Genomic DNA, 72089 nt, shown 5'->3' with positions numbered 1-72089 from the left:
GCTAACCTGGTTCTCACGCAGATGGTTGTTACGAAGTTGAGTGTAAATGCAAAGGGTCTGTGTGAGAACCACACTATTCCAACGCCCCCCTTAGTAAAAATAAAAAAATAGATAGACTAATGCCCCTCAATGGCAAGTAAGCACCATCCCCTTCTTAATGCTCCCCTAGGGCTTTAGAGCCCCTGTTGGGAAACACATTCTGGCTTCATTCCAGAATGTAGCCCAATTCACCAGATTGAATAGCAGTACTGTAACTTGACCACAATAGGAAGTGTACTGTGACTACTACAGCGATGTAATATGATCCTACTCTGACATTTTGTTCAGTGAAAACAAAACCTCTCTTTCTTTCTGACACTCACACCATCCGTCCCCGCAACCCCATTGCATTACTGTGCTTTCACTCTCTCGGTCACACTCTCTCTCTCCCTTCTCTCTCTATGCCTGACACAATGAGTGTGGTGGACAACCAGCGACAACCAGGGCCCTAACCCCTCCATGACCTTTAGATCTAGACTAGTGACGCCAAAAGCCCTCCAATATGTTGTCCAATTTGGGGCTGTGACCACATGGTACAAGTACATACAGTATGAATACATTGTGAACTAGAAGCACTCAGAGAGCGCAGACCTCCGCCAAGAAAGCTGCTTGATACATTTGACTATGTTACACCCTAAGTCTTTCTGCCTTGTTTTCGTGGAGTCCCCGCAATTCAATTTCTGATCACTAGGGGGCGTCTAGATGGTGAAGAATCTTTTGAAAAGTCCTAGTTCCGGTTCGTGATCCGGATCACCACCAGAATTGAATCACTTGTACCTTGGGTCATTACTAACAACTCCACAAAGTTTCGTCCAAATCAGTTGATTCGTTTTTTAGTTATCCTGCTGACAGAATCTTTAAAAAAGTCCTGGTTCCGGTTCGTGATCCGGATCACCACCAGAATTTAATCACTTGTTCTTTGGGTCATTATCAACAAACCCAAGGTTTCGTCCATATCCGGTGATTAGTTTTTGAGTTATGCTGCTGACAAACAAACAAACAAACAAACAAACAAACAAACAAACAGACAGACAGACAGACAGACAGACAGACAGACAGACAGACAGACAGACAGACAGACAGACAGACAGACAGACAGACGGACAGACAAACCAACACGACCAAAAACATTACCTCCTTGGCGGAGGTAATAAAAGCAATTGTCAATGAGAGTCACAGCACGATACCGCTGGACTAAAGGACCAGTCCAATAGCCCAGCGCTACTGATACTGTATGAGGCTTCGGGAGGTTTTTTTTTTTACTAATGTTTCACGCCATACTCTGCTAGATGCCTTCCGTTACACAATGAACAAACATAAACGTGTCAAGCCTTGAGCTGAGTACGGTCTGCATTTGGTCAAAACAAAATCCATTCTCTTACAGTATCTTTCTCATGACTACACTGCTCTGGATTGAGATTCATTTCATGTGTCCTCTCCAACCATATTCAACAACAGTCACAGGTACTAAGAACCATAGGAACCAACAGCCACAGGAACTAGTCACAGGCCAACATTTGGCCACACTGTCTCTGAAATCAGCGCCGCATCATGTGTAAGCTCTGAGCGTTCAGTCTTTTTCTCTGGTAAAATGAGAAAATCACATAGTGAAAAAACAGATCTTTCCCCCGTCTATCTCTCTGCTCTGATGTCCAGTGAGACATTCGAGGGGTAATAATCGATCTATTGTTCCCTCCTCTCTGTGTCTCAGCTATGAATGATAATCTGTGGGTGAAACTCGGGGAAAATCAAGTCAAATTTTTAAAGATTTTTTTGTGGTCTTTTTTACTTTATTGATAGGACAGTCTAAGAGGCAGACAAGAAGCAAATGGGGAGAGAGACGGGGAGGGGTCGGCAAAGGATACGGGAATCGAACCCGGGTCAGCCGCATGGCAGGCGAGTCCCCTACCGGTTGGCCACGGCAGGGCCCTGCCATTACCTTTCTATCTGTCTGTTCTGATGACCTACAGGGAAACGAGATGTCCAGAACACTACCCACTCCACTAGTAAGATTCACAGTAAAACTTACAATGCATCAGTCATAAACCTTGTCGTATGACCGAAATACATTTAGGCCTACAGTTTGTGAGCTGCCATGGAAGAGCATGGTAGCTTTTATTTTCCCAAGTCAGATCACAGCCATCTCTAATGCACCTATCTTGTTTTACATTTTCAAAAGGTCAACTTTCTTTTTGAATAAATGATGTTCAACAGAACACCCATAAGGACAAGTTCCTACTGTTAGCCTTGACCACAGTCATCTCCAAAATACATCACAGTACTGCGGTATCTTTAAAGTATGGCATCTTTAAAGTAGGTCATATTTAAAAGTATGCCATCTTTAAAGTATGGCATCTCCAAAGTACGTCATCTTTAAAGTATGGCACCTTTAAAGTATGTCTTCTTTAGAGGAAGTGCTTAGAGGAACTAAGAGGTGCTTAGAGGAACTTTGTTTTCTTTTTGAATAAACTGCAGCCATCTCCAGTGTACTTGGCATATGTATAGAGACTACATCAACATTTCCTTTCAACTTCAGAGACAGTTTGTAACCCTTGACCCAGCAGTTTGCCATGCGGTGCTCAAGGCACAATGGGTCGATTCGAAACAGGGAAGGCAGCTGTCCTTCCAGTGAGCTAACTGGACATCGAGTCATGAAGTGTGGATCGAAACGAAAAATTGCTTTATTTCCTCCCTTGGCAGTTGACTGCATTTGTGGGCGTAACAGGGATATTTGAGGGCAGCATCAGATGCTGACTTGTGCTGCCTTGTACTCAAAATGCTGTGCGCCACCTCCCTCTCAACCGGAACAAAAATGGCTACTACCCAAGCTACTACCTTATCATACTCTTTATTCTGACACTTATGTATGTAGATATTGAAAATCGAAGGGATAAATATACATTGTAGTATCTAAATATGCGGTCGCTAGATCTATTTATAGCCTAGTTTACGATTCCACAGTCTGACAGTCATTCACCGTTCAAATAGCACGCGTAAGCTAAGCGCTAACGTGATGAACGTAAACCGTCATAGATTCGCCGTAATATCAAATGCGCAGGGCAGCGCACTCGTTAGTGCCGTTCGTAACGGCTGCCTCATCAGCTAACTTCACCTCTCTGATCAGTGACCTGTTTGTCTATGAGAGTCGTCGAGTCACTGCCTTCCGTTTTGAATCGACCCAATCTCCGCCTTCAAGAGACAGTTTGTGACCCTTGACCTTTGACCCTCGGCAGCTAGCGAAGACTAGCCTGTTTCTCAACAGACCTCTGTGTGTGTGTGTATGTAGCTCTGGAGCACGGACCAACAGGTCGGGCAAGAGCCAGGCAAAAGCGTAGGCTACTCACCGGCCGGGGAGACGTGAGGACAGCTGCTCATCTTCAGCAGCTTGAGCGTGTCGCTGTTGTTGGCCACCAGCACCTTGAGAGACGGGTCGTCCACCGGCGTGTCATCGATCTTGATGGAGGACAGCGACTTGGAGTTCACAAACACCACCGTCAACGCCGACACAAAATGGGACTATATGGGGATAAATGGGAAGAGGTGGAGAGAGAGGGAATGAATGAATGAATGAATGAATGAATGAATGGATGAATTTCTTTATTCATTTATTTAACCCTTCTTGATATAAAACATGGAACAGCAAACTAAACCATACATTAAAAGAAAGAAATAGTCAGAGATGACACAAAAACGCCACAAGGCTTATTTCCATTGTGGTTCCTATATGGCAGAAAACAAGTGCATATGGCGACATTCTTACAAACATACATACACATATACATTACATTGCATTGCATTTGGCAGACGCTTTTTAACCAAAGCGACTTACAATAGAGGACATAATCATAGCCAACATCACTAGCAAATACAAAGTGCACAGGAATTACACAGAACAACAAGTGCAGATATATACCTACATACATATTGACAGAGCAAGAGAGACAAACTGAGGTTAAAGAAAACAACCACTTTATGCAGAGTATTTGTTGTAACCCTACAATCACTAAAGTTGTAATGACCACGTCTTGATCTGTTACAGACATAAGGCTCTCTGTAATGTTATAGCAATGTTGTTACGATGTAATTGAGTGTTTTTTAGCAAAGAATGAACAGGCCCATCAATGGGCCAATCTGCATGAAGTGGTGTCACCCTCCTCCTAGAGTAGGGAAATCTTATTGTCTGTAAACTGGAATACCATAAAGGAAAACCCACTCACAGACACATGCGTGGTTTGTTGAAATCAAGTTCATGAATTTAATTTTCTTTAGCACTTATCAGCTTCAACCGCCATCTGTAATCATCTATAGATGGGTCTATTTTGGACCTAGCCTGATCATCATCGACTTTAAAAATCTCTGTTGCATCACCAGGAGGGCGTAGCCTGGCTACTATAGACTTGCCATCAGATTATAACGAGACTCAAACATGTAGTAGAGTAGAGTAGAGTAACTTTATTGATCAGCGGAGGAAAATTAAGGTACAACATGTGTAACAGCAGGATGCTACCAGCTACAATGGACTTCATGTTACCAAGGAAAGATATTGATTAAGTGTATGTTTGTATATGTGTATGTATGTAGTGTATGTATTTACTGTATCTGCTAGTGATATTGTCTATGATTATGTCCTCGTTTGTAAGTCGCTTTGGTTATAAAGCGTCTGCCAAATGCAATGTAATGTAATGTTTGTTTGTTTACATTTATGGCCAAATACGCAACTGTGGCTATTTCATGGCCAGTACAGGTAATAGAGTTCGCCTCAAATCAACAATGATATAAATAATTGAATAAATACATTAAATAAGTTTGGTAATGTAATGTAATGTAGTGTATGTATGCTGAGAAGTGTGCTGTACCTGTGACACATCCATGAAGCTGGGTCGAGCCGTGGAGATGAGGCCCAGGGTTTTTAAGGTGCAATTCACCAGCTGTGACAGTATATTGCAAGCTGCCTCCGCCGACTCTGTACAGCTGTCGACCTGAAGAAGAAGAATATTCAACACAGAATGTCATACGCCCGGACTGTAAATGCAATACTGTTACTACTAATTAAAAAATGGAAGTCTTCAGGCGATTTAATTGTAGCTTAATACTACTTGTGCAGCTGTGTGTGTGTGTGTGTGTGTGTGTGTGTGTGTGTGTGTGTGTGTGTGTGTGTGTGTGTGTGTGTGTGTGTGTGTGTGTGTGTGTTTTATAAAGGCATATTGCTGGATAGAGGAGGGGCAATTAAAATGTCCATATGGCCTCCACTGTCATTGACGAAGTTGTTTAGTGCAGCTGCGAAAACAGCGTTGAATGGTTTTAACGAACGATGTCCACAGACAAAACACAGATAAGGCTGGGTAAACCAAGGACAAACTTCCTCGCAACCACCCCCTGGCCATATTAGGGTATGTGGCGGTTTGCTGGCAACTTGCTGGCGCCCCTGTGTGGATACCTTCATTTTGTGCGTCAGAAGCTGCTTTTTCATTGATTTAAGACTTAATCAACTCCAATAAACCCCAATAAAAAAACGTGTGTATTGTATTGAAACGCCCAAACTATGGTGTCAGAATAATGGATAGCTGCAACATGGGTATCTTAGAATGAAAAAGGGGGTGATGGGAAGAGATCTGTACCTTAAAGCTGACATATTGCAGGTGTTGTGCATGTCTCTTGATGATCTGCTGAATCAGATCCGGATGTGTGGACTTCAGGTAAGAAGTAGCTGGTTGGTTCAGTTCAAACTCAAATCGCCTCCAGAGATCGGGAATATGAAAGACTTCGTTCCAGCGACGACACACCGACGAGGCTCTGGCTCGGTCCACTAGGGACAGATACTGAAAGATCTGCATCACCACATGGTGAGGCAAGCTTCCCCAGTCCTCCACTGCATTCTGCGCCAATAAAGGTCCAAGGAGACCAGGCTTTTGTCTTTTGATGCGCCCATCGGTGCTGGCAAAACCTTGGCATTTTGATGTGATGTTTACTCTTCCTCTCTTCATTCTGTAAGCCCTGTTGAAGAAAACATCAGATGTTATGAGACCAAAACGTGTGACCCAGGAGGCGGTTGCGCGTGCGTAATGGGTAATCGTCGATAGATAATTTAACGCAAAATGTTATTTCTATGCGCGCAGTATGAACAAAGAAGATTCTTTGGTATGAAGAGAAATATTTCAGATAGTATCCGGCAGCTCATCTCTGCCATGCTAGCACTGCCGCGTATTTGTTCCTGTATGTCAGTCTATCTAGGTCGAAGTAAGCGTTGACTGAATATTTACAATGGTAGCCTACACAACACAGCCCACTCGCGTTGGTAAACATTCGGCTATAACACAGATATAACACATAAACTGATCATACATGATCCTTAAACTGTCGCAGATTAAAACACAGACTATAGTGACGACGTAAAACTTCCCTGAAGGCATACATAGCAGCTTGGGGAAATACTCACTTGGTTTTCAGCGTCTCTCGACAAACGCCAGACACATTTTCTTGCCAGTCGTATAGTAGTGCACCGAATTGTTTTTCACTCTTACGAACGTAATCCACTGATTAATAGTTGTCGTAAGAGTTGTCGCAGTTGAGGCGTAAGCACAGGAATACTTAGAATACAGAACAGCCGTGTCACATAATAAGCCCCACGTCTGGCATTAAGACGCCTGAATTCAACAGCTTGGTAGACAGACCGGGGCGCGCGAAGAGGAGGGCGGGGGAAATCTATGGCACGTGAGGGCGGAAAAACATGGATCTAGCTTGAACTACATTGGGTCTCCCCCATCAGCATTCATCATCGCACCAGTAGCCAATCTCTCTCTCTCTTGTGCTTCATAGATCAGTCGTGAAATATGATAGTGGTTTTAGATGTGGCCTCAATATGTGCGTAAACGCACGATCCCTGACACTCATACACCTCTATCCAGGCCAGCACGAGGCTGAACAGCTCCTTGCACAACCGTCCTCTACGCAAGTTTTTTGTTCCTGTATAAAATAAAAGTGTATTATGTAGCACTCAGCACAGCAGATAATGTAAACGCCGAACTGTAGAGAGCACCGGGGAGGACTTAGAATTGGTTACCCATGGTCATGGGGCGAAGCGCCATAGTGTGTGTGACGGGTGGCGCGGCGCACATTGCACTCGAAAAAAGTAGGTCAGTGTGTCAAAGAGAAGCGTCACGGACTAGAGCCACACAGAGTGCAGCCAGGCTACTCCCCAAAGCCGAGCGGGGCTAATCAGTCACCCGAGACGAGGATATAAGAAAGCGAAGCTGTTTTGTTGATGAAATGCCTCACATCCCTGCGTCAGTGTGTGGGTCTGCGTTTGAAGCGTGTGACAGATCGGCAAACTTAGAATTTGTGGAATAGCCAGGAGGCAGGTTTTAATCAGTGATTAAAACCTGCCTGCTGGCTATTCCACAAATTCTTGCCAATGATTTATGATCACAAGGCGATATCTGGTCACTAACCCTGCAAACATGCAGCCCAGTCCATATGTCTATAAGTTAAAGTAGAACAGAGCAGACAATAGCCTAAGATTCCTTTGTCGCTGCAAAATATAAATTTTGTATTTTTTCTCCATGCTACTGTAGGCTACTACCACCAGCATGTGCTGGGCCTCATCAATCCCCACTTTGAAGTTAGTCCCCGCCCTTTTTTGCATAAGCCTACTGTTGTGTTTATACCACATAGAGGCCAATGCATATCTCGCAACTACCGTTAAGAGGTTTCGGTTTGTTCTGTTATCCTGCTGTTAACTAGTGTAATTGCTTATTAGTGCATATGTAACACTCACACTTGACCACACACACACACACACACACACACACACACACACACACACACACACACACACACACACACACACACACACACACACACACACACACACACACACACCGAGAGAGATAGAGAGAGACAGGCTGACATATAAAGTGATGATTGAAAACAGTACAAGTGAAAGTGTTCTCCTTGACATGCACACTGCACAGAGTATGCTGGACAAACCCGGAAGAAAAGCACACATACCGGTACTTGCCATCCGACAACACATTGACCATTTCCCCCCAACGGTTTCTAACTGTTTGTTCTGTAACATTGAATGTGTTGTCCATTCAGAGACATGTGGTATGTAGAGCTCTATGAACTGTGTCATACACAGACCTATAGCTACTATGAGTCATATCATTTGCCATATCTAAGCTGCGTGCCCCAGATTTCCTGCACGCTAAGTGACCTTTGGGTTGTAGCCACTGAAGTGATCCATCATTGATTAGGTTTGTGGTAACAGTAGGCCCTGCGCCAGTGAATTCACAATGAGCTGTCATGTATTGAACCAGCAGTGGGCAGTAAAGATTTGTATATTCACAAGGATGTTGCAGCCTTGTCTTTTGTATACAGTATGCTTGTTGTTTTCAAGGAACAAAACCACTTGTAGATTTAAAAAAATAAATAAATAAATATATATATATATATATATATATATATATATATATATATATAGGACTTTTTGCCTTTATTTTTGACAGGACAGTGGAGGAAAGACAGAAAACAAGTGGGGAGAGAGAGATGGGGAAGGATCGGCAATGACCCGGGCTGGAATCGAACCCGGGTCGCCGGGATGGTAACTTAGTGCCCTACCGTTGGCCTTGAACGTATGGAGTATTTTAAAATTAATTCTAAACTTGATAGGGATCCAATGGAGATGCTGCAGTGCAATGTATGTGGTGACAAGAGGAGGTTTTAGTGATAATGCACGCAGCTGACTTCTGGACCAGTTGGAGCTTATGGAGGGATTTTTGAGGGAGACCAAAGAGGAGAGTAGTTGATGCGGGAGGTGACAAGACTGTATACAAGGATGGATAGTGTAGCAGGTGAGGGAGGGACGGAGACGGTTAATATTGCTTATAGGTGAAACTAAGCAGAACATGTGGTGTTATTGATATGGGAGTGAAAGGATAGTGAGCCATCAAGGATGATACCCAAGCTCTTAACCTGAGTGGAGGGGGAAACAGGAGAGTTGGCAATTGAAAAGGAAAAACTGTCAGCTTTGGATAGGGCGGATTGTGTACCAGGCTCAGGGTACTCAGTCATGACACAGGCGAACACTGTGGAGCAGGGGTGGGGAACCTATGTCTCGAGGGCCGCTTACGGCCCCTCAGGCTGTCTTATCCGGCCCCTGACATAATTTTAATGTTATGCAGGTTCACATGAAATATTAGGCTACATGTTTTGTAAAGAAAAGTTAGACATTACATTTGCAATGCAATTAAGTTGTATTTTCAGGGATCTAGTGGAGGTGGGATCTGTTGTAAAGGTGGCTGCCTTCAATATAGACCTAAACTGCAGGGGAAATTCTGGTTTGTGTTTATAGTATGGCCCTTGGAGGATTTCATAGAATTTTGAAGTGGCCCCTTGAATGAAAAAGGGTTCCCACCGCTACTTTGGAGGCATAGCCATATATGAGCTGCAGTGTTTTTGGAAGGTTGAAATGTAAACACACCCGAATCAATGGAAACGTAGCACACAGTCTGTGTTGTGCAAGGTTCTTTTTTATTGAAGTGATACCGTTTTTGGCCACACAGGCTTTCCTCAGATATTGATCACACCTGCAGTGTGGCCAACATGTTATCACCTCAATAAAAAAATACTTTCTACATGGCTGTCATCAAATCCAACCTCTGCTCATTGATCACAGGTTGGTTTTGTAGTTATGTTATGTATACCATAAGGACAAACAGAGACACAGAATAGAACTTGTATAGCTGAAAAATCATTGGTGCAATATCTACAAATATGGAGAAAAATCATCAAAGGCCCCATTCATGAACGTGAAAGTGAAGTGAAAGCCCAACTGGGAAACTCCAACTCCCATTGTCATTGCGACACTGCACTCCACAGCACACAAGTGTTCACTGCACACTGCACACAATGAAATTGCATTTATGCCTCACCCGTGCAAGGGGGCAGCCCCCAATGGCACCCCAAGGGAGCAGTGCGGTGGGAGCATAGAGGTAGAACATAACACTAGAGGTGACACGGCAATTCGCGACTGCACTGGAAAATAGCACATTGTGCCTCCCCACTTCTGTAGGTAGTGTAGGCACCTTCAGTCAATGCAAGTCAATGGAGAACACGCCCACCCCTGTCCCAAAATGGACTAAAACTGTGTTAACATGAAGTAACACATTAATCAAAGACCAGATTTGAAATGTCAGGCTAAATATCTACTTAAATCATATGAGTCGATAAAATACATGTAAAAATCAAATTATATATATTATGAACATATTTAGCAACACACTTCAACTATTGTCCTTGTATAGTGTGTTGATGGACATTTTCACATTATTAAGCCATTTTTTGACAGAGGTGAGCCTCCTTCTCCATTCATTTCCATTTCTCTGGTCTACCTACAGATAATGGCCGCTACAGATTGTCATGAAAAGGGAGGCGGGGTCAACTCTAGTCTTATTTTCTACCTCTATGGGTGGGAGGGTACCATGCTTAGGGTGCCTCAGTCATGGAGGAGGATGGGGCAGAGCGCTGGTTAATTACTCCCCCCAACCAACCTGGCGGATCGGGAGTCGAACCTGCAACCTTTGGTCTGCATATCTGATGACCTAACCGCTTACCCGTGTGCTCATCCAGCACAACCTGTCTGGTCTTCCCCCTGGCAGGTGTTACAGATCACATGGACACCAAGACCATCAGTCATTTCGTCCCCACTGCCATCATACTGAGCACCTGATAAGAAGGGATGCACGATACCACCTTTGTTTTTGTTTTTTGTTTTTTTTAACTTAGACCGCACCGTTTCAATGAACAGCATAGTTGCAATACCTACTTTGTCCACCATCCTACACAGTGCACCTTTTTAGACTTCTCTTTTTCTCTTTAGCCCAAAATGGAGCAGCGGAAGATAAACAAGCATGGACTTAGGCTACTGTACACCATTTTCACAGCCACACAGAGCCTCTGTCAGTTAGGCCAGGCCCAGGACAAAGTAATCTGAAAGGGCCCCAAATCCAACTAGATTGCATTCTCGCAGAAAATGCTGGAAGCGGGCTTGCCTTTTGGGGCAGAGCTGAGCAGTTTTAGTTTTGATATCTATACACAAAGTACTATTGTGAAAACAAAGCTAAAAAGGAAGAAGTTATGGGCCAAACAATTCAGCGATCTTGAATTCAGCCATCTTAAAAGTGTTGGAGGTCCGAGTTTCGTAGATATACTAAATAACATACATGCTATTTTAAGTTGGCCGAGGAACACTGCATATTAAATAATTGGAAAATCAATATGGGTCCAAGTGGAATTCAAATTCACAACCTCCATATTTCTAATCTAGCACCTTTGCCACCGAGCCAAGCAGCTGGCTGTCATAAGGATTCCAGCAAGACAATATCACATTGCATTGAAGAGCTGTACAATAGAATTCTAGAGTCAAAGATTCTCTATTGTAAAACATTAAGAACGTCTCTGCTAGAGTTGTAGTGCAGGTGCTCGTTAAGAATAGAATGTTGAGAGAATGTGACAGTTGAGACGGAACCTTTTATTGGCAGCACCTGTTGTGATTGTCTCATTGAGAGTAAATAGAATGGAGGCCAAAATTCTATTTCATTGTTGAAGCCAAGTTGGAGCCAAGGTTGGACCCAAAAAGACCAAAAAATGGCCAAATCCCATTCATTCCTATGAGAGACATAAAACCCTGTATCTCCCTTAAATGCCACTCCAGGGGGATCATTTTTCGCTCAACTAGTAGGTCCCCTTGCTCTCCAACTTACCAGGGTGGTGATTTTTTGTGGTGATGTTTTATTTTAGAGAGATATTAAAAGTTGAATTGATCAATGAGCATCAGAACATGGCTTGATTGACCGTTAGAAGTCTTGTTGTTGTCCAATCAGCACCTGCGTTTGGCGTTGCTAAGGTGGAATGTAAGTTGGAATGTTCCCAAATCTGGCTTCAAAGCGTTGAATGGCAAATAGCGTTGATTTGGCGTCCATTCTATTTACTGTCAATGGATTGTCTGTATGGCAGTTAAATATAGTATTGTACTCTTAAGGCAGAGGGCAGAATCACAACAGTTTCTAGTTTTTAGCTTGCTGTTGTAAAAAAAACTAAAAAGAATTGGCACATATCCTTTCCACAGATTTGAGTCATACGTGCAGGGTGCGATTTGTCGGAAAACCAGAGGGTCCCCCTATGTTTCAGATTGTAAGCAATATCAATGGAATTACATTGAACTGTCATAAAATCATGTTGAAAAAGTGGTGATTTCAAGACAAGAAGGGGGGACAATCCCCCCCCATCCCCCCTACAAATCGCACCCTGCCAACGTGTGATCTTTCTAACAGTCCTTGAATGAAGTTTATAGGTTAAATGGTTCAGTCACAAATGGACCTCTTGTGGAAGATGTGTTGACCTCTTCAGAGAGGCACTTCAAAAATGAATAGGACCCAGCCATTGGGCCAGCCCAGCCATTTTTACACACCTGCAATTTAAAAAGTAATGGGAGTTGGGACATGATCTTTTCACTGTTTGGAGTCATCGTCCAGAGCTCGCAAACAACGTTTCAACTAAACTTCTAGGTGAAAGTGTTGATGTTTTATGAACAAAAAAGCTTCCTACACTCTGATCCCTAGAGTGGCGGAACCTTCATTCACGAGCATTCCACCATTGTTTTGTATGGGGACCCAAACTTGCACAAAATCGACGAAAACGAAAAAACGACATGAGACACGGACACGCTATAGCAGAACAAATGATCTCCAAGCCGAGCCGGTCGTTTTAGTGTTTGAACGGTGTCTCTATCTCGAAAGGCCTAGGAGGAGAAGCGCTTTCTATTTTTACTGCCCTGCACAAGATAAGCAATAATAACTAGATTGCATTCTCACAGAAAATGCTGGAAGCGGGCTTGCCTTTTGGGGATGCACTAAATGACATACATGCTATTTTAAGTTGGCACTTAACACAGTGGAATACTGCATATGATGTAATTTTGAAAATCAATATGGGTCCGAGTGGGATTCGAACTCACGACCCCCATATCTCTAATCCAGCACCTTTGCCATTGATACTAAATGACATAGCCTACATGCTATTTTAAGTTGGCCAACGAACACTGCATATTATATAATTTTGAAAATCAACATGGGTTTGAGTGGGATTCGGAATCACAATTTATCTCTAATTCAGCATGTAGCGAAGGAGAGTAGAGTTGCCCAGCCGGGACTCGAACCTGGACCTTCTGGAGTAGTAAACTGGGGCTCTGACTGCTACACCAAAGAGCCAGGCTTGTTGATGTGTTAGTCAGAACACACCCACAACCCTAGTGATGGTCACTCCATCACACTGCCTTCCCCATTTGTAGCGAAGGGTAGAAGAATTGCCCAGCCGGGACTCAAACCCAGACCTTCTGGGGCAGTAAACCGGGGCTCTGACCGCTACTCCAAAGAGTCAGGCTCATTGGCGTGTTAGTCAGAACCAAAGAGGCTTGAGACAAGAGGGCTTACTCACGTCATAACAGCGTAGTAGGAAATGATGGCGAGGGGAGTACGGAAATGTTATTCACTGTGGAACAGGTCATAGGACAGCGTGAATGTCTGTCAGCTGTCCTTAATTACCCCCAGCAATTACTGCTGACCAACAGCTGCCGTTACTTGGCCACAAATTATCCATCATGGTGTCGCCCCCACTGACCATGTGCAAGGGAGTACGAAAATGGCATCCATCGCACCCACTGACCAATGACCATGCGCAAGGTAGTTAATTTTCCATCCACTCGTGTCCTCAGGCAACGCCCCCGTACTACACCGTGGCCAATGCATTCCCCGCCAAGAGATTGTTCTTTCTCTTGAGTTTCTTTGGTCAGAACACACCCACAACCCTAGTGATGGTCACTCCATCACACAGCACCTTTACCATTGAGCCAAGCAACTGGCTGTCATAAACATTCCAGTAAGACAATATCAAATTGCATTGAAGAGCTGACGGTAGGGACACATAGGAGGCAAAGCGAGTGAAGCGAAGAGAGGCGAAATCCAACTGTCATCAGGTCGTCGCGGAGAATCAAATAGAATGGAACAGTTATGTTGTTGACTTGATTGGGCCGCGGCAGGCAAATTCACTCCTCATCTGCATAACATTACACTTTCTTTAATAATTTCGCTTCGCTTCGCGCCTGTTCACTTGCTTTCACGTGCCTTCGCCTCTCTCATAGGAATGAATGGCAAAGTTCGCTTTGCTTGGCCAAATTCGGCTGTATGTGTCCCTACCGTGAACAGTAGAATTCTAGAGTGCGGGTGCTCGTTAAGAATAGAATGTTGAGAGAATGTGACAGTTGAGATGGAACCCTTTATTGGCAGCACCTGTTGTGATTGTCTGTATGGCAGTTAGTATTGTTCTCTAAGGTGCTGTTTCCACATAGCAGGATATTTTTTAGCAGCGTATTTGTTCTCCTGTTAGGTGTAAACGCAACATGTGGATAAAAAGAAATCCTCCATTGTAACAAATGCATTTAAGACCCCTAAGCAGGATATTTTTTTCTCCTGCTTTTTATACCTGGATTTTAAATATCTGCCACGTGGAAAGGGAAGGCCAAAACCAATGCAAAACCAATACAAGCTGGAGAAAAAGATATCCATATATAAAAATATCCAGCTACGTGTAAACAGCACCTAAGGCAGAGATCACTCAAGATAATGGGAAAAAAGGAGGCGCACACAAGGCTTGTGTGAAAAAGTGTATTGAAGCCGAAATTAAACAACAGAAGTCTAAGGATAACTGGAGAAACAGACGTTTCGGAGCTAGTCCATTCTCAATGTCTCAGTTATCCTTAGACTTCTGTTGTTTAATTTCGGCTTCAATACACTTTTTCACACAAGCCTTGTGTGCGCCTCCTTTTTTCCCATTATCTTGAGTGATTACTACTTTTTGGGAGTGCAAGCACCAAGCAATACACGGGTGTTAAGTGCTGGCGCAGACGCCGACCTTTGTTGGTCTTTTGTCATTCTCTAAGGCAGAGGGCAGAATCACAACAGTTTCTAGTTTTTATCTCGCTGTTGTTAAAAAACTAAAAAGAATTGGCAACATGTCCTTTCCACAGTTTGGAGCCATACGTGTGATCTTTCTAACAGTCCTTGAATGAAGTGTATAGCTTAAACGGTTCAGTCACAAATGGACCTCTTGTGGAAGATGTGCTGACCTCTTCAGAAAGGCACTTCAGAAATGAGCAGGAAAAGCCATTGGGCCAGCCCAGCAATTTTTACACACCTGCCATTTCAAAAGTAATGGGAGTTGGGACATGATCTTTTCACCGTTGGAGTCATCTCATAGAGCTTTCTAACAATGTGTCAACTAAACTTCTAGTTGAAGTGTTGATGTTTTATGAACGAAAACGCCTCCTACACTCTGATCTGTGGACGGAACTCTCTCTCTCAAGGTTCTACCATTGTTTTCTATGGGGACCCAAACTTGCACAAAATCGCCAAAAAACCGGAAAAATGACAAGAGACACGGACACGCTATATCAGAACTAATGATCTCTAAGCCGAGCCGGTCGTATTAGTGTTTGAACGGTGTCTCTATCTCGAGGAAGAGATCCATTTTATATTTTTACAGCCCTGCACAAGAGAAGTCAAGTCAAGTCAAGTCAAGTCAAGTTGGTTTTATTGTCAATTTCTTTACATGCACTGGTCATACAAAGAATTTGAAATTACATTTCTTGCTTTCCCATGCAGACATAGACTAATCCAGGTAAGGACATAGACAGTATAGACATAGACAGTACTTATACATGGACATAAGACAGTATGGACATAGACAGTGCTCAGACATTTAAAGTGCAAGACTGGACAACAGAAGACTTGTAGAGAACATACATTAAGAGGAGGTAATTGTTGTGCTTTTCCTAAAGTCCTTTATAGCGTTCTGACATAGTAATAGAGCATTTTGAAGAAAAATAAATATTAAAATAGGTCTATCAAGTACACCAGCAGCAGTGTGTGTGTGTGTGTGTGTGTGTGTGTGTGTGTGTGTGTGTGTGTGTGTGTGTGTGTGTGTGTGTGTGTGTGTGTGTGTGTGTGTGTGTGTGTGTGTTTAGTGCAGGTAGAAGGTGCGGTGTGCGTCTGTGTGTGTGTGTGTGTGTGTTTGTGTGTGTGTGTGTGTGTGAGTGTGTGTGCGTGTGTGTGTGTGTGCGTGTGTGTGTGAGTTGTGTGTCAATGTGTGTATGTTTGGGTTTTGTAGGCGCCAGATGCCTATTTCATGCTTAATTTTGAATTTGCCCCATATTTTGTGTATTTTATATTAATATTTCATGTTATTATTTCATATTGATAAGATATTTGATATTTCATTTAAATTCATGATTGATAGTAATAATTTAGATAAAAAGCATATGTACATGGTTAAAATGTTGATTTAAATATTTACTGGAGGTTACGTGCGCGCGCCTTTAATGACTTGGGAATTGTGCGCAAGGTGCCCAGCACAGTAGCCATTCTTGGATCGACACGGCTGGAGGGAGGTTGGTGCCTCACGGTTTTCTGACCGTGTCATGTCGTGACATGCCCGTGCCATGCTTTATATGTGGAGCCTCATAGGTTTAGATTCAGAGATTTAAAAGTTTAGGAAGTCTATTTTCATTTGTACTCGTTTATTTTGTCTTTTGTGTTTTATAATAAATATACTAAACGTGATTTCGGTGGAAGACTTTTCTTTTTGGATCCTGGAACACGCGTCAGCCACAAAGCTCCAACCTTTCAAGATTTTAGTTTTAGATTTCGAAAATACCCTACATCTTAAGTCAGAAAACCTTCTGCTTTGTGTGGAAAAGGAAAAGAATAGGATAAAGGACTCGTGGAAACAGTGGAAGCCGTGGACAACGCTTATCAAGGTCAGAAGTTTGCCGTGCGTGAACACATGGATGAAAGGTAACTACCACGAGACAAGTGGATGCTCATTCTGGTAAGCTGCAACCTGTTTGCTATTTCGAAAGTTTGCCATTATGGAACAAGTTACTGAAGAATTAACTAGTGGAAAAAGGGAACCGAAAATGACCGATAAAGCTGTTGAAGATAAGCGACACCGCTTAACGCAGTCGAGGAAAGCTAAGCTAGGACATCTAACTAGCCAAGTTAACCAGATGGAAACGCTGATGGAGTTTGATGATAACGTGAACACAGTTAAACAGAAATTGCGTGTGGACTTTCAAGAATCGTTTGAAGAGTTTTGTAAGATAAATGATGGTCTTAAACAATTAATGGATGAGGAAGATTTTGAGAGGGACCAAAATGCGTGGTTTAACCCGAATGCGAGCCGAATTCACTGAACATGTGGAAATGTGGATCAAAGCGGCCACGGCTCGCGCTGAACAAGCAAGATGCTATGACGCTGAAATTAACCCTTGAGATAGTGCATCTGCTCTATCCGTTACCTCCAGCAGGAGGAGTAGAGGGTGCGAGACAGTAGTTGGAAGTAAAGTGTCCACAATGTCCTCAAAGCTTAGGCTTAAAGCAAAGATGGAGAAAGCCACATTGCTCACAGAGGCAACAGCTTTGCAACAAAAACAAGATTTACAGTTGCAAGAAGCTGAAGTATAAGCTAAAAGAGAACAATTAGAAGCTGAATTAAAAGCTAGACAGGAGCAGCTAGAAGCTGAATCAAAACGACAAGAAGCTGAATTAAAAGCTCAAAAGCAACAATTAGAAGCGGATTTAAAACGACAGGAAGCTGAAATAAAGGCTAAAAAGGAACAACTGGATTTGCAAACGCTCATTGCAGCTTCAGATGCAAAAATAAAAGTTTTGAAAAATTATGAAAATGAATGCTCTTCTCAAGTGAGCCATGCATCACGCCATTCCTCACGTCGTTCAATTGAGTCTGGATATATTCAACTGCCAGCAAGTCGAAATCCAGTCACTAACAACACAAATACACATGGTCAATTCATGCCACTGCAGCCTCAGCCCACTGCTGCACCGCAGATTCAGTCCATTGGTGCACAGCGGCCTCAGCTTACTGGCACACGGCAGCTTACAACTACACCTGTAGCAGATGACCATGCAGTTGAAACACTCTGCAGTGTTATGACTCGTCAGAATACAATAACCGAGTTGATGGTGAAGCAACAGAAAATGATGACGCTTCCACCATTAGACATTCCCACATTTAATGGTGACCCCCTTGATTACAACACGTTTGTAAGGGCATTTGAGCATGGCGTAGAATCACGCACTGAAAGCCCCAAGGATCGTCTCTACTTTTTAGAGCAATTTACAAGTGGACAGCCTAAAGAGCTGATAAAGAGCTGCCTTCATATGAAGCCAGAGGAAGGCTACCAGAAAGCAATGAGGTTGCTAAAGGAACATTTCGGCAACGATTACAAGATTGCTGTAGCCTACATGAACAAAGTGGCAAACTGGACGCCTATCAAGCCAGAGGATGCTGAATCACTGAACGCTTTCTCACTCTTTCTGACAGCATGCCTCAACACCATGACTGAAGTAAGCTACATGGAGGAGCTTGATAATGTTGCGAATTTGAAGGCCATTGTTTTGAAGCTTCCCTACAAGCTACGTGAAAGGTGGAGAGGTGTCGCATTTGGAGTGCAAGAGCAACCTGACAAGAGAATCAAATTCAAAGACTTGGTCGAGTTTATCAACAAACAAGCCAAGATTGCACTGCACCCAATCTTTGGAGACATAAAGGATAGCACAACAGCTAAAGCACCTACACCCAAGCAAAACAATAGCAAAGAACAGAGGAAAAGCATGATTAAGAAGTCATTCACTACAAGTGCTAAACAGTTTGACAAACAGGAGGCAAACACAAAGCCAAAAGAGAACACAAATTCAGAAAGGACTGCAACAAAGACGTGTCTTTTCTGTGACGGTGAGCACAACTTGGACTCGTGTACTAAGCTGAAAGGCAAGCCACACAACGAGAAGATCGACTTCCTGAAGAGCAAAGGATGTTGTTTCGGCTGCTTAAAGCAAGGTCACATGAGTAAGTCCTGCAAGGCAAAAGTCACCTGCCAGGTGTGTTCACTAACGCATCCAACGTTGCTGCACATCAAGAAAAAGGACACCGTTGCTGAAACAGAAAAGGAGACACAGAGTTGTGAAACACAAACTATCCTCAGTGCCTTCATTGCTGCAGAGTCCGAGGGTGGTGAGTCGACTGGGGCCGGGGAAGACGACTGCACGCTGGCGATCGTTCCTGTCCAGGTCAAAGCCAAGAGGAGAAACACAGTGGTGCAGACGTACGCCTTCTTGGACCCAGGAAGCTCGGCCACATTCTGTAGCGAGGCGTTGATGAAGGAATTAAAGCTCACTGGAAGAAAGACAGACATACTGCTGAGAACCATGAACGCAGAGAAACCTGTTAGTACTTACGTAGTGTCAGGCTTGGAAGTCAGCAGTTTGTCCGGAGAGGAGTTCATCGATCTCCCAGATGTCTTCTCGCAGAAGTCCATACCTGTGGGAAAAGAAAATATACCAAAACAAAAAGATCTAGAAAGGTGGACCTACCTTAAAGGAATACACTTACCTCACATTGAAGCCGACATCGGATTGCTCATAGGAGCAAATGTACCCAAAGCTATGGAGCCGTGGGAACTAGTGAGCAGTGTTGACAACGGCCTGTACATGGTGCTTACAAAGCTAGACTGGACCGTGAACGGACCTTTAAGGGAATCAATCAGCCATGAAGACAAAGGAGGGCCAAAGAGGAAAACAGCAAACCGAATATCAGTCAGCAGTGTGGAGAACCTGTGGTTGCAACAGTTCAAGGTGGATTTTCCGGAAAGTGGAAAACATGAAGAAGTGGAGATGTCCAGGGAAGACCATCAGTTCATGGACATGGTCACCGAATCTGCTGCACTGATTGATGGCCACTACTCCTTATGTCTACCCCTCAAGAACAGATTAGTTCATATGCCGAACAATCGACCAGTTGCTGAGCAGCGAGCACAAAACCTAAAGCGGAAGTTTCTCAGGAATGACAGCTACAGACAGGAGTATACCGCGTTCATGGAAGACCTGCTAAAGAAAGGCTATGCGGTGCAACTTTCAGAGGAGGAGCTGAAGCACAAGGAAGGGAGGGTGTGGTATATACCACACCACGCCGTATACCACCCTGTCAAACTGAAGCTAAGGGTTGTGTTCGATTGTGCAGCGTCGTATCAAGGCACATCCCTGAATGACCAACTCCTTCAGGGTCCAGACTTGACCAGCAGTCTGATTGGTGTGGTGATACGATTCAGACAAGAGCCTGTTGCGATCATGGCCGACGTGGAAGCGATGTTCCACCAAGTTAAGGTGTCTGAGAAAGACTATGACATGCTCAGGTTCCTCTGGTGGACAGACGGTGACTGCAACCAGGCGCTGACAGAGCACAAGATGACCGTGCACCTATTTGGGGCCACATCCTCACCGAGTTGCGCCAGCTTCGCGTTGAGGCGGTGTGCTGAAGATCAGAGTGGACAGTTCAGACCTGAAGTGGTTCAGACCGTCCTACAGAACTTCTATGTAGACGACTGCCTCAAGTCCGTCGCTACAGAAGAGGCAGCTGTATCCATGTGTCAGGACCTCATGAAGATCTGTGCCAAAGGAGGCTTCCGTCTCACCAAATGGGTGAGCAACCGACGGAAAGTGCTTGACTCCATCCCCAAGTCTGAATTGGCAACAGAAATGAAAACATTGGATCTGGATCGTGACGAACTACCTCTGGAGAGGGCTCTCGGTCTTAACTGGTGTGTTGAGTCAGACACATTCAAATTCAAGATCACCATAAGAGATCGCCCATTCACCAGAAGAGGACTTCTCTCAGTCATTGGTTCGGTCTACGATCCATTAGGTATTCTATCACCCGTAGTCTTGCCAGCGAAAGCCATCCTGCAAGAACTATGCAGATTGAAGATTGGATGGGATGACGACTTACCTGAGTGTGTGAAGAAGCAATGGACGGACTGGCTAGCTAGTCTTCCTGCCTTGGAGCACTTCTCAGTGGCCCGATGTCTCAAGCCTGAAGAGTTTGGAAGTTGCGCATTCGCGCAGTTACATCACTTTGCGGACGCGAGTGAGGATGCGTATGGGTCAGTCAGCTACCTTCTCCTACGCAACGCAGACAACGAGACACACTGCGCATTCATGATGGGCAAGTCCAGGGTAGCGCCTCTCAGGCCTCCTACCATTCCCCGGATGGAACTGATTGCAGCTACGGTGGCCATTAAGATGGATGGTGTCCTGAGAAGAGAGCTACAACTGGAACTTGCAGAATCAATTTTTTGGACTGACAGTACGGTGGTACTCCGGTATCTACAGAATGAGACCACACGTTTCCGCACGTTTGTGGCAAACAGAGTTTCTGCCATCCTGAAGAACTCTGACGTGGAGCAGTGGAGACATGTCAGCACCGATGTGAATCCAGCTGACTGCGCCTCTAGAGGGCAAAGAGTGGATCAATTCCTGAAGAACACCACATGGGTGACTGGACCTGAGTTTCTCCACGGTCCTGAAGAGAGTTGGCCCAACACTCCATTGAGCCACACACAACTTACGCCAGATGATCCTGAGATCAAAAAGGTCACAGTGAATCGAGTAGAAGTGGAAGAGAATGTCTCTCCATTCAAAAGACTGATCAACTACTTTTCATCCTGGATCAGATTGAAAAGAGCCACGGCGTGGTTCCTGAAGTTGAAGGCCATACTGCGAAGCCTCTGTCAAAAACGCAAAGAGCTGCGTGCAGCCAACACCGAGGACGGTGCAGTTCTAAGTGAACAGCAGATCCAAAACGAGATTGACAACTTCAAGGCCAGCATTAGACCTACTCAACTGTCAGTGGAAGACCTGGATCAAGCAGAACTTGACATAATCAGATTCTGCCAGAAAGAGAAATACTCAGAGGAGATTGCGGCTTTGCACAAAGGTCAGAGTGTGAAGCGCAGTAGTCACTTGTTCAAGCTGAACCCAGTACTTCAAGATGACCTGTTGCGAGTAGGCGGAAGACTCAGTCGGGCAGCTATGCCAGAAAGTAGCAAGCAGCCAGTCATTCTGTCCAAAGACTTTCACATAACAAAGTTACTCCTCCAACAGATTCACTTTAAGACTGGGCACGGAGGGCGCAATTACATGCTCTCTGAGCTGCGCCAAAGATTTTGGATTCCAAGCGCCAACATGGCTATTAGGAAAGCGACCGGGAAGTGTGTGACGTGCCGCCGCTTACACGGAAAAGTTGGAAGCCAACTTATGGCTGATCTTCCACAAGATCGAGTGAGCCCAGATGACCCACCTTTTACTCGAGTTGGTGTGGATTATTTCGGACCACTGGAGGTCAAACGTGGAAGAACCATCTTAAAGAAATACGGAGTCATATTCACTTGTTTGGCCGTTCGCGCAGTGCACATTGAGGTGGCCTCGTCATTGGACACTGATTCGTGCATTAACGCGATCCGGCGCTTCATAGCACGCAGAGGACAAGTGAAAGAGATTCGCTCGGATAACGGGACGAATTTCGTTGCTGCCAATCGTGAGCTGAAGGAAGCCATTGCTGACTGGAACTCCTCACCGTTTCAGCATCTGTTCCTCCAGCATGGGATCAAGTGGACGTTCAACCCTCCCACCGCATCGCATCACGGCGGAGCTTGGGAGAGGTTGATACGATCAATCCGGAAAGTGCTGAATTCAACTGTGAGAGAACAGATCCTTGATGAGGAAGGCCTTCATACATTCCTGTGTGAGGCAGAGTCGATCGTCAACGGCCGTCCGATCACAAGGGCATCCAACTATCCGAATGATTTAGAGGCTCTGACACCTAATCATTTACTGCTGCTGAAATCGAAACCCTCACTGCCTCCAGGGTTGTTTGACCAGGACGACCTCTACTCAAGGCGCAGGTGGAAACAGGTACAACACCTGTCCAACTTGTTTTGGAAGAGATGGACGAAGGAGTACCTGCCTCAACTACAGGAGCGCCAGCGCTGGGCCACAGCATCCAGGAACTTTGCTGAAGGAGACGTCGTTCTTCTTGTGGACGACTCTGCGCCAAGAAACTCCTGGAGTATGGGCAAGGTCATTGAAGCAGTTCGAGACAAGAACGGTCTGGTCCGCAGAGTCAAGTTGAAGACGAAGGCTAGCGTCTTAGACAGACCCATTACGAAGATCTGTCTGCTTGTGGAGTCTGACTGGGCTAGTGGTGAAGGCTAAGCCCCATCGATGAGCTATGTACTAGCGACCTCTGGCTCTACTCTCTCTTTACTTCTCTACCTCTTTTCTCTCTTTCCTTTCTTTCTTCATTGCAGATGGAGCGATTATGGACTCTATATCCTTGAAAGTTTTGGACAATGGACACTTAAGTGTATTTCATTCATATCATTGTGCTTATGCAACAGTAATTTGCATATTTCTTGATTGTGTATATGATTCATATTTTATTTAAGAAGAAGAAGTGTGGTAATTGTCCTATGTTACTTTGTTATTAGAACAATTAGGGGCCGGTAATGTAGGCGCCAGATGCCTATTTCATGCTTAATTTTGAATTTGCCCCATATTTTGTGGATTTTGTATTTGATATTTCATGTTATTATTTCATATTGATAAGATATTTGATATTTCATTTAAATTCATGATTGATAGTAATAATTTAGATAAAAAGCATATGTACATGGTTAAAATGTTGATTTAAATATTTACTGGAGGTTACGTGCGCGCGCCTTTAATGACTTGGGAATTGTGCGCGAGGTGCCCAGCACAGTAGCCATTCTTGGATCGACACGGCTGGAGGAAGGTTGGTGCCTCACGGTTTTCTGACCGTGTCATGTCGTGACATGCCCGTGCCATACTTGATATGTGGAGCCTCATAGGTTTAGATTTAGAGATTTAAAAGTTTAGGAAGTCTATTTTCATTTGTACTCGTTTATTTTGTCTTTTATGTTTTACAATAAATATACTAAACGTGACTTCGGTGGAAGACATTTTTCTTTGGATCCTGGAACACCCGTCAGCCACAAAGCTCCAACCTTTCAAGATTTTAGTTTTAGATTTTGAAAATACCCTACAGGTTTAGTGCAGAAAGTGCAGTGTGCTTGTGTGTGTGTGTGTGTGTGTGTATGTGTGTGTGTGTGTGTGTGTCTGTGTGTGTGTGTGTGTGTGTGTGTGTGTGTGTGTGTGCGCGCGCGCATGTTTTGAGTTAGTGCAGGTTGAAAGTTCAGTTCACAAATATAGTAGTGCAGGTGGAATGTTCAGTCGCAGATATGGTGGTGGGGATGAGGGGGGGGGTTGTCAGTGGCCTTGCTGGCTAGAGGCTGACAGTGGAGGGAGAGTGGGTTGAGTGTTCAGTATCTTGATTGCTTGGTGCATTGAGCTGCTTGCAAGCCTGGTGGTACGGGAACGGAGGCGCCTGTACCTCTTTCCAGAGGGCAGGAGGCTGAACAGTTTGTGTGCAGGGTGGCTTGTATCTTTGATGATCATCAGTGCTTTCCGGGTGAGGCGTGTGGTGTAAATGTCCTGCAGGGAGGGGAGTGGTACTCCAATGATCTTCTTCGCTGCGTTCACAACACGCTGGAGTGTCTTCCTGTTTTTCTCCGTGCAGCTTCCGCCCCACACTGTGATGCAGATGGACACGACGCTCTCTATGGTTCCTCTGTAGAAGCAAGCAAGCAAGCAAGCATAATAATAAACTGTACTTAGGGATTACTAAGCCTGCTTAATAATAACTAAACAGGACTTAGAGATTACTATAAGCGTGGCAAGCCCGCTTAATAAATAGGTATTCAATGCAATGGACCGTCCCTCCCTGGGACCGGGACAACTGGGCACAGTGAAAGGGGGCAGATTTGGATCCTCATTACATTGCATATTTGGATTTAACCTGGCCCCAGCTTCTTAGGCCTCTACGACTGTCTGGAGGGCCTATAGGCCTAGTTCACCCGTTTCCCCCCCTGTCGCTTCCCTGCAACAATATAATATAATATAATATAATATAATATAATATAATATAATATAATATAATATAATATAATATAATATAATATAATATAATATGATAATGCTTCGGGTGAAGAGAGAGACGGAACTAGGACTGTAAAGACAGCTTTATGGTAAGTTTGTGTGTGTGTGTGTGTGTGGGGGGGGGGGGGTGCGTTGCCACGTCATTACGCACTGAAATTGCGTCGCGAGGCAAGCTTTCTTGACACGCGCGACGCGAGTGGATGGAGAGTTGTGTGGACAGGAGAGGGCGAGGGTGCCTACTAGTACTGCTTCTTGAGTGCCTCTAGAAATCGTCCTGTCAGAAAGAACAAGTGGATTGGGCATTGTCTGTATACCCCCCAGTGTGCCCGTTCCTCTGACAAAACTCTTTGCTCTTGTGGGCTTTCTACAACCTTCAAGTATGGCGTGTATGTTGTCAGATTAGCTGGCTAGCTAGCTTGCTAGCTAGGTAACTACTCGATGCAACATTGGATGTCAGCTGAAGCAAATGCTAACTGGCCAACAAAAACGACTCTTGGTGTTTTGTAACAAGTCCGCAGCTCTACTCATCGAGAAGGTACGTTTTGCGTCTTGGTGGCTGTTGTGTTTAAGCGGTCACTACATTTGTTGTCTTGTGTTTTTACCGACGACAGGTCCATAGTTATTTTGCTGCATGTACAGTAAACTTTGCTATGTTGTTTTTCCCTGGTTGTAGCCAATTCAGTCAATAATTTGACACTGACAGGCGGGTGATCATTTGGCGCCTGTGTCCTGTTAACTCAGATGGTCAAAAGACATAAAAAGTTAATTTAACAGTCAATGCCTACACTCTAAATCTAGTTCGGCAATTTAAGGTCGGGTCATAAAGAAGATGCTGCGATATGAATAGATGTCATTTTTTTTTCATTTTGTGTGGTGGCGTGAATTGAAAGGGGGAGACGGGCATAGAACTAGCGCTTGTCAGCAAGTTCACTGCATTTGCAGTGTACTTTTGCGGGGGAAAAAATCTAGAGTGTATTTCTAAACGTACCCCCCAGTGGGTTGAGTTGGCGAGAAACCAGATTGACTTTACTTGTGCCTAAACAATGTACGTCACCCTCGAGGACAGTTTCGGTTCCCCCTCGTCCCCTCTATTTGCTGGGATTTGCAAATGTGTCATCGCATGTTTTCGGTCAGCAACTGGAAGTGTAACCCGTGAAAGTGTTGCTGAACAGAAGACATTCAGCAATCACATTCACAATGACTTTTGGAGGGAGTTGTTTTTCCTAAACTGTGGCATCCATCAGTACCCTAATGTTTTTGCACACTGCCTGTGGCAAACGTAGGGCTCTGAATGTTTCAATCTTGTGGTAAGACATTATGAAGCGACATGATGTTACATGTATCAACTTTTGTATGCAGTTAGTAGCACGGGTCTAGTTCATGTTCGAGATTATTCTGGTTGTTTCTGGACGTGCACTCATTATTTTGCTGTGTGCTGTCTTCACTGCATATAGACTACGACATGTGTTTGGATGTTTACGTACTCAATATGGAACGTACAAAGGCATGTATTTCGACACCAACTGTGGTACGCATTTGCAACATAACAATTGCAACAATGCAACACCTTCTTCTAAGTCCTGTTGTTTCTGGGAAGCTTAGCCGACTTATCTCTGTAAGGTGACTTTGGATGTTAGTTTCATTCCTGCACAGAGCAACAAGGCTCTTGGTGGATGCATGCCATTGTGTTTATTTTATTTCTCCATGCATTAAAGGTAAACCATAATAAAAACTAATGTATTACCTCAGTTGGTATTGGTGATAAGAACATTGTGATCTGTATGTAGTCTGATGCCCTTGCACCGCAGTTGAATACTGACAAGACTGGTGTGCCTATTGAAATTTAGTGTGCCTGCCGACTAACTCAACTCTAACTGTACGTTTCCCTGTGTTGGGTACCTGAAGGCACATTGGAGACAGCTGTCAAAATGAGAGATCTGTAAATAATCTGATGCTGTTGTCAGAGACAGGTGTGCTGCATGTTGCTATGTATATTCTTACTCTTTAAATGAACTTTGGCTAATGTAACTGAGGTGTTCCCGCGCAGTCTGCCCTCTTGGGGTCTCGTACTCACCACCTCCTAGTCAATGCATTGGTTCAGGTACGGGAAGCACAGCACGATACCACTGATCTAAAGGACCAGTCTGATAACCCAGCGCTACCGATACTGTATGAGGCTTTGGGAGGGAGGGATGTTTACTAACGTTCCACGCCACACTCCGCTAGTGGCCTCCTCAGTTAGAATAACTCTTTATGTTTTCCTGTGTTGGTCTCCTGAAGGCGCAATGGAGACGGATGTGAAAAGCGTTTCCCTGGCGGTGGAGGGCATGACGTGCGGCTCCTGTGTCCAGTCCATCGAACAGCGGATCGGGGGCTTCCCTGGAGTCCTGCACATCCAGGTACGGAGTCTACGGACCTTACCGCACTGCATTGCGCTGCACCAGTTGCATTTACCGGAGATCACTGTACTACCCGACCTAGTCACGGGGGCGTAGTAGTGTGATGTGTGTATGTGGTTAGTTGGTATACATTGTTTCTAACGTGTGTGTGTGGGTGTGTGTGTGAGAGAGAGAGAGTGTGTGAACGTGAACAGGAAAACAATCTTGGAATGCATTACATGACATTACATCACACTTTGTTGACGCTTTTATCCAAAGCGACTTTTTACTTAGTTATTTTGCTGAAGGGCATTCATACCTTGAATGGAGGTGTGAGGGTGGGATTCGAACCTACAACCTCTGATCTTAAGTCCACCTCCCTAACCATTAGGCCACAACTGTCTAGGCATAACCCTGTTTGCTTCCATAGCTCTACAGTAATTAAAGAGCCACATTTTTTGGCATTAAAACCAGGGCTTTGAACCGGTTCAAGGAACGAAAACGAAAACCAGGAACTTTTTGTATTTTACAGGGAACAGAAACGAAACCGGAAACGTTATTATTTTTTATGTTCTGGAACGGAAACACTTATTTAAAAATAGTGGTAACCGGTTAATACCGGTTAATACCGTTCCTCAAAAAAAAAAAAAAGTAATTATTTTCCTGCGCACGTTACCATGACGGCTGAGGTTCACGTCCTGTGTGACATCAGACATTCTCTGACTGAATGGAGAGAGAGCTATGGATTACAAAGTCTCCACTACACATCTTAAATAAGAGAAACCACTGTCATACAAAAGGGCAGAGTTTGCATTGCATTATTGTAAGATATTGCAGAGAAGCACGTGTAGAGCGCACTGAGAATGTTCAACGTTATTGGGCATCCATGGGTGCTTCAAATATGCACAAACTCACAATGTCCATCATAGCGCTCCTCGTGACCCAAGTCAGAATGGAGCGCACATTTTCATCTTCTCCGCTTAGGTCATCCCTGATTGACAAAATTCTGGAGAATATTCTTTTCATCCGCTTGAATAAACAGTTTGGAAGTAGGCTGACTCATTTGCACTTCTGTCTTTCTTGGTTAATTAACGTCAGTTAGGCCTATGGGGAGTAATCAGCTGACAGCAACGATAATAACCGTTATAATTCCGTTTCTGTTCAGAACGGAACGTTTGGAAAAAAATAATGGTTCAAAGCCCTGATTAAAACCAAAGTGAATGTCTAAAATAAACTTCCTCTTCAACTGCTTGTGATGTTATGACACAGTTTACTAGTAGAGTAGAGTAGAGTAGAGTAGAGTAGAGTAGAGTAGAGTAGAGTATCATTTATTGATCCCGAGGGAAATTAAGATGTTCAGCAGCATACATACAAAGAAAAACAGAATACACAAGACATTGCACTACTAGAATAAAGACAGAAAAAACAAGACTTTACACACATCATTGCACATATGTTAACATACAGCACACGCTTGCATACATTTAGGCAGGCAGGCCCCCCCCCCCCCCCACACACACACACACACACACACACAGCTGTGGTTGGTGATGAGAAGAAAAAAGTGTGTGTGCTGCTGTCCTTATTCGCCGTTTCTTGGTTTTCTTAGCAATCAGCACACATATTTGCCAGATCCACGAAGTATTTCTAGTCCCGTTAACCCTGTTGTACTTGCACAGGCCAAGCCATTGTCTTCACATCCTAGCATGTTGAATTAGATTTAAAGAACGCGGGCCAAGACAAATGTTTAGCCTTCAGGGTCAATTCTCGACTCGGGGACGGACTTGAGTCCGGCCTGGTCTCCACGGAAACATCAGTAAGCAAGGGCAGGCTCTCTCCTAGCACTTAAAGTGATACTGTCCCATTTTTGGAAATAAGCTCATTCTTGGAAATACACCTCCCATTGAGTAAAATAATAAGGTTTTACCGTTCTCCTGTACTTTCAACCGTTTTCTAGTTATGGCAGTGCAAATTTTACCTCCATGCTAGCAGTTAACATTGAGTCCTATGAGACTAGTTAGCCGCGAGCTGGTCTCATAGGACTCCATGTTAACTGCTATCATGGAGGTAAAATTTGCACTGCCATACCCAGAGAACGGTTGAAAGTACAGGAGAACGGTAAAACTCTATTATTTAACTCCAGGGGAGGCGTAAAATAAGCTTATGTCCAAAAATGGGACACTATCACTTTAACAGCCTGAGACCGTAAAAGTAAAAGTAGGAGTGAACAAAAAACAAACAAACCCTGCTTCTTTCCTTAGCGCAGTTAACTTTACTGAGTACCTGGGGGCCTTGCGGCGGCGCTGTGGTGCAGCGTGCTAAGCCCCCCACATTTGGGCTTGCATGCCCATGGGGACCCCGGTTCGAGTCCGGCCGGGGTCATTTCCCAGCCCTGCTCCATATCTCTCTCCAGTTGATTTCCTGTCTCCTCTCACACTATCCTGTCATAATAAAGGCCCAACCCCCCCCAAAGCATACTTTAAAAAAATCAAACTAACTTCACTGAGTACCTGATCTAAAGTTACTGTAGATGATCAACTGATTCTATGCTGGTTGGATTCAATTTGTGGCGGATTTTCTTTGTTGGTTTTAGTTTATACTCAGTATCTCTAGGTGGTATAACTCATGTGCTACTGTTGCACTTACACCATGAATTTATTTACTACTTCTTTTACTTTTGACACCTCTTTATGTCAACTTGGTTCCCTTAACTATAAACACCTCGTAATTTGATTAGGTCCCCTGAAAAGAGAAAAATCTTTTATGTTATCATGACAGTGTACTTTGTGAAGCTGTTTTATAAAACCTAGTAGTGTATATGCTTTTTTTATGGTGGGCATATGCCACGAGAAACTGCCCAACATAGTGTTTCCAATGATGATGCTAGTCACTTGCTAACAAGCTAACTTCTCAGCCACCTTGACTAACGGGCAACACTGAAGTGAACCATGTCGACAGCGACGTGTCTGTAAGCATGGCTGCACCGCACGTTCGACCCGTGCCGGCGTGGCACTTACTACAGGAAGACTTTAACAAGCCAAGAGCTGTAAAAAAAAAAAGACAGATAAGGCGTGTCATTGCCCTCCTCCCCACAGGGGCAACGGGTGTGTGTGTGTGTGTGTGTGTGTGTGTGTGTGTGTGTGTGTGTGTGTGTGTGTGTGTGTGTGTGTGTGTGTGTGTGTGTGTGTGTGTGTGTGTGTGTGTGTGTGTGTGTGTGTGTGTGTGTGTGTGCATGTGGGGGTGTAATTGAGGAAAGCTACTGGTACTCTTACCCCTTCAGATGGCCTTTCTGCTTTTTGGTAATGTGGCCTGCCCTTTCCATTATGGTGTAGTAGATCTGCGCAGCCCCCCTAAGGGCCCAATGAAGAGGTAATGCAATAGCGTGTGTCTGATTGGGGCTTGACCTTTTGCAGAGAGTGGACATGCACTATGCTAGCTGGATTGATTGTGACATAACCCAGCGAAACGTGATTACAGACCTTTGAGGGAGGGGTTGGCACCGGCAAGTGGTGCTGTTTTTTTATGAGTGTAGGTTGATTGGCCTTGGCACCGATGTGCCTTTTTGAAGACTTGAAATCAGAGCCATAGGTCTACACTAGTGTTTCTCAACGTGGGCGGTACAGCCCCTCAGGGGGGCGTTGGGGAGCTCTAGGGGGGCATTGAGAAGGATACAGCTGATAGGTGGTGGTGCTTAGTTGCCTTTGGGTGGCACAAGTCCATTTCATTTTTTAATACTTAGGGGGGTGTTGGGAGGCTTGTGATGAGGCCAAGGGGCCGTTTGTTCAAAAAAGGTTGAGAAACACTAGTCTACATAGTGACTGCAAAAAATAACATAATTCAGTTAAAAAAGGCATAATTGAATCACTTTTGAAAACCATTGCTGCAATGTGCAAACATAATATTGTGTAAATGCAGCTGAAGTGTCTGTCGTACATCTATGTGTCATACATACATCTATGTAGGGGCTGAATATTTTTTTCATAGGTACTGAAAATGCATGTAGGGCATTTTGTGTGTGGCGATGTAGCCCAGAGGAAAGAGGAAGGGCTTTCTACTGACTCCGGCTGTATTGGAAGTCAGGTGATGCCTTAAAGGAAATGCCGAAGAAATCACAAGTTCTTGCTCGCTCACTTTTGTGCGTGCTTATGTGTGTGCGTGCGTAAGATGCTGTGTGGGGCCATGTGAGTGTGACCATGTGCTTAAGCACATGAAGCGAAGAATGTGAGCAAAGGGTTCATTTAGTGACTGGAATACTTTGTCAGAATACTTTGTCTGAACTTTGGCAGAGGTTCTTCGCCATTACATTGCATTTCATTATATTACATTGCATTTTATTACATTATATTGCATTTACCAGAAACTTTTATCCTGAGTGACTTACAAAGAGGATTTGCATAGCAAGTAATGTGGGGGAGGGGGAGTACTGCAGTATAGACTCTCTCTCTCTGTCTCTGTCTCTGTCTCTGTCTCTCTCTCTCTCTCTCTCTCTGTCTCTGTCTCTGTCTCTGTCTCTGTCTCTCTCTCTGTGTCTGTCTGTGACTGGAATCCAAGTATGTCAGTTGTTTTGTGCCTTTAAAAAGAATGTCTGACCTACAATGCAGAAGTTCCACAGGAGCAATGTTCATAAATCCATTGTGCAAGCTTTAGTGTGCCATAATTCAATAGCTTTCCATGCCCTTGTAGCCTTACTGTTTGCTTAACAAGGACTGAAAGGACTTAACAATGTTGAGCAATGGCATTAGGTCAAGGTTGCATACTATGCTTTTCAAAAACAACACTGGCGTCAAGTAAAGTGTTACCGACTCTTTTATCCAAAGTGACTTACAGTTATTTAAGGTACAGGGTATTGGGTACAGTCTTCTAGAACAGTGTAGGGTTAGGTGCTTTGCTCGGTCACCTCAGCCATGGAAGTAGGGAGTGGAAGAGAGGGATTTGAACCTGCAACCCTCTGATCTGAAGCCCATCTCCTTAACCACTAGGACACGGCTGCCCTGTAGCACTGCTTCTCTACGGGTTCGCTACTTTTCATTGCAGTAAGCCTTTATCAGAATCCTGAGTAGTCATGGTTAAGCGGTTAGGCCGTCAGACTTGTTGCCCAAAGGCTCCCAAACCCGCCAGGTTGGGCGGGGGGAGTGCTCTCCCCCATCCTCCTCCATGACTGAGTTAGCCTGAGCATGGTACCGTTCTGCTGCACTGCTCCCTTTTGGGCGCCATTGGGGGCTGCCCCCTTGCACGGATTAGGCATAAATGCAATTTCGTTGTGTGTGCAGTGTGCAGTTTTCACTTTTATGTTGTGGAATGCTGTGTCACAATGACAATGGGCGTTGGACTCTCCCAGGTGGGCTTTGACTTTTCACCTCAGAATCGTTTTTTCTGTCTTCTCGTCACAATCCTGCAGGTGTCCCTGGAGCAGAAGCAGGCTACGGTGGCGTTTGACCCGACGTCACAGTCCCCTGAATCGCTGCGAGAGGCCATCGAGGACATGGGATTCGATTGCATCCTCTCGCTTGACGCAGAGGTGACACCGGTGGCCACGGAGACTCAGCTTTTCCCCATCACCGGCGTCCCGGCGGACTCCCTCCAGCAGGCGCTCGTGGCCGTGTCGCAGCTGCAGGGCGTGCTGTGTGCGGAGAAGAGCGGGGAAGACCTAGGGGTGTCGGTCACGTACGTGCCCTCGCTGACTGGTGTGGAGCAGGTTGGAGAGCTTCTGGGTAAATTGGCTGCATCACACAGCTCTAACGTCACACCCAGCAGCACGACAAACTCTACCACCACCGCCACCACCACCGCTACCCCCACCACCATGCCCACCATCTCACCCCCGCCACCCTCGCTCAGCCCTCCTCCCCCCGAGGGTCCTGCGTCGCGGGCCGCGGGGGTGGAGCTGGTGAGGATGCGCGTGGAAGGCATGGTGTGCCTCTCCTGCACCACCACCATTGAAGGGAAGATCGGAAAACTGAAAGGAGTCGAGAAGATCAAAGGTGAGTAACTTCAGTGCATAGCTTGTGGCTATTCCCAAATATGTGAAGGTCCAAACAGTAGGCTCCTTGTTGAAGGTGGTAGTTTTAAATATCCAAGGCACTCTGATTTTGGTGAAAAACAAGTGGAAAAAAGCCTTTATTTTAATGGATAACAAGTCTTCATCAGTGCAAACCAAAGGTGAGTAACGTTTGATTTGGCCGCAACCTTTGTTATGCGGTTCTTCCACAATAATCAGCATGCTCGCGTTACTCAAAATGAAAGCCCTGTTTGACAAACTTTCAAATGTATTTTTTAAGTTCCATGTAAAATAGGTTATTGAAGATGCATAGCCTCTACACTCCATCTGACTTTTGCCTTCGTCTTCACGATGTCTGGGTAGCCCCTGCAACTGACACATTTGAGTTTTTTGGGGGGTTTTTTAGGGCATTTTTGCCTTTATTTATGACAGAACAGTGGAGTAGAGACAGGAAATGAGTAGGGGAGAGAGAGACGGGGAAGGATCGGCAAATGACCCGGGCCGGAATCATAGTAACCCAGTAAGGCCACGACAGGGCCAACTGACACATTTGTGAATGGGGCTCCTTATCAAAAAGGCCTTGCATGTGATTGGATAAAAAATCTGTCCATCATCTTCACTGATGCACCACTTCGGCCACTCACATATTGTTTTCAGGCCGACCAGAATGGTGCCGGTGCCCCTCACCAGTTACGTTCAGCATTTAAAGGTACACTGTGCAGGAAATGGTCAAAAAAGGTACTGCAACTATGCTGCTCATTGAAACTGTATCGCCGATTGGCAAATTTGAACTTTTCATGAAAGTTTACTAAGAAATAAGCTATTTTTTTCTAGTATGGCCCAAGTACAGTCATTTTTGCAGCTTAAAATGGCTATTTCTGGAAATTCAAAATGGTGGTATGATTTTCATGTATGAAAAGTGCAATTTTTCTAGTCATAATGAATACTTACAATTTGATGGTGGTGGTAAATATTCATGAAAAAGGTAACATTAGTGAATGGGCAGCATGAATTCTGGAAATAAACAACTAAAAATCTCACACAGTGTCCCTTTTACGTGCTTACCTGCAAACCACCCGTGTCACAACGGGCTCTGAACCTTGGAGTGGTGAAACGCAGCCTGATGGTGTAAGTCAGGTTATCCACACTCCTCAATAGACAATCCAATTTTTTAGGGCTTTGTTTGCCTTTATTTCTGACTAGGACAGTGGAGTAGAGACTGGAAATGAGTAGGGAGAGAAAGACGGGGAAGGATCAGCAAATGACCGGGGCCGTAATCGAATCCGGGTTGCCGTCGTAGTAACCCAGTGCCCTACCGTTAAGTCACAGCAGGGCCAAGAGATTAACCCCCCCCCTCATTTCCCCATTGTCTCAGTGTCTCTGGAGTCCCAAGAAGCCTCGGTACTCTACCTGCCGTACCTCATCACGGTGGATGAGATCATCAACCAGATTGCGGTGGCCGGCTTCAAGGCCTTTGTCAAGTCCAAGCCCCGTCCCCTGCAGCTCTCCCCCACGGAGGTAGAGCGCCTGCTCAGTGTCTCCATGCCTGAAGCAGCTACAGTAGCAGCAGGCCCTGCTATGTCACCACCACCACCTGCGGAGGTCACAACCTTGCTCAAGGTAACACTGACGTTTTTGACCTTTCTATTATTAAATATGTATTGTATTGTAATACTACTACTACTAATAATAATAATGTAATTTAAAATGAATCATTATTTATTTATTGTTCTCATGTTACAGTTTTTTTTTTTTTAATATAATGTGTTTGCCATTAAATAACCATAGCTGCTTACTTAATAAAACATATAAACTAAACCAACAAACCTTGCTCAAGGTCACCGGCATGCACTGCAAGTCCTGCGTCAGCAACATCCAGGACAACATCGCCAAGCTGCCCGGCGTTACCTCCGTCACCGTCTCCTTGGAGACAGAGCAGGCCACCGTCCGGCACGACCCCAGTACGGTGTCCGTGCCAACGCTGCAGCGCGCCATCGAGGCCCTGCCTCCCGGGAAGTTCAGGACTCAGCTGCTGGGCAACAGCAGCAGCAACAGCACAGGAAGTGACCCGTGGCCTTCCACTTCCTCTTCCTGTTCCACCTCCTCCACGTTGCTTTCCTCCCAGCCGCCCGCCCCACTGTCTGCCCTGGAGCTCAGCCTCCTGCAGACCCAGACCCAGTCCCAGTCCCCGTCCCCGCCCCCGCCCCAGGCCCAGCACCACCCGCTCTCGTCCCCCCTGCTGGATCCCGGCTTCCTGCAGCCCCTGCTGGCCATGACCCAGGTCCACATCGAGGGCATGACGTGCAACTCGTGCGTGCAGAGCATCGAGGGCGTGATCTCGCAGAAGAAAGGGGTGAGGTCGGCTAAGGTGTCGCTGGCCGAACATCAAGGCACGTTCGAGTACGACCCCCTCCTGACCTCGCCGGAGGACATACGGGAAGCCATAGAGGACATGGGCTTTGATGCCTTCCTGCCAGGTATGGTGTGTGTGCGTGTGCGTGCGTGTGCGTGCGTGTGTGTGTGTGAGATGGGGGCGATGGGGGTGTGTGTTCTGGCATAAGTGTGTATGTGTGTGCACGTGTGAAACCATCTTATGTAGAGGAAGGGAGTGGTTATTGTAGTGACTGCTTTATGCTGCTGGTGCACAGTGCCTTGAGGTTTGTTTAGTTAAATTAAATCTTTTCATTTATCAAATTGTCAATCATTATAAAAAGGAAAATATTTTGTGTGCGTGTGTACGATTACTGTTAATGTCTTATTCCAAACTTGTGCTAACCCCGTTACATAGATTTTTGACAATAAAGTAGACTTGACTTGACTACTTCACAGAAACCAATTCCCTGGTGCCCAAGCCAGCTCCCGTGACCACCAGCAGCCCGTCGTCCGTGCGCAGCCAGACCCTGTCCCCATCCAGCCAGAAGGACAGGGACCTGGACATGGAGGACACTGAGCTGGGCCCGGCCAACGGCGGCAGCAGCGGCCAGTCCTACTCCAAATGCTTCATCCAGGTCGGCGGAATGACCTGCGCCTCCTGTGTAGCCAACATCGAGAGGAACCTCAAGAATGAGCACGGTAATGTCCATAGCCAACAAAAAAGCTTTATTTTATTAAAGTGGGGAGAGTGAGAGAGACAGGGAAGGAACGGCAAATGACCCGAGCCGGAAACGAACCCGGGCCGCCAGTGTAGTAACACACTGCCCTACCGTTAAGCCAGGCAGGGCCACAATAACCTTTATAACGCACTCAAGTCAACATAAAGTGATGAGCAACTTCATTCCTCATTGCTCATTCCGTAAGAAATTATTCAAAAGAAAAGAGAGAGCACAGCTCTTAACCTGACCAAAACGTCTGGCGAGAGATAAACTTCAAAGCAATGAGGAGTGATGTTCGGCCGCTCTTTTTTTCTTTTGAATAATGTCCATAGGAAAACCATAAATGTGACTGGCCACAGGAAAACAGGCCACATGTAGCCCCGGGGGAATATTGAGTTCATCACAGATGCTGAGAGTGCAGATTCTAAGCTTCACTAGTGCCTCTTCTCACTGCTGTTTTTCTGGTAGGCCTACAGCTTGACACAGCATGACTTAGCTACCACTTCCTGCTCTTCGATTTAGCTGTGTTGAGCCCAACTGAAAAGCAAAGAGTTGTGGCCAAGTCGCGCTGTGTTAAGCAGTAGGCCTACCAGACAGCTGGCCATGGAAAAGAGGCAAAGTACTCCTTACAGATGGCAATCTACCAGTATCTGAAGAACCTGTGGCATTTTCAATGTGTCCACTTCAGACAGAGTTGGGCCTTTTTAAAGACAAGTAGGGTATATGCGTTTCGATTAACCAATACTAGTTTCTGAAGCATCGAGTAGCTCCATCATGACCTCAACTTCGACATTCTGCAAAAAAGGCGGCAGATTACAGACAATTCAGCCTGGGAGAGATATACGTTAAAGGGGTATGCCACTATTTTGGGTCGTAATACAGTTAAAATCGTTGGCTGGGGTTTATTAAGGTGGTAAAGTGTCTTATTTTTCATGTTAAGCGTTGTCTTGCTTTAAGACAAGTTAAAAGAGGGAGTATGTCGCTAAGCTAGTGAAAGTCAATGGATCCGTGTAGCATGCTACGGATCCATTGACTTTCACTAGCTTAGCGACATACTCCCTGACACAGCCAACGAATTTAACTGTATTAAGCCCCAAAATAGTGGCATACCCCTTTAAGCACTGCAAGGGCTCGTTGCAGCTCTAAAGAGGGGAGCGTGGTGGCTGTTTGGGTACGTGATCTGCCGCCAACCCCTGCTGACAGTGTCCTGCAACTGAAGGAGGAGTCTCTGAACCAGGCTTTAGTGCTCCTTCAGGCAAGGCAAGGTGCTAAAATAGCTGTGGTGATGTGCTGTAGTTTGTAGTCCTGTGTGGAGTGTTGGTAAGCCTGTGTGCCCCAGACTTGAACTGCCAACATACTGTATTGCGTAGCTGCTCCAGATTGAGAGCCAAGTGTGTGGATGCCAAAGTCCAGCTTGACATTTGATTGCTTAGCACAACATTTCCTTAGACAGTCCCAGAGTGCTTACATTAAAGTAAAATGCATATCTCCGAATGTCCCAGGCTGTCAAGCCAGAGCTGTTGTGTGATTAGCAAAATGGCAGCAACAACGGAGTGCTTACATTAAAGTAAAATGCTTTCTTATATTATTTTTTTTGGGAGGTTTGGATTTTTACACCTAGTGAGAGAGATGGGGGAAATGAGTGAGGAGAGCGGACGATAAGGAAGGATTGGGATGTCAAACATGGGATGTCCTCCTCATGCCTTGTTCACACCAAGAGTGACCTATGCTAACGGAGCGACCGAAGTCATTATTTCTATGGAGGGTACGCTGAGCACCCAGAGCGAATTTTAAGGATTAAAGTCAAGCTAACATTATGGTAATGAGCTATGTCGCGGTTCATCGAAAACCAATTGGAACGTTCATATCTCCGAATGTCCTAGGCTGTCAAGCCAGAGCTGTTATGTGATTAGCTAAATCAAACATGTCAATGTCGCGTCCAGAGCGAATACAGCGAATTCAAGGCTATATTTCTTCTGCTACCTCAGCTACCAGGCAGCGTAGGTCGCTCTTGGTAAGGACGCGGCATTAGAGTTATGATATGGCGCCTTAGCCCAATGAGCCACGGTGGCCCTTGTAAAATGCCTTTTACTGTTACGTTGACCTGTTGATTCAACAGTGTAATAATGCTCAGCTTAACAGCAATGCCTGATTTTTTTTTCTGTATGCTTGTGTGTGTCCGCGTGTGTGTCCGCGTGTGTGTCCGCGTGTGTGTGTGTGCGCGCGCATGCGTGTGTCCGTGCATGCGTGTGTCCGTGCATGTGTGTGTCCGCGTGTGTGTCCGCGTGTGTGTCCGCGTGTGTGTCCGCGTGTGTGTCCGCGTGTGTGTCTGTGTGTGTGTGTCCGTGTGTGTGTGTTCAGGAGTGCACTCTGTGCTGGTGGCCCTGATGGCTAGCAAGGCGGAGGTGCGCTACAACGCCAACGTGATCGACCCGCTAAAGATCGCCGAGTGCATACGGGAGCTCGGATTCACCGCCTCTGTCATGGAGAACTACGACGGCTCAGACGGCTCCCTGGAGCTCGTGGTGAGTTGTGGACAGGGGAGAAAGAATGAGAAGAAAATAAAAATCAAAGAAATGCGTACTGAATGTGTAATAGAAGTAATATGTAATACATGTAATATAAGAAATGTACTGGCTGACATTTGAAAACTACGACGGCTCAGACGACTCCCTGGAGCTCGTGGTGAGTTTGTGAGCAACGAACAACGCTCATTGCTCATTGATTTAAACAATTTAAATAACTCTCTGATGCAAAGGGTCTGCCCCCAAAACAATATTTGGCTTGTTTGAAACGGACGGGAAACTACCATTTGCCTGGAATAGACTGGAGTAGAGTAGAATTGGCGCTTTTCTTCCGGTTTCCCGGTCTAGTCTCACCCTACGCTGTTGCTTCACTTCAGAATAGAATTTGCGGCATCCCCTCTACGTATTCAGTATCAAAGGCATATTCTGTATATGCCAATTGGAGTTCAGGCATAACACTTGTACTGGCTAGATGTTTTTTGCTCATGACACCACACAAAGCTGGTCTATGATTAATATTGGAAGCAGAGTTGGGGGGGGGTAGTGAGAAAAGGGGACAATAGGGGACTGGGGAGAGAGGACCGCAAGAAAGTGGAGGTGAAGAATGAACATAGGGCAGCCAAGAAAAAAAGATCAAAGGGGACATAGCTGGAAGGAGAGCATAATGCTTTGTGTGAAGATAATGATTTCTGCATTGTGAGTGACTACAAAGCACCCAACTACCATGTGCTGTAGACGCCTTTCCAGTTTGTGTGCTTCACATTTCTCAGAGCCGTCGTGCAGACGTACAGAACAATCCTCCTCCTGTGTCGACGTGGAGTTCTGTTATTAAGCCTCAAGTGGCTGAACTGGTTTATCTGCCAAGAATAGATTTTCTGTAAAAAAAAACCCCAGCACAGGCTGTCATTGCTCTTGAACCCTGCCATGCCATTGTGTGCGTGTATCCATGTGTGTGTGTCCATGTGCGTGTGTGTGTCCCATTCTGGTGTGACAGGTGCGCGGCATGACATGTGCCTCCTGCGTGCATAAGATCGAGTCCAACCTCATGAAGCACAAAGGTGTTGTTTACGCCTCGGTTGCCCTGGCGACCAACAAAGCCCACATCAAGTACGACCCGGAGGTGACGGGGCCGCGCGACCTCATCAGGCTGATCGAGGTGAGCAGCATGCACGTTATTATTTATTTTCTTAGCTCTCACACAGAATCTTCTATTTATTTATTTATTTTTTAAATCTAGGAAGTCCAGCGTGCTTTGTCATCACCAGATTATGTTTGCAGTCTATTTTTCCCCTTTTTTAAAATAGTTTTTGTCTAATAAAAAAACAAGGTTGCACAAGGTTGCATGTGGACCTGATTTGTGTACAAGCTAGCCCTCCAAATAGCAAACTGGTTTGTGACTGACATAGCAGTGTATGCAATTAAAATAAGAAAAACATTCACACACAATAAAAGTGATGATAATATATAAAAAATATTTTAAAAATCACTGATGACTATGTACATTTCTCATTACAGAACTTGGGTTTTGATGCATCGCTTGTGAAGAGGGACCGCACCGGCAATCACCTGGACCACAGCAAAGAGATACAACAGTAAGTTCAGGGCAGGGCAGGGCAGTCATGGGTAAGCGGTTAGGGCGTCAGACTTGTAGCCCAAAGGTTACCGGTTGGACTCTCGACCCGCCAGGTTGGTGGGGGGAGTAATCAACCAGTGCTCTCCCCCATCCTCCTCCATGACTGAGGTACCCTGAGCATGGTACCGTCCCGCAGCACTGCTCCCTTGGGGCGCCATTGAGGGCTGCCCCCTTGCTCAGGTGAGGCACAAATGCAATTCCGTTGTGTGCAGTGTGCAGTGTTCACTTGTGTACTGTGGAGTGCTGTGTCACAATGGCAATGGGAGTTGGACTTTCCTAATGGGGCTTTCACTTTCACTTTCATTTCACTTTCACCGTCACAAATGCTGCATGTGGTTTATTTAGTTGCATGTAGCCAGATATTTTTAAATGTGGATAATTTTTTATTCTGCTTAGGTGTAAACGCAACATGTGGATAAAAATAGCATTTTAGTGCCCTACATGGGATGTTTTTAAATCCAGATGCGGATTTCAAACGTTCGTATTAGAGATGCACCGGATCCTGATTTTTAGGATCCTGCCGGATACCGGATCCACTGCTTAAGATCCTGCCGGATCCGGAACCGGATACCGGATCCTACGAAAGGGTTGAAACACATAGCCAACTCGCACACGTGGGCCCTTTTTATTACGTTGGCGCAAACTATTTTTAAGACTCATTGGCTTACTGCAACACTGCCTTCAACGACTGCTTCCAAAGGGATTTCACTCCATGCAGTGATTGGGGTTGTGAAAGACTGAAAAGCCTAGGCCAGCGGTCCCCAACCACCGGGTCGCGGACCGGTGCCGGTCCGTGGACTATTTGATACCGGGCCGCACGACATAAGTTAAAAAAAAAATAAAAAAATAAAAATACAGAAGACATACCTTTGTTATGAACTGCAGTGCAGAACTTATCTCAAGTATAACTTTTAGTATCGCCATATTAATATGTGCATTAGCCTAGACGTAGCACAAGTAGGCCTAGGCTATTTTAATTTTCAATAATAAGCAAACTTTTCTTTGTGCCGTCCATCACTAGTTGAATGTCAAATGCGCCAGACGCATGCTGCGAGGCCGCGTCCACTTTATATTTCAATGCTGCAATGCAAAGTGGATGGTGGCCGTTTTCGATGGTTGGCTGTCTTCTCCGGCTCTTTCTTTTTAAGGCTTTTGAACGTTGCGAAGCAAACTTTTGGGAGCTATTTTAGAAATCCACTTCTATCATTTGTTGCTGTTTCAGTTTCGTGACAACGCTGTGTTACGAACGTGATTGCGTTGCGAGACATGTCTTGTGGTTGCAACTAATAACGACCAACACTTGTTTCAGGAGCTCCTGAAAGTCAGCGTTAGCAGAAAATCAAGCGATGACATGCAACCTTTTGCTTTTATTATTGCACATAAAGGCACTCGGACCGCGGTAGACTCAAACGCTGGTTATGCAGCAGTCCACACAAACGCGACGCGAGGGCACGAGCTGCTAGTGGCAAACGTCAGCGGTATCAAACTCCAGCTTCCAACTATCCCTCGTGTTGTTCGAAAAAACAATGACGACTGCTTGTTGTTGGAAACGGTTGACCTTGAATTAATAGAAGCGCCACTTAACCAGGAGACCTATAACCCAGTCATAAATAGCCCTGAATTTCACTGCGCAAAAATGTCCTCCTCAATGAAAATGAACGGCCAGAGCAGAGAACGCAGAGGGCCTATTCTCGCATGGTGAAAAAAAGTAGTAGTATGTAGTAAGGCCTAACCTAGTTTTGGGTGATCTTCCTTGCACCACTAGCCCTATGACCAAGAATGGCTCCACAAATTAGTGGTGTAATTGTCAGTTTAATAGTCAAATACGAAATGTTATGTTTAGATGTAGGCTGGTACACATTTTGAATCGAGTGAAGGAAAAGGAGGCCTTATTTTTAAACCCTATTGATACTATTGATGCTATTATTATTAGGCCTATTAACAATGATAACAAATAATAATGATAATAATAATAGTAATAATAATAATAGTGTGATAATAATAATATTTATTATTGTTATTATCATCATTGTAATTATTATTATTATTATTATTATTATTATAACGCGTGACTACCGGTCCGCGAAAAAAAAATGGGACTCAAACCGGTCCCTGGTGCTAAAAAGGTTGGGGAACCCTGGCCTAGGCTACGTAAAAAGGAGAGATGCCCCAGATCCTGATTTTTAGGTAACTGCTGGATAACAGATCCACTGCTTAAGATCCTGCCGGATCCGGATAGTCTGAAAAACCCTATTATCCTGCCTGATCCGGAACCGGATCTTGGATCCTGTACATCTCTAGTTCGTATACGTGGAAACAATAGGCCAAAACGGCTGCATTTACAAAAATATCCTTCTACGTGGAAGCAGCACCTTTAGTTATGTGTCGTTGACGAGCAGGAAGAACATGTCTTAGCATAATATTGAAGTTGTTGTATTTAAAGAGCACTGCTGATATCTCCCTTATGGCCTCATTTAATGTACATTACATTACATTACACTTAGCTGAAGCTTTTATCCAAAGCGACTTACAGTTATTATGTGGGGTTAGGTGCCTTGCTCAAGGGTACCTCAGCCATGTAGGGAGGTAAAGATGGGATTCACATTGGCCATTTATGTATGTATTTTATTAAAATGTATTTTTTTGGTCTTTTAGACTTTATTAGTGACAGGACAGTTTGAGAGAGAGACAGGAAACGCTTGGGAGAGGGATGGGGAAAGGGTCCGTAAAGGACCCGGACGGAATCAAACCCGGTTGGGCCCGTTAGTAGCAGACGAGTGCCCCACCGCTGAACCACAGTAGGACCACATTGGCCATTTATAACCGTTGATGTGCTCTCCTCCATATACCTCCCCAGGTGACGTCGGACGTTCCTGATCAGCCTGGTTCTGGTTCTGTGTGCCGGTGATGGGCTACAAGTCTGACGCCCTATTCGCTTACCCATGACTGCTCAACTACTTACCCATCCCTCCCTCCCTCCCTCCTTCGTCCCTCCCCAGGTGGCGTCGGTCGTTCCTGATCAGCCTGGTGTTCTGCGTGCCGGTGATGGGCATGATGATCTACATGATCGTGGTGGACGAGCAGCTGAGCTCCACGTCGCACCACCACAACGCCTCGGGCTCGGAGGAGATGGAGGATCGGCAGGCCTACCACCAGCACATGGTCCTGGAACAGCAGCTGCTGCCCGGACTCTCCATCATGAACCTGCTCTCCTTTCTATTCTGCGTACCTGTGCAGGTGAGGGGGTTAGTTATACATCGAATTACACTGTATTCAGTCAGTACTGTGTTTCGGAAACACAGTGGGGAACTATCACTACATTAAGTGGCAGTGTAGCGTATGAATTTGTTACATATTGATTCATGTGTGAATTCTAAAACATGGAAGAGAATGAACTGACACGAGGGACGTGGGCACCTTAGAAACGGTGACATGTGGCAGAGCATGGAAAATATAATTGTGCATCCATTAGGAATTGAATTGACTCTGCCTGCTGCTGAGTGTGGGCTGCATTGGCCTGGGATTGTGAGACACATTCGCATGAATAAATAGGAAGAATAATCTGGTGCCACATAGATGCCTATTTTTTGTTTATTTTTTTCAGTGCAATCAAACGTTTCGACCCTGATGAAGACACATGTCGAAACATTTGTCTTTTCACACTGAAAAAATAAACAACAGACAATAGACATCTGTGTTGTACCAGATTTTTCTTCCTTTTTATTTATGATTAAGTCCTGCTCTGGTTGCACTGTATTGTTACTTTAGAAGCACGGAGTATGTATTTCTTTTGTTCATTTGAAAATGTAAGAAGTGCAACACTGCTATGGTCAAGGTTTTAATGTGAAAGCTGACATTTCGGTCAGTCAGACCTTCATCAGAGTGGGTCAGTGGAGAAGGTCAGAGAAAGTCACTCTGATGAAGGTCTGACTGACCGAAACGTCAGCTTTCACATTAAAACCTTGACCGTAATTGTAGCAGTGTTGCGCTTCTTCTATAATTTTCAAGTGATTTCCATTGAGATAGCTGCACCTGCAAACAAAGATTCAAGGTGTGCAGGCCACCTCCTCCATTCTACTTGAAGTTCATATGATCATTAACATGAGCCTTCTGAGGATTTGTATAGAAATTATGATTTGTTTCCAGACATCAAAACCACAGAACATATCGTGTTACTGTATGTGTGTGAATATCGACACCAACCACAGCTGCCTAACCAACACCTTCTCGCATTCTGAATCGGCTTTTTCTTTACCCGTCTTATATTCCCTGAGCTTGGCTGTATTTCCTCCTTCTGAGGTCAGTTTGAATGAAAGTGTCAGCCAAGTGTTAGCGCACAAGATTTGGTGCAAATCCATTCACCTGTTCAAAAGTAATCACACAAACAATGCTAGATATATACTATATACTATACTACCTATATACTATTTATAACTATACAGCCGCGGAAAAAAATTGAGAGACCACTTCAAAATTTTCAGTTGTTCTGATTTTGTTATCGATAGGTATGGGTTTGAGTAAAACAAACATAGTCATTTCATTCTATAAACTACCGACAACATTTCCTCCGAATTTCGAAAGAAAATATTGTCATTTGGATAATTTATTTGCAGAAAATCTCAAAATGGTCAAAATAACACACAAGATGCAATGTTTAAAATATCAAAAAAGGCAAAGAAAACAAGATGATATTAACTGTTAAACAACATAATAGTGATGTATTAACTTGGGAAGAATTCATAAATCAATATTTGGTGGAATTAGCCAGATTTGTAGTCACAGCTTTCATGCGTTTTGGTATGCGTTCCATTACTCCTTCACATTGTTCTTGGATGACTTTCTTCCAGGCCTGGTGCAAGAAATGATGTTGCTGAGCTTGGGTTGATGGCTTGTGACCATCCAGCTTCCTCTTGATCACTTTCCAGAGGTTTTCAAAGGGGTTCGGGCCTGGAGTTTGGGCTGACCATCTCAGGGTATTCATCTGGTGGTCCTCCATCCACACCTTGATTGACCAAGCTGAGTGGCTGGAGCAATGTCCTTCTCGATAAAAACATTCCTCAGCGTTCAGGAGCATTGTAAGAACATTTAGAAACAAGTTTTGGCCCAATGTACCTAAAAATAAATAAATCCTCCTCAATTCATAGATGGCTGCTATTTTATGTGCAATGAGTGCAATGGTAAAACTAAAGACGTTTATATTTTTAGATGCGTCCTAGCATCTCTATAAGAGGTTATGTCCGTCCGTCCGTCCGTCCGTCGATCGGTCGGTCGGTCAGTCGGTCCGTCTGAAACGCATTCTCTCCTGTGTCCACAAGGCGGCAGGCGGACGCATCTTAGTCTGCCTGTCTGACTTGTTATTAAACTCCTCCTCTCCCTCCACAGTTCATCAATCATTTTTGGTAACCCCCCTCCCCTCTCTCTACCTCTCTCTTTCTCCCTCTCTCCACTATAGTTCATCGGTGGCCGCTACTTCTACATCCAGGCCTACAAGGCTGTAAAGCACCGGACGGCCAACATGGATGTACTGATCGTGCTGGCCACCTCCATCGCCTTCGCCTACTCGCTGGTCATCCTGCTGGTGGCCATGGCCGAGAGGGCAAAGGTCAACCCCATCACCTTCTTCGACACGCCACCCATGCTCTTTGTCTTCATCTCCCTCGGCAGGTGGCTGGAGCAGATCGCCAAGGTAACTAATTACTACCTTCGCCAAGGAGGTTATGTTTTCTGTCTGTCTGTCTGTCTGTCTGTCTGTCTGTCTGTCTGTTTGTTTGTCTTTCTCTCAGCAGGATAACTCAAAAAGATATGAATGGATTTGAATGAAACTTTGTGGAGTTGTTGGAAATAACAAAAGGAACAAGTGATAACATTTTGGTTCGGTATGGATCCAGATTCTTCACCATTGCGGGATGGGGCGAATTTTGACATTCCAGTTTCTAACTCTGCAAAAAGTTTTTTTTAAAGGTGTTAACATAGTCAAATATTCTATCAAACAGCTTCCTTGGAGGAGGTCTGCATTCTCTGCGTGCGTTTCTAGTTATACATTGTTATTTTTCTTTTATTTAGTCGATGGGCCCTTTTCCTTGATTTTTATTCGAAGTTGTGGGGTTTTATTGGAATAAACATGAATAGAATAGTATAGAAAGCATTTATTTTCATTATTCTTTCTGAACCAGAGAAACTTTTACATCATATATGAAATAGATGTGTAATCAATAGTGTTTGATTAATCTGTTTACCAGCCCTGCGTATTGGATTCTTTCACTGTACAACTTACTTCCGCTCTGATGTGTGGTCTTGTTTCCTCTCTGTTTCAGAGTAAGACTTCGGAGGCCCTCTCTAAGCTGATGTCCCTCCAGGCCACTGAGGCCACAGTTGTCACTCTGAAAAGTGATATGTCTGTGCTCAGGTACAGTAGGGTGTCTGTCTTTATTTACCTGTATTGACTTAGGAATGCTGAGGGTATATTCTCCGCATGATTTCTATAGGGTTTTTATTTAAATATTGTCAGCATTCTATGTGGCGGCCGCATGACATCATAGATGTCCTGTTCTCAGGGAATAATGGACACCTGCTCAGCCAATCAGGAGACGTTCCGTCTGCTCACCGGGTGATAATTACCCACTCTGTGGGTACATTCTAATATGCAGACTTCCGTCCTTACTCGAGGCTGACGCCGGGGCGTCAGAGAAACACGAGGCCACAAGCACAGACCGAGGACGGGAGGCCGCATATTGGAATTCACCCAATGTTCTTTTTTAGCTGCACTTGTCTCACAGGACTATATGGCTTTTTGACTGGTCTATAGTCCCTTTTTGTCCCTTGCCTTGCAACACTTGTACTAACTATGAAGAATATTTAGTTACTCTAAATATAGGTGTAGTTCACCTTTTTCACATTTTTTCCCTTATTAAATGACACGTTTGTGTATTTAAATGTCACAAACCATTTTTACATTTGGATACTCGCATCCAATGTGAATTGTCTCATCTTGCTGGCACCATGTGTTTAGTGAACACACAAAAATAAGTGAGGCTGACATGCTGACGTGTTCTTTCCCCTCTCTCTCTCTCTCTCTCTCTCTCTCTCTCTCTCTCTCTCTCTCTCTCTCTCCCTCCCTCCCTCTTTAGCAATTCAATTATTTTACCCCTTCTTCTCTTCTTTTTCTTTTTCTGTCCATTCACCCTTCTTTTTTGTATGATCTCCTTTGTTTATCTCCTTTTTTCTTTTTTTTGTCCTTTTCTGTCTGTTGTGATTTCTTATCCTCTCTGACATGTTACTTTTCCATTCATTTACCTGCCTCTCTTTTACCATTTAACTTACTCTCTCCCTTTCGTTTTCTTCTTTTCGATATCTATTGCTCCCTCTCTCTATGTCCCTCAATCCAACCCTTTAATCTCTCTTGTTTTCTCCCTTGGTCTTTATCTGTCTGCATTGTTCTCTTTCTCTCTCTCTCTCTCGCTCTCGCGCTCTCTCTCTCTCTCTCTCTCTCTCTCTCTCTCTCTCTCTCTCTCTCTCTCTCTCTCTCTCTCTCTCTCTCTCTCTCTCCCTCCCCTCCTCCCATAGTGAGGAGCAGGTTGACGTGGAGCTGGTTCAGAGGGGGGACGTGGTGAAGGTGGTGCCCGGGGGGAAGTTCCCCGTAGACGGCCGCGTCATCGAGGGCCACTCCATGGCTGATGAGTCACTAATCACAGGTAGGCTGGAGCTGCGACATTATCAGATCAGATTGATGAACAACCCCTGATAGGGGTGGGCGATATGACGATATAACATTGTGAATCGTGAAATCGAGTACAAGATTGTCTCGAATCTGCCAAAGTGGAGAAATGGTATAGATCGTCTTGCAGTGAGGATGTTTACTATCAGTATCAGAGTGATGTCTACTTACTTAGTGTTGTTGTCTTCACTTTATACATTATTGTATTTCAATACATCGTGATATGACGTTTGTGCCATATCGCCCAGCCCCTGACAAAAACTATGGAATGAGCAACCTTTTTTGGAGAATGTTCATTCCGTCGTTTTAATGTTGTAGAAAAAAAGCTTATCACAAACATGAAACAAAACTGACTTTAAGAAACACTTAAAAGAATTAAAAAATAAATTGTGTTAGTGTGTTATCAGTAGGGCTGGGTAAAATAATCAATTTAATCAATTCTGAATCAATTTCACTTAAAATACATATAATTGATTCACAGGGCACAAGGTCGTTTTTCTTTGTGTTCTTTTTGTTTAATTTAGGTTATGGAAAATACCCAGTAGGTATTAACCAATTTGGCCTAGGCCTAGTAAATAAAAATGAGCAATCTGTTAACACTGTCAAGCGACAGCCCTTTCACATTTTTTTAATGTAAAAAAATAGGCTATAGCATCTTCTGGGAGAAATCCTGGCACCAAGTAGGGAACGGATTGAATCAAATTGAATTGAATCGTGATTAATTGATTTAAAGCCCTAAGTATCTCAATCGAATCGATGCAGGAACATGGCTGTGATGCCCAGCCCTAGTTATCAGTGGCCACTATCATGGCTGATGAGTTACGTCATCACAGGTACTGGAGCTCTGGATTATCAGATCAGAGTTATGTAGATTATTACCGTACGTCCTCAGCTGAGCTGAGCCATAAACTCGGGGTCACCTCGGTCCGTGTATGGGTGTGTGTACTGTGTAGATGTGTGCGTGTGCGCGTGTGTGCGTGCGTGCGTGCGTGCGTGCAAAGTGGAGTGGAAAGTGAGGTGAAAGGTCTGTGTTTGGGCCTGTCTGTGTGTGTGTCTGCCTGTGTCTGTCTCTACACATATGTGTGTGTGTGTCTGTCTGTGTGTGTAGGTGACTGTGGTGAAGTTGTTTTGTGTGAATGAATATCTATGTGTTTATGATTGTCTGTATGTATTTGTATTTGTAACATTAGAGAAGGGAAGATAGATAGTGTACAAAATATGGAATGTTCTGTCAGTCAATAGCAGTACAGTTCGCTGCTCCTGTTTAAGGACACATGGTTAGCATTAAGAACAGCCTAGGTACCACAGTTGAATACCTGCTATTTCAACCATTTCAGCTATTGTGGCTGCCTCATTGATAAGAACCCATCTTCAGACATTCTGTCTGTACGGCTGTGGACATATTAGGCATTGTGTGTGTTTTTTTATTATAGCTTTCACAAAGGCTTTGTACGGGGGTGCATTTGTGCAACTCTGTGAGGGGTCATGTCATAACAGGAGAAGTATAATAGCATGGCCTGTCTCCATTCACAGAGGGCTATTCTTGGAAGATGGACATATTAGTCATATTGTCTTGTCCTGAACAAGACCTGGACTGTGTCTGCTTTTGACATGTGCTTCTATCCATTGCTTTTAAGCTCTTAGTGGAGGGGGAGAGGTTCATTGGAAGCAAACTCTCCTTCCTGTATCAAGATTGATGTGAAAGTTGACAAGGAAGTTGTACCGGTAATCCATTTGCTGGAGTTACACGTACATACCGGTATTTATCTTTTAGACATCTATTTATCTGAGATCATGCTTTTGCCATATCTTGACACAACACATTTACCAGTTTAAGTTGTTGTTATATGGATACATAGGGTCAATGACGTTTTAGTAGTAGAACACGTCAGAGTGGGGCAACCACAACTAATGCCACTATGAGTATGCATTAAATGATTTTTGTTTTTACTGGATTATCTATACTAAGACAGTCAAAAAAGAGCTTTTTCCGATGACTTCGTTTGTAATTTGTCGGCCACAATACACATTTTGAACTTAAAAGCCTTGTGTGCGCCTCATCTTTTTTTGACTGTCTTAGTATCGCTATTTTTGGTGAGCAGTCCCGACTGGGCAACTCTACTCCCCTTCGCTTACACATACAGTAGATTGACTTCAAAAGAACAGTCCATGCAACAACACAGGCATGGGAAGGGAGGTTTGAAACATTTGACTCTGCCCTGATGATGGCCACACCTGGGCCGAAACATTTTGGCATTTTTAACATTTCTATAATGATTTAGCTGTATATTTAAGATATTTTTAACCTTTTGGAGGAGTGCCTTGGATACTTATTTTTTTACCAAAGAGCACCTTCAGATTGCCAATACAATACTAGCGCCGCAGCCCTCCAAACCTATGCGATTGTTCCGGAGGTTTGAAACATCCCCTTGTAGATATGAAAGGGTCTGCAGCTTTGATGCACTCCAAGAGAGGATGTTGCTCAATAATGACTGCAGGATGCTACAACTGCGCCTTTGTGTCCTCTTCCTCTTGTTGGCATTATGAAGTGCTAACAGGAAAATGAAATCAAAATATGGCCTTGTTTTTATATATATACTTTAGGTCTTTTATTAGTTTATTTTATGACAGGATAGTGAGAGATTGACAGGAAATTAGCGGGGCGAGAAAGACATGGAAGGTTCGGCAAAGGACCCGGACCGGAACACCGGAACCGAACCCGGGTCACCGGCGTAGCAGCCCAGTGCCCTACTGCTAGAGCCATTGCACAAAATGTAGCCTTGTCCGAGCAAGTTCTCTTTTTCTCGCCTTTTCATAATTGGGTCACATCTGTTTGTAACCTAACCAAGATGGTATATTATAGTGATAAGATGGTGTTAGATATCATTTTAGTCTTTCAATGGCCATTTATTTTATCAGAGATTAAATGGCAGTGTTAAATAGATTCCACTCTTGATGTCTTTTTATGTGCAGAGGAGGCAGTTACGAACTGAAATAAATAATTGCTGCGTCATTTTTGGTCATTCCTGTGGTCATTCAGGGCAATTTAATCATTTTCATGTTTTGTTTCCTTGCGTGCGTGTGTTTGTGTGTGTGTGTGTGTGTGCGCGTGCGTGCGCTTAGCGTTTAAGTTTTTTTTTTTAAACTAACAGTAACTGTGGTCAATCAAGGCAATTTAGTAATTTTCATGTTTTGTTTCCATGTGTGCGTGCCTGCGACGTGCATGCCTGTGTGTGTGGTGTGCGTGTGTGTGTGTGTGTGTGCGTGTGTGTGTGTTTAGGAGAGGCGATGCCAGTGACTAAGAAGCCGGGCAGCACGGTGATTGCGGGCTCCATCAACCAGAACGGCTCTCTGCTCATCAAGGCCACCCACGTGGGGCTGGACACCACGCTCTCACAGATCGTCAAGCTCGTGGAGGAAGCTCAGACCTCCAAGGTGACACAGCCGCAGTCGTGATTATTGTGCTTGTGCTGATTGTGTGTGTGTGTGTGTGTGTGTGTGTGTGCGCGCATTTTTGCTCGCGTGTGTGTGGACACCACCCTCTCCCAGATGGTCAAGATGGTTGAGGAGCCACAGACCTCCAATGTAACACAGCCGCGCGCGTGTGTGTGCGCGCGTCATGTGCGCATGATGAATGTGTGTGTGTGTGTGTGTGTGTGTGTGTGCTTCTGAATTGCAGCCAGTCATGTCACCCTCGATGAAAATGAATCACAGTGCGTCACAACACGCCATGTGGAGGAGTGAGTTCCAGGCAGCTCTATTAATCACAAATGCGGTCTTTGTCAGGGTGCAGACAAGATGTGTTAAAATGCCTTCCATACAGGGATTAAAATTAACTTTTTTCACAACCGTCCCGGAACCGTCCAGAAAATGATTCTGAATCGTCCCGAAACGTCCCGAAACTGTTGATATTTTTCTAGGGTGACCATTCTGCGACAGTTAAAAGACTGACATATTTTTGCACGGGGGGTTTGGGGGTTCTCCCCCAAGAAAATTTGAGTTTCTTAGATGCTATTTCATGCATTTTAAAGCATTTTAATCAACCAGTGTCTGGCTTAATGCTGTCGGACAAGGCACTGAAAAGATGGACGGTCCATCCTAAAGACAAATGTCTGGCCACTGGTTACTGTATTATATTGAAACATGGTTAAAGAAATAGGCTTATCACTGACTGGAGGTGTAGGCTACTGGTGCTTTTTGGCATACTGTGCACAATGTCAGCAACTTGTTGGGCATTAAACCAAACACCTACCAGTGATGCCTGCCTGGGTCAGAGGGGCACATGTTTTCAAGAGAGAAAAAATAAATGGCATCACATTGGACTTGGTACCATAGCTTCACAATGAGGCATAAATATCCATAATGTAAATAATTTTTACCCTTTGATAGGCCAAGGCTACATAACATTGTTCTATCCATCATGCAAGTAGGCTTACATTTATTTAGAAATGTAAAAAAGAAATAGTTTGGAAGCCAACAAAACACGGAAACGCTGCTCCATATGTTGCATTTTTTTAAAGAATGGTGGGGCGAAATCCTAATCACCTTTGTGCCGTTCGTAGTTTTAGTAACACAGGTGCATGCAAGATGCTTGTGTAACGGAGGCCAACTAGCAGAGTCTACAGCCTTGTGTGAAAGCAAGAAAAGTAAGCTACTTGTTATATTTTCTCGCCCATGCTTTCGCGTGATGCTGAGTCGTAAGCAAACAGTGCAGTCCAACATTCGGCAACAATTAAGGCAATTCTGTCAATCGCAAAACGACACACACGCGAGGTCGCCAGCAGCCAGTCCCATTCCTTTCAAATCCTAAATGTTATGTTCCGACCAAGCACCGCTCTGATTTACAAATGTTAGCCTATGGAAACTTTTTTGATGCAAACTTTATTATTATTATTATTATTATTATTTTTTTTTTTTTTTTAAATGCAGTCAGCCGAAATTCTCGTCGTCCCGAGGTCGTCCCAAAATAAATATCTTGTCGTCCCGATGGCAATTCAATACGGCCCCGGGACGACGGGACGGCGTTAATTTTAATCCCTGCTTCCATACTGGTTTTTTTTTTTAGTTTCTTTGGGGGGGCTTTTCAAGCCTTTATCGGTTATCAGGCAGGACAAGTGGAGGAGAGACAGGAAGTAAGTGGGGAGAGAGAGACAGGAAGTAAGTGGGGAGAGAGAGACAGGAAGCGAGTGGGGGAGAGACAGGAAGTAAGTGGGGAGAGAGAGACAGGAAGTAAGTGGGGAGAGAGAGACAGGGAAGGGCCAGCAAAGGACCTGGGCCGGGAATCAAACCCGGGTCAGCCACATAGCATACGAGTGCCCTACCATTAGCGCCAGGGTAGGGCCCCACACTGTTAGTTTTGCCCTTCAATGCCACCACCTCCAGTCATACACTGCCCAGCAATGATGAGTAGTACACCCCTTTCATTTCTGCCACGTCTTAATTTGCCTAAAACTAAAACGTGCGCGTATCGTGGAAGTTCATAAAGGCTGAAGACTGAGCAGGCTTCACCTAAACAGATATTTTTCTCTCTTCTTCTAGCATACCGACCAAAATAAAGTATAACTGAAAATGAGAGGAAAAGTTTGCAACATGCATTTAAACCTTTATTATTTTGTTTTTGCTCTACAGATGCGTTTTGATGTTTTGCTTCGTTTTGACGTTCTGCCTTCCACAGTGTGTAACATATAGGTGTGTGCGTGTGCGTGTGCGTGTGCGTGTGCGTGTGCGTGTGCGTGTGCGTGTGTCTGTGTGTGGCGTCTCCTGCAGGCTCCCATTCAGCAGTTTGCTGATAAGATCAGCGGCTACTTCGTGCCCTTCATCTGTGCCGTGTCCCTCCTCACGCTGGTCGCCTGGGTGCTCATCGGCTTCGTCAACTTCCCCCTCGTGGAGAAGTACTTCCCTGTGAGTGACCCTCCTCTGCTCTCTTTCTCTCTCTCTCCCTCCGTCACACTCTCTCTCTCTCTCTCTCTCTCTCTCTCTCTCTCTCTCTCTCTCTCTCTCTCTCTCTATCTCTCTCTGTCTCTCTCTCTGTCTCTCTCTCTCTCTCTCTCTCTCTCTCTCTCTCTCTCCCTTTCCTCTCTCTTTTTATCGTTTTTTCCTCTCTCTATCGATCTTTCCTCTCTCTCTCCATCTCTCTTTCACTCTCACACACACACGCCCATCTCTATACCTCACTCCACATTTCCCTTCCCACAGCTTCCTCTCCCTCTCTTTCTCTCTCTCTCTCTCTCTCTCTCTCTCTCTCTCTCTCTCTCTCTCTCTCTCTCTCTCTCTGAAATACCGCTACCTTCTCTGCCATCGCCTTCTTCTACTTCTGACGCGTGTTTCCAGTCACTCAGGTTGTAGTGTTTAGACATTCCATGATGTTTGGTATTAATTTTCTGAAATTAATCAACTACATCTGCCCATGTTTCTCTGTTTGTAACTCGAAAGGTTGTGAATGTCTGCTGCAATTTTTACAATATATCAGTATTGCCTTCTGACTGCCCTGAGCTGATTAATTGCTGCTGAAAGCTGGTGTGCAAGAGACTGTGCAAGAGGCTGCCCCCTCCTCTCGTCCCTGCTCAGGGCGAAGTCAATTCATTATATTTTTCTGTGTTTCTGTTCCTCGTTAGCAAACAACTCAAAAAATGATTATTGTATCCACCTCACAGCATCTCAGTACTATTGACTGCCTTCAGATCACTTATTTTTGCTCATGCTTTCACTTAAATTTGTGTGAGGGGGAAAAACGTCCCTAACAGTCCCTCTCTCCTCTCGTCCACCCTCATGGTTCTACAACAAGAGCATCTCGAAAGCGGAGGTGGGTGGTGTGCTTTGCCTAGCCCAGGGGTGGGGAACCTACTGTATGTCTCGAGGGCCGAACTTAGTAGGTTGCCAATGTACCAACCAAGTCAGTTGGTAACTTGGTTAGCAACGACGCTTTCGAGAAACACACTCCAGTTGTCCATCTCCTCTCCTACCGTCCCCCCAATAAGGTTACAGCAAGAGCATCTCCAAGGCGGAGGTGGTGGTGGAGCGCTTAGCCTAGCTCAACTGGTATGACTGAGGAATAATGGCTAATATGTTGCCATCATAGAATGTAGAATAATACTTATATTTTTTAAAGTATTTTTTGGGGGCTTTTTGGGCTTTATTATCATAGGACAGTGTGAGAGTAGACAGGAAATGACTGGGTGAGAGAGATGGGGCAGGGTCGGGAAATGACCCCGTCCGGACTGGTCCCCGTGAACAATGTAAGCCCAAATGTGTGTGTGTGTGTGTGGGGTGGGGGGTGGGGGGGCTTAGCATGAATACTAATTTCTCTACTCTCAACAACCCCTTATGGCTAAAACAGGGCTACAACAAGAGCATCTCCAAGGCGGAGGTGGTGGTGGTGCGCTTAGCCTAGCTCAACTGGTATGACTGAGGAATAATGGCTAATATGTTGCTATTGATTACTAACCAGTTGCCCCCTCCCTCTCGTCCCCCTCAGGGCTACAACAAGAGCATCTCCAAGGCGGAGGCGGTGGTGCGCTTTGCCTTCCAGGCCTCCATCACCGTGCTGTGCATCGCCTGCCCCTGCTCCCTGGGCCTGGCCACCCCGACGGCCGTCATGGTGGGCACGGGGGTGGGCGCCCAGAACGGCATCCTCATCAAGGGAGGGGAGCCCCTGGAGATGGCACACAAGGTAGGGGGGGGGGGCAGAGTTCAACTTAGGCCACGGCTGCCCATGTCGGCTAGTTGGTTAGTTTTATTTTTATAAAGCACATTTAAAAACTGTTTAACATGTTTAACAAATTAACAAATCTGACCGAAGCACTGTATGGTGTCTAACCAAAGCAATGATGAAAAGGCAATAAAGCATTTTAGCAGGCCATTTAGAATTTGCTTGTGAATACACATAATAATATTTTCATGAAATTCATTTAAAACGTTATATAATGAAGTGCTTCAGCTAAATATTAAACTTAACATTGCATTGTCGTGTTGCCATCTGTGTTATGGCTACACCCATAGATGGATTAACAGTCGGACCCTTAAGTTGCATGGGCATGTACTGGACTTGTGTAAAACTTACTTTTTTCACACATTAATTTCATCTTGCAGATTACATTGCCCCAAACCCATTCTGTAATAGTTTGTGGCAACAACAGCGATGGCTATGATTGAATTGTACAACTTAATGTGCAATAAGTAAGTGCCTTCAGTTCAGAATGTGCAATTGCAGCCCCTAGGTAAAACCACTGAGAAGTCTCTTTTTTTGTATTAAATAAGCAAACTGATATTTTTCTTGCAGATCCAGTCGGTGGTGTTTGACAAGACGGGCACCATCACGTACGGTGCCCCCAAGGTGATCCAGGTGCGCATGGTGGTGGAGGGCAACCGTGTGCCACGCTCCCGCCTGCTGGCCATAGTGGGAACTGCAGAGAACCACAGCGAGCACCCGCTGGGAGCAGCCATCACGCGTTACTGCAAACAGGTGCCAAACATGCTGACAGCCTACACTGCATAGAGGCTGTTTACTCATACAGCCGCGGCAAAAATTGAGAGACCACCTCAAAAAATTTTGTGGTCCTACTACTTTTGTTTTCTTTGTTTTTTTTCCGGAGGTCTAAAAGCATTTCATCATCGTGTTATTTTGACCGTTTGGAACTTTCTGCAAATAAATGCTCTAAAAAATGACAATATTTTCATTCGAAATTCGAAGGAAATGTCAGTAGTTTAAAGAATGAAATCTCAATTCTTTTGCCGCGGCTGTATATGGATATCTTTGGAAACGTCTCTTGATCACACGTAAGCCGAGTTTTAGAATGTGCATTTCAAAACTCCAGTTTTAAAAAATATCCCATTTAGGGGGCTTAAACGCATGATCTGTCACAATGGAGTTTTTATTTTTATCCACATGTCGGATTCACACACATAAAAAAACCCTGAATTTAAAAATATCCGAGTATGTGTAACCAGCACCTTAGGTCAGTGGTTCTTAACCTTTTTTCCTTAACGCACCCCCTAACCTGTGCCAAAGACAAGCTGCGCACCCTCAACCCAAACTTCTACACGTATCTAAGCACTGAAAAAGGATTTAAGTGATTAATTACAATGATTCTTGCTTGAGACATTAATCAATACCTTTATGACTTTTCATGGGGACCAGAACATGCTTTGATTTGGTTTTGATTTGGCCTAATTATAATGTTTCCTAGCAGATTGTTGTCACAACCTCAACACAAAAAAAATTCCATGCACCCCCTGAAATCTCTGGCGCACCCCCAGGGGGTGCCCGCACCCCAGGTTAAGAACCACTGCCTTAGGTTATGCCCACTTATTTGCTAAGTTATGTATTGAATAGGTGCTTCATACAGGTGGGCATCGTGGAGAGGAGCTCCACACACTGTTGACTACACCATACTACATAGGACATGTCTCACACAGGTCCTCCACAGCTACACTATGGTACACGCTCAAACATGTTGGACTCGTGGAGGCGTAGCCCACAGTTAAACTACACTACACTGCATGGGTTAATGTCTGAAATCAAGAATCAAGAGCTTTTATTTGTCATTGACAAACAAATTTGACAACGAAATTGCGTTTAAGAATACACTGTACAAGTATTCTCTGGCCGCTGCCCATCCGGGCGCCGCTCATTTAAACACACCTCCACCACCTATAAGCTCAGTATAGTACACATTAGGGTAGGAATGAGGAGAAAAAAATGATTCTATGGCTCCACATTGTAAAATGTACAACATCAAGACACGGTACCAAAAAAACTCATATTTAACCTAAGCATTGAAGACAAGACATTGCATGAACCAGGGGGTCTTGCCATAGCAAGGTTGTTGTGACTAACACGGTTTACGCAACTGACCCATTGTCTTTGCTGTAATCTTTCACTTATTTGTCAATCTGTCTTTGTCTTCAGAAAGGTTTGGTCTGGCTGGGAGTATTTCAGACATGTTAATCCTGCAAATTGTACCTCCTAATCCTTTATTTTTTCCATTGTGGCATTTCTATAGATGCGCTGCACAAATGCTTTTGGCAGTTACTGTGCTTCACTCCCCTTCATTTCACCAATAGACGGTGTAGGATGAGGCTTATGTGTGAATGGGACACCCTACACCAGTGGTTCCCAACCTGTTTTGGTCCGTGACCCCATTTTGACATCCCAAATTTCTATGGACCCCATAGACATATTTTTACACACCTGAGGAAAAATACTGTGATAACTTGTAGGCAAGTAAACCTGTAGATAGTTCTGATATAAGGATGTATGTGGCGTTTCAATCATAGTATTCATTAATTAATTAGGGTATTTAATCATCAATATTTTTTTTACACACAGACATTTCAGGCAACCCCATTTGAATTTCAGTCGACCACATACGGGGTTCTGACCCCAAGGTTGAAAACTACTGCCCTACATCCTTGGTCTCCCGGGCCTGGGCATGGCAAACATTTGACCCGTCATGAGATCAGAACAAATGAAAACGTACCTGTGTGTGGTTTTCTATCACTGAAACTTAACAGAGAATTAGATCTTATGCTAACTGTCTCATAACAGACATTGACAAGCTGGGAAAACGATAAAGCGAAAATCTGCGCTCTGTCCTTGTTTCTCATTGGGTTGGGATGTTGGTTTGGCCCGCAGCCTCACTTGCTCTACATAATTTCACCCTTGGAGAAAACATAATTTGAGACCACTGCCCTACACCCTGAAAGTTAGCTAGATCTATGTCTAATTGTCTATGTCCACACCTAAAGTCTATGTCTGCGTCTGCATGGGAAAGTGAGAATTTTTGCAATTTCAATTCTTTGTATGACCAGTGCATGTAAAGAAATTGACAATAAAACCGACTGACTTCACTTGATTATGCCACCTGCAGGAGCTGGGTACGGAGTCGCTGGGCACGTGTACGGACTTCCAGTCGGTGCCCGGGTGCGGCATCCGTTGCCAGGTGAGCAACACGGAAGGCCTGCTGCGGCGCGAGGACAGCGACGGGGACGGAGAGGGGGAGGGGGCGGAGAACCAGCGCAACGCCGTACTGGTGCAGGTCAGCGACACACACAGCGGCAGAGCAGCGGACACCTCGCACCACCCCCTCATCATGGACCCTCAACCACTCAGTAAGTATACACTACATAGTATATACCAGGGATACTCAATTAAAAGTCCCTGAGGGCCAGTTTTTCAAAATTTCTCCCATTAAAGGGCCAACACGAGCCACGACCCCCCGACCCCCCCCCCCCCCCCCCCCCCCCCCGCCCAAAAAAAAAAAAAACCATAACAAAAAATGATAACGCCTTTGTAAGCACAAAAACAGTGGCAGGATGGGGGGGGAATTCTCTCATACGACTACAGGGCCTGGCCTGCATTTTCCTGGAGCACTTTTGGGTGAGGTGCCTGCCGTGCTCTCATTGCCACCCTTCTTTTTTTTTTTAAATGACACAAGATTATTTGTTAGCCTATATTTGCAGACTACATCCATAAATATTTATTTCTTAGTGAGAAAACCAATAAGCCTGAAGATAACACTTTTCAAACAAATGTTGCATATGATGACTTTGTTTATGCAGCTCTCACATAAATACTGCATAATGCAATAATATCATGGACCCAGCAAAGAGGAGGACACCTCAGGTTTTGCCAACAAGAAAATGGCACATTTGATGCAATGTTGATTACATGCAACAGCCAATAATAAATTGTCAAGTTGCTCATAACTTTGTTTGTAGTCTTAAGAGGGGCTTAGCATTCCAAACGAACTATTTGGGGACTGTTTAAAAGTGTGAAAAGTTTATCAAGCAATTCGTTTTTAAGTAGGCTACCACTAGTTAGCTGCCAGCAGAGCTCAAACACAATTTGCCTTCATTTGTGTTAGCAACTAGCTACAGCTAGTGCTAAACCAATTCGAAGTCCTAACACACTGTTTGCAATGAAATGTGGACCATTACTTTCAAAAACGAGGCAAAGAGAACTTTGTAAATTATTTATTTACAAGTTCTGATACCGTCCTCCCCTTCTGTAGTCTACCTCACAACAACCCACCCTTGTAGTCACTTCTGTTTGGAGCCTGCAGGGAGAAACTGATTGAGGGGGCGGGGCACGGCACGCGTCTTCCTAGCGTCTGTGGCGCGATTTCAAAATAAGAGCCGGCAGCGCGATCGGACCTTAAAAAAAAAAAAAAAAATTTTTTTTTTTTTTTTTTAATTTTTCAAAATTATTCGAGGGCCACAAATAGATGCCCCGCGGGCCACAAGTGGCCCGCGGGCCGCTATTTGAGTATGGGGGGTATATTATATACTGTATACTTCATACACACCCCCTCATCATGGACCCTCAACCACTCAGTAAGTAGAGACACACAGTATATACTAACTAACTACATACTGTGCATTTTTTATTTTTATTTATTTTATTAAAGGATCCCCATTAGCTTATGCCGTAGCAGTTCGCTAGTCTTCCTGGTGTAGTGCATTATAAACTACACATCCCCTCATCATGGACCCAGTACTACAGACACACAGTATATACTACATACTGTACATTATAAACTGCACACACCCTCAACATGGACCCACAGCCTCTCGGTAAGTAGCGACATATTAGGTTTTAATAGACAGAGGGCACCTTTTCTCAAAAAGGGCTTAGGCTTTCAGCAGGCTTTTTTTGCAGGTGCCTTAGGCTAAAATGAGTTAAGACATCAGGGACATTGTATTGGTTGACTGAGTACCGCTTGTGGTTGTTGTGCCTTTTGATCTGTTTCATCTGTGTTTTTTTTGTTTTTGTTTTGTTTGTTTCTTCTCTCCCTCCAACCCACAGCCTTGGTGCAGTCGGCCTCCTACTCTGTGTTGCTGGGCAACCGGGAGTGGATGCGGCGGAACGCTCTGCAGCTGAGGGCGGACGTGGACGAGGCCATGACGGAACACGAGAGGAGGGGTTGCACTGTAGTGCTGGTGGCCGTGGACGGTGAGAGAACTCAAGTCCAGGGGGGTGTGTGTGTGTGCGTGTGCGTGTGTGTGTGTGTTCCTGTGTGTGTGTGCTCCTGTGTGTTTGCAAGTGTGTTGTGTGCCCTGGTGGCTATTATCGTGTATGTTCACCTAACGTGTTTGTGTGTGTGCGCGTGCGTGTGTGCCATAGCCGTGTTTGTTTACCTAACGTGTGTGTGCGTGTGTATGCAAGGTGTTGTGTGCTCTGGTGGTCATAGCTGACACGGTCAAGTGTGAGCGTGTGTGTGCGTGCGCTCCTGTGTGTGTGTGTGTGTGTGCAGGTGTATTGTGTGCCCTGGTGGCCATAGCGGACACGGTGAAGCTAACGTGTGTGTGTGTGTGTGTGTGTGTGTGTGTGTGTGTGTGTGTGTGTGTGTGTGTGTGTGTGTGTGTGTGTGTGTGCGCTCCTGTGTGTGTACTGTAGGTGTACTGTGTGCCCTGATGGCGGACACGGTGAAGCTAACGTGTGCGTGTGCTCCTGTGTGTGTGTGTGTGTGTGTGTGTGTGTGTGTGTGTGTGTGTGTGTGTGTGTGTGTGTGTGTGTGTGTGTGTGTGTGTGTGTGTGTGTGTGTGTGTGTGGGTGTATTGTGCGCCCTGGTGGCCATAGCGGACACGGTGAAGCTAACGTGTGTGTGTGTGTGTGTAGGTGTGGGACTCACTAGTTCGACGCCCTTTCGTGACTTACCGCTTACGTCATACGACCCTAAACCTAACCCGAACCCTAACCTTAACCCTAAACCTAACCCTAAACCTAACCCTAACCCTAACCTTAACCCTAAACCTAACCCTAACCTTAAATCGCTTGTTTGAAATGTTTGATTACCATGTGAAATCACGAGAGGGCGTCAAACTAGTGAGTCCCGTGTAGGTGTATTGTGTGCCCTGGTGGCCATAGCGGACACGGTGAAGCTAACGTGTGTGTGTGTGTGTGTGTGTGTGTGTGTGTGTGTGTGTGTGTGTGTGTGTGTGTGTGTGTGTGTGTGTGTGTGTGTGTGTGTGTGTGTGTGTGTGTGTACTGTAGGTGTGCTGTGTGCCCTGGTGGCCATAGCGGACACGGTGAAGCCCGAGGCGGAGCTGGCGGTAGCCACTCTGACCAGCATGGGGCTGGAGGTGGTGCTGATGACGGGGGACAACAGCAGGACCGCACGCGCCATTGCCGCACAGGTAACCTAACCTGATTACCCTCAACTTCGAGACTTGGTCTGACCAAGAGCATAACAATTTATGTTTCCCAAATGGTGTGGTGGACCCGCGTCCCTAGGTTTGCTACTGGTTGACTGGTTTCTGACAAAGTCGGTGGAGTTCCCATTTTTTCGAGAAATCAGAAACAATATTTACATTGCTCTTGGCCTGACTACAGGTAACCACCCTTTGATATATAACAAGCAGGGTTCCCACTGGTGCTTGAATTCCTTGAAAATGCTTGAATTTCAATTGAGTGTTTTCAAGGTTGTGAAATTGCTTGACTTTTGGTGAAGACCTTGAAAATGCTTACAAATTTGTCTCAAGACAAACTCGATTAATCGTTGAGTTGAGAAGGATACGGTGGAGATGGGGTGGTGCTTAGTTGCCATTGGGGGGCATTAGTCCATATGATTTTTTTAACACTAAATGGGGCGTTGTTAGGCTTATGGTGAGGTCAAGGAGGCTTTGGGAGGCTTGTGATGGGGCAGTAAAAGGTTGAGAAACACTGGCCTATTATAATAATTTGTTCCTCTCCTCTCCAGGTGGGTATCCGCAAGGTGTTCAAGGAGGTACACTGTAGTTTTTGTCTAATGTAATTATCTGCTCCTCTCCTCTCCATGCTCCTCTCTCCTCTCCTCTCCACTACCCCCCTCTCCTCTTCTCTTCTCTTCTCTTCTCTCCACTCCCCTCTCTCCTCTCCTCTCCTCTCCTCTCCTCTCCTCTCCTCTCCTCTCCTCTCCCCTCTCCTCTCCCCTCCCCTCGTCTCCTCTCCTCTCCTCTCCTCTCCACTCCCCCCCTCTCCTCTCCTCTCCATGCTCCTCTCCTCTCCTCCCCTCTCCAGGTGGGTATCCGCAAGGTGTTTGCGGAGGTGCTGCCCTCCCACAAGGTGGCGAAGGTGGAGCAGCTTCAGCAGGCGGGGAAGCGTGTTGCCATGGTGGGGGACGGCGTTAACGACTCGCCGGCGCTGGCCATGGCGGACGTGGGCATCGCCATAGGAACCGGCACGGACGTGGCCATCGAGGCCGCAGACGTCGTCCTCATCAGGGTGGGTGGAAAGTTAGGGCTCCTCGATTATGGGAAAAATCTGTTTTTTTTTTTTTTTTTTTTCACGATTATTTCAGTCTATATTGAGATCAAGATTGGTGCTCTGCGTGAGTGTTGGTTAGCAAGTCTGCTCTGCATTCGCAATGGCTCAAGTAGAGCGGAATGTATTGTGTGTAGCATAGCCTATATTTTGGCAATTTAGACAAATGACTAAAAAATTGTTTCAATTTGATTTTATGAAATTTGATATCGTTTGACTGCAATATTGATATTGTGATACACTACATGTTCGATGTATTGCGCAGCCCTAGTGGAAAGATTTTATTTTACTTGAAAGGGAAATCCACAGCAGCAAGGAGTGGAACTCGCACACCAATAGCTGATGCAATAATTTAAAGCCCAACTGGGAACTCCAACTCCCATTGTCATTGTAACAGAGCATTCCGCAGCACACAAGTGAACACTGCACACAAAATTGCATTTATGCCTCACCCCTGCAAGGGGGCAGCCCCCAATGGCGCCCGAAAGGGAGCAGTGCGGCGGGACAATACCATGCTCAGGGTACCTCAGTCACGGAGGAGGATGATGTAGCGCACTGGGAGGTTGGGAGTTGAACCGGCAACTTTTGGGCTACAAGTCTGATGCCCAGTGCACTGAGGAAGATCTGGTGACTGAAAATGCTTTGCATGTGTGGGTAGCACTTTATAGCCTGGTTGTCACAGACGGTGCGTTTGTGTACACTGCAGTAGCATTGCAGTTAGCATGCTGTTCTTGAGTCAGAAAATAAATGGTGCATTTATTGCTACTCGCCACCAAGAAATTCCCCCAAAAACATTTTCTGTTCAACTCCAAAGGGTCGATATAGTATATAATCTGTCCTGTGATTCATCAATGCAAGCTGCCGTTGATATTTAAGCAATAAGTGCTCCGTTTATGCTCTACTCCAGAGGATCATGTTAATGGCAGCGCTACCAGACGGAAGTGTGTGTAGCTCTCCACCAAGGGGGCTCCAGAGCTACACACACGCACCGTCAGTGAGAACCAGGCTAAGCACTTTAACCACTGCTCCAATCCTTGCCTACCACTTGGGAACCAGCTCATCCATTAAGACTGGAGTTATCGGCGCCACACCCGCTCTGAGTTGTGTCTGTACATGAAAGGGTTTCTTTGGTTTTCAGTAAACGCACACCGGTTGAGGTGCGTACGGCAGACAATATTTGGCGGTCTTATTGAATGTAGCTGCGTGAAGTTCTGAGTGTGCGACGACCATTCTTTTCATCAAGTTCAATGTACATAAAAGGGGAACAAAATTCTGCTCTATTGTAATAATTGAGAAATGTCATTTCCTACCAGGTATGAATGGAATTGAATAACTGTGTGCCTGCCTTTATTTGCAGAATGACCTCCTAGACGTGGTGGGGAGCATAGATTTATCAAAGAAAACAGTCAAGAGGATCCGCATCAACTTTGTCTTTGCCCTCATCTACAATCTGGTCGGAATTCCTATTGCTGCCGGTGAGTTCAAATTCAGTTCAGTTAACTGTTAAACCACTTAACAGTAAACTGGCTCCCTATTGATCTGAAGCTTTGCCGTTCTAATTTTGACCTTTGACCTATTGAAAAATATTTCACTAATTATTCACGCTTAAACATTTAACCAATGTGCAGTGCAATACATTAATGTGTTAAACATATATGCTCTCACTTTGGATGATCATGAACATCACATGTGATGTGTGTTGTCCTGAATGTTCTGACTGTGTTGTCTTGATGTTTGCGTTGCGTATAACAGTGATGCGTGAACATTAGTGCTCTCATCTCTGTACACTTAGGATGAACATGAACATTGTGTGTGTTGTGTCCTGAATGTTCTGTGTGTCTTAATGTTGTTGGTGTGTTGTCCTGGGGTGCCTTTCTCGAAAGCGTAGTTGTTAGCAGTTAGCAACTTGGGTAGTTGCCAATGGAAAATTGCATTGGAACCAACAAAGTAGCTACGGTTGTTAGCAACTACGCTTTCAAGAAACGCACCCCAGAATTATGTTCTGACTGCGTTGTGTTGATGTGTGCGTTGCTTGATGTGTGTGTCTGCAGGTGTGTTCATGCCCATCGGGCTGGTACTGCAGCCATGGATGGGCTCAGCGGCCATGGCGGCCTCCTCCGTGTCCGTGGTGCTCTCCTCCCTCCTGCTCAAGTGGTGAGTCACTCAGGACCTATCGTCCTCATGCCAGCTGCCTAACGCTCACAATCGCAATCACAGCCAAGCAGGGCTGTAAACAGACATTTTCAAATGCCGCGGACAAATGCTGCATGCTGTACTGCATACTGTACATTTAGAATGCTTCAAATACTGCAGTCAAACTGTTTAGTTTGTTTTCAATAATCACTGCCTTGATGATAAATGGGGGTGTCGTACAGACTGAATGTATCATTGTTATAGATCATATATCAATTTTCATCATAGATAAATTTTATATTACTGAAAAAAATATTGAGGACATGACCTCTGTGTCCTCAATGGTAGTTACAGCCATACAGCCAAGATGCCCTGCTCTGATTAACCAGAATGTTGAGGGTGAAAATTGTGAACATCCCATGAAAAAAGGTGCAGGGTAAAGGCTGACTGATGGTTTGGAGTGCAGAAGTGTCTGCATTAAAATCATTTTTTTCTGTGATTTTTTCCCCCATTCCATTTGATTCTGAAGACAATAGTTGAAACATAATCCTGTCATTGAATAAAAAATATCACAGGAGGAGGATTTTAACTGTGCAGACTCACTCCAAGTGAGTGACTGAGGACCTCTTGTCATCCTGGCAGCTGCCTAACACTCCTAACACACACGCACACACACACACACACACACGCACACGCACACACACACACACACACACACACACACACACACACACACACACACAACCCATTTGAAAATGCAGAGCGCCCACTTACATTATGCCACTCAGTCCTTCCTACACACACACACACACACACACACACACACACACACACACACACACACACACACACACACACAAACTGTGTCGCTTCATGCCAGCCAACCACCTCAACTGTGTGTGTGTGATCTTGTCTGTTTCCATAGCTACACCAAGCCAAGCGCGGAGAAGCTGGAGCAGCGCGTGGGCCCCGGGGCGCGTCGTCCCGGCAGCCTGTCGGACGTGAGCGTGCACATCGGCATGGGCGAGCTGCGCCGCCCGTCCCCCAAACTCAGCCTGCTGGATCGCATCGTCAACTACAGCCGCGCCTCCATCAACTCCCTGCGCTCCGACAACAAGTCGCTCAACGGCATGGCCATGACCGAGCCCGACAAGCACTCGCTACTGGTGGGGGACGCGCACGGCGATGAGGAGATGGTGTGAAGCAGGCAAGGGGAGAACGGAACGGAGAGGAGCGGAGGTGGAGAGGAGAGGAGAGTCGGAGACGAGGATATAAGATGGTGTGAGGAAGGAGGGAACGGAACGGAGGTGGAGAGGAGAGTCAGGCGAGGATTTGGATGGATGAATGGATGGATGGATGTGAGGAGGTCAGTTAGGTAGTAGTGCTGTACTGCAATACCAAGTGACGACGACCAAGAGGTGAAGGACAGTCCCCTTCACTTTCACCAGTTTCTGTCTAGCTCTCCATCTCTCTCCTCCCCCCTCTGTGGAGAGAGGAGGGGCACACATGGAAGAGGGGGAAGATTAGAGAGAAGAGAAGAGACAGGTGGGGAGAGCGAGTGGTTGAAGAGGTGGAGGTTGAATGCCGGCCTCCTTCCCTCCCTCTCTTTGGTGCGAAGAGCAACATGAAAGAAGAAAGAAGAGAAGGACTTGACGTATAAATGGTTGATGCGAAGGAGGGGAAATTGGTAGCCCCCTATAATACCATCAGGTGGTGGACAATTGTCACCTTCAACGGACTCTCTCTCTCTCTCTCTTTTTCTCTCTCTCTGATGAACATGGAATGAATGAAAGAGTTAGAGAGGAGAAAAGATGGAAGGATGATATGTTTTTTGTCCCTATAATCCTGTCAGAGTAGCAAAAAAGTTCGACTCACGTGCTCTCCGTCCCTCCCTCCCTCCCTCCCTCTCTCTCTCTACATGATGGCGTAAAGGAGAAGAAAAGAGAAAAAAAGACATGGGTGGAGGGAGGGAAACACCTGCCCTTATTATCCCCTGACCAGGTGATAAGAGATGTTGATTGGACAAAAGCACTTCAGGCACTTGTGGTCCCTGTCTTTCTCTCTCTCTCTCTCTCTCTCTCTCTCTCTCTCTCTCTCTCTCTCTCTCTCTCTCTCTCTCTCGTCACTGCGGTGCCTGTTGAGTAAGAGAGTGTTCATCGACACACAGCTGTAGCCATCAGTGTTGCATTTCTCGAAAACATTGTTGTTAGCCATTTTGTCGGTTGACATGTAATTCCCCGTTGGCAATTAACTAAGGTACAACCTTGCTAACACAGTTAAGTTAGCAACTATGGTTTCAAGAAACCCTTTTTCTTAGACCCTGTTTCTTGAAAGCGTTGTTGCCAAATAGTTAGAAACTTGACTTAGTTAGTTGCCTCTGAGAAATTGCATTGCTCAATGCTGCATCAAGTAAGCTGCAGACTTGGTATGCAACAAGGCTTTCAAGAAACACACCCTTGTACCTTTGTTTTGTTTTGTTTTGTTTGCCTGCCCTGCAGTCATACTGTAGGCCCGTATTGGTGTGTGTTAACTTGCAGCATCTGGCCGCAGTTGGTGGCACAGTGGCATCAGTCAGCAGATTGCGTAAAACAATTGGAAATCCTCTGGATGGGTTGAAGCAATGAATTCAAGACATAGAATAGTGATATTTTTGGACAATGCATGACCGGACTATACAATATCCATTCGTGTCAGGGCCAGGGGTGCTGTGGTGACGGCATGCGGGCCAGATCCGGACCAGTTGTACATCCCATCCGGCCTGCGGATGATTTGGAAATGCATAGAATTTGGATTGAACTGAGTGTACATCCTCACATTGTCTAAACCAGTGGTTCTCAAACTTTTTCCATCATTCCCCCCTTCAGAGGGTCTGAATGCTTCACATTATCTGTAATTAGCAGATCCATGTCTGAGTATTTTCAGGCTGTATGTGTAATCTGGCCCCCTAAGGTCTGTCCTGAAAAAAATCTGGCCTCCTGTCCAGTTTCACCTCGATACCCCTGATCTATGTGTACAGTACATTAAATGACATTTAGGTGATATTGTCCAAAAATGTCCCAATTTAAAATCCAGTGAGCATCGTTTCATTTCAGTACAATCACTAGTCAGCCAGACAATTTCAAAGGTCAAGGTCATTTGCAGGCCAAGGAAACACACTATTGAATGTCAAATGGCAAATCAGGACCACCTATTGTTGAGCCAGAGGAGAGAAGTGAAGTTAATCTGGCAGACCTTTCCAAAGACTGACTTAACTACGCACTCATTGTTAGGAAAAAGAAAATCAAAAGATCTGATTGATTTTCCCCTTAAAAAAGGAAATGTGACTTTCATTTATAATAATGTGCATTATGATTTACAAAGAATATTTATACAGCTTGTTATTTTACAAAAACGTTACTATGTCACACAAACTTGATATGTTTTTCAAGTGACACTAAGGAATGTAGAGAAATGCAACGTTATTATCAGTATCTTTTCCAAATAAATGCTTATTATGGCACATCTGTGGTGACAAAGAAGAAGCCTTAATTCAGAACGTGTATAAACTGAGTGCAGTTCTACACAATTCTACACAGAATTCCTATGTAGCTGTAGTGGATGACTGACTGGTAATACTGGCTTGAGTTTGGGGGAAAGGCTGTGCAGCTACACACAGTGGCGGAATAATTGCTCAAAGGGCCCCAGGGCAAAACACTGACAGGGCACCCCATATGGCCTGCCAAGGTCTTTCTAGGGCACCCACCGCCATTACTGGAGGGCCCTGGGCCCAATGCCCATCTATCTACACTCCTCCATCTCTCATTCCCGTGTAGAAGTTGTGATGACTCCCAATGCGCAGAACCAGGTCATAGTATACTGGTTCAGTTTGGGGTTAAAGTGGGGTGCGGGTGGTGTGTGTGTGTGGGGGGGGGGTGGGGGTGCGGCACGGAGAGAGAGAGACACATTCCAAAGATTCCAAAGCGGCTTGCCGTGCCTGGCACTGGAAGGCTGAGCCACATCAATGGGGATAAGACAGGCTGGTCATAATGACCAACCAAATCTCCCGAGAGTCCAGTCCACGGTACAGGGGCGTATTCCAAGAATGCAATTTAGTGATAGACCTGGCTACTTTGAACTAGAGAACAGGGGGAATCTGCAAGCACCGTATATACCCTGCAGGAATCAATCCAGTTAGAAAAAAAAGAGAATCGTAGGCTCTTTTCTTTGCCGATTTACCCAAGTTAACTGTCTACTTGGAATACCCCCCCAGTGCAGGTCCACAGTAGACCACTGGAGTGGGGGAGAAAAAGAGACATTGAAGAGCAGAAAGTTCTACCGTACTGTAATGCTTGTGGCGTGTGTGTGTGTAACGTCCAAGTCTTGTCTTCTAGTTTGAAGGTCAATATGCGAATGTGAACATGCTCTGCTGTGATATCAAAGACCAACGCTAACAATTTTTTTTCCCCTTTACCTCCGCCAAGGAGGTTATGCTGTTGGTCACGTTGGGTTGTCTATCTGTCTTTCTGTTTGTTTGTCTATCTATCGGTCTGTCAGCAGGATAACTCTAACACAGATTTTGATGAAACCTTGTGGAGTTGTTGGAAATGACAAAAAGAACAAGTGATAACATTTTGGTGGTGATCCGGATCACGATCTGGATCCAGGATTAAAAAAAAAAAAAAAGATTCTTCACCATTGCGGGATGGGGCGAATTTTGACATTCCAGTTTCTAACTCCACAAAAACAAGGCAGAAAGACTTTGGGAAAAAATGAGGGTGTAACATAGTCAACTGTTCTATCAAACAGCTTCCTTGGCGGAGGTCTGCACACTCGGAGTGCATTTCTAGTTGATGGGTGATTTCGTTTCTTGCCAAGTAATGTTCATTGTAACATATTCTTACGTCGTGTTGTTGATTGATTGTGTTCAAACTCTAGATTACTGAAGCTTTCTGCTGCCTGAAAAGCTGTAGTGGCATTCTCTCTCTCTCTCTCTCTCTCTCTCTCTCTCTCTCTCTCTCTCTCTCTCTCTCTCTCTCTCTCACCATGATGATAATGTAGCCAACACGGAAAGTCTTTGTATGGCTGACTTGGCAATTATTGGCATTATTCCCACAAATGTATATTATTTACTTGGCAAAATCATACACGCCGGCTTAATCAAGCTTTGATTACACACTATTTTAGTGTGTCAATGTGACCGTGTTATTACCTAAATTTATATCATTGGGTAACAAATAATGTATAATGTCTTGTACTGCTCTTCTATTTAGATAATGAATGGTAGTACATGATGTGACATGTTACCTACAAAGGTTGTAGCACTGTCCCTAACTAAGAAGATACGCTTGAACACCAACAATAAAATTCAAGCAATACTGTACCATTTCTTGAAATAAGTTAGTTCATTTTAGTTTAATTTTGTTCTTTCAGTCATTCTTCGAATCTGGTGATGCTACTTCTAGTTACAAGCTAGCAATTAATCATCGAATCTTATGGGCCCAGCTACCTGCTAACTGGACCCATAAGATTCAATTATGTATGCTAGCTTGGAGGTAAAGTTTGCTCTGCCAGACTCAAAGATGGTTGGAAGTAAAGGAGAAAGGTAAACCCCAATCATTTAATTCAAGGGCATGTGTAAAATGAGCTTATTTCCAGAAGTGGGACCCTACAGTATCGCTTTAAGTGTTGACCACACTTTCTTGTGAATATAATGGTTGTTGTCTCTACAACCAGACATGTTACTGATCTCTTCCAAAAACAAAACCACACTCACACACATATATTGACAAAATGCACACACACAGACACACATCTCCGTCCGTATATTTTTCCTTGGCCCTTCTACGGAGCAAGGCACTATCCTCAGGAGTAAAGAGGCCTTAAGACAATGTGCACATGTAAGAAATGTAACGCTGTTTGTTGTTGCAATCTTTCGCTTGTCTGTCTAGTTTGCTCAGATATACTCTGAGAAAACCACACACTTATTGTGAGAGCTGCTTGTCGCACTCAAAACATGCACACAGACACGCTTGCATATGATGGAATTATCTTTTTAATATGTACAGTTATTAAAAAAAGTTGTTTTACTTTAATCCATGTCCAAATAGTGTTAAGCGTGTGGAAAGAACACACCAGACAATTTTACATTTCTTTATTTGTGCTGCACTTTTTATTACTATTATAATGTTCACATTTTAGTATTTATTGTTGGTCTTGCCATGTGAACTGGAGAAAATGTAGGAAAATGTAGATACATTTGGCCAGGTTTATACGCTGTGTTGTGGTTTCTTATGTATACAATGCATATTCAGCTGTGATTTATTTACTTCTGTTGTAAATATGTTGTACATTATGCCCTTGGGCCTTAATAAACA

The 72089-nt window shown here is 44.9% G+C and overlaps 2 protein-coding genes across 2 annotated transcripts in view; one reads left to right on the top strand and one right to left on the bottom strand.

Moving 5' to 3' along the window:
• fbxl3l (F-box and leucine-rich repeat protein 3, like) overlaps positions 1-6748 on the bottom strand; it is a 13388-nt gene extending 6640 nt beyond the window's left edge. The window contains exons 1-4 of the mRNA XM_063190407.1: positions 6476-6748; positions 5658-6033; positions 4896-5018; positions 3384-3555 (exon numbers count right to left, since the gene is read on the bottom strand). Coding sequence (XP_063046477.1) covers positions 3384-3555; positions 4896-5018; positions 5658-6023 — 661 coding nt within the window. The 5' untranslated portion in view covers positions 6024-6033; positions 6476-6748. The remainder of the gene's footprint in view (positions 1-3383; positions 3556-4895; positions 5019-5657; positions 6034-6475) is intronic.
• Positions 6749-25219: 18471 nt separating this feature from the next.
• On the top strand, positions 25220-67213 carry atp7a (ATPase copper transporting alpha). Its single transcript, XM_063189818.1, has 24 exons — positions 25220-25557; positions 27303-27421; positions 32799-33381; positions 34774-35018; positions 35236-35875; positions 36228-36470; positions 38852-39015; positions 40010-40171; positions 40531-40607; positions 43648-43885; positions 46101-46334; positions 46963-47054; positions 48212-48339; positions 51643-51797; positions 54129-54263; positions 55837-56031; positions 56641-56823; positions 59231-59471; positions 61168-61314; positions 62356-62498; positions 63361-63564; positions 64961-65078; positions 65655-65757; positions 66662-67213. Exons 2-24 carry the CDS (start codon positions 27308-27310, stop codon positions 66936-66938), a joined length of 4821 nt encoding a protein of 1606 aa, XP_063045888.1. The 5' UTR covers positions 25220-25557; positions 27303-27307; the 3' UTR covers positions 66939-67213.
• The last annotated feature ends 4876 nt before the right edge of the window (positions 67214-72089 follow it).

This window comes from Engraulis encrasicolus, chromosome 23, assembly GCF_034702125.1.
Source record: "Engraulis encrasicolus isolate BLACKSEA-1 chromosome 23, IST_EnEncr_1.0, whole genome shotgun sequence".
Classification (NCBI taxonomy): Eukaryota; Metazoa; Chordata; class Actinopteri; order Clupeiformes; family Engraulidae; genus Engraulis; species Engraulis encrasicolus.
Note: the sequence above shows the minus strand (reverse complement) of the source record. Positions and strands in the feature narration are given on the sequence as shown.

Coding starts and splice junctions, on each gene's coding strand:
- atp7a (XM_063189818.1), top strand. CDS start 27,308: ATGGAGACGGATGTGAAAAGCGTTTCCCTGGCGGTGGAGGGCATGACG. Junction 47,055..48,211: donor AGTGATATGTCTGTGCTCAG/GTACAGTAGGGT, acceptor CTCCTCCCATAG/TGAGGAGCAGGTTGACGTGG. Junction 61,315..62,355: donor AGTGCTGGTGGCCGTGGACG/GTGAGAGAACTC, acceptor TGTGTACTGTAG/GTGTGCTGTGTGCCCTGGTG.